At 50.9% G+C, this 70889-nt stretch overlaps 3 protein-coding genes across 3 annotated transcripts; all 3 read right to left on the bottom strand.

Moving 5' to 3' along the window:
- Nucleotides 1–11793: 11793 nt before the first annotated feature.
- Nucleotides 11794–14391, bottom strand: LOC148161996 (testis-specific Y-encoded protein 3-like). Its single transcript, XM_088020441.1, has 6 exons — nucleotides 14161–14391; nucleotides 13226–13381; nucleotides 12433–12510; nucleotides 12182–12293; nucleotides 11938–12083; nucleotides 11794–11844 (listed from the first exon to the last, which is right to left on the bottom strand). The coding sequence occupies exons 1-6, from the start codon at nucleotides 14389–14391 to the stop codon at nucleotides 11794–11796; spliced, it is 774 nt and encodes a 257-aa protein (XP_087876567.1).
- Nucleotides 14392–30372: 15981 nt separating this feature from the next.
- LOC148161995 (testis-specific Y-encoded protein 3-like) lies at nucleotides 30373–32970 on the bottom strand. Its single transcript, XM_088020440.1, has 6 exons — nucleotides 32740–32970; nucleotides 31805–31960; nucleotides 31012–31089; nucleotides 30761–30872; nucleotides 30517–30662; nucleotides 30373–30423 (listed from the first exon to the last, which is right to left on the bottom strand). Exons 1-6 carry the CDS (start codon nucleotides 32968–32970, stop codon nucleotides 30373–30375), a joined length of 774 nt encoding a protein of 257 aa, XP_087876566.1.
- Nucleotides 32971–46882: 13912 nt separating this feature from the next.
- On the bottom strand, nucleotides 46883–57613 carry LOC148161994 (RNA-binding motif protein, X chromosome-like). The gene is made up of 8 exons (XM_088020464.1): nucleotides 57505–57613; nucleotides 56904–57010; nucleotides 54264–54438; nucleotides 52193–52345; nucleotides 49039–49153; nucleotides 48032–48157; nucleotides 47866–47954; nucleotides 46883–47178 (listed from the first exon to the last, which is right to left on the bottom strand). The coding sequence occupies exons 1-8, from the start codon at nucleotides 57611–57613 to the stop codon at nucleotides 46883–46885; spliced, it is 1170 nt and encodes a 389-aa protein (XP_087876590.1).
- Nucleotides 57614–70889: the final 13276 nt, after the last annotated feature.

The raw sequence follows: 70889 nt of genomic DNA, 5'->3' as shown, positions 1-70889 counted from the left end.
GCCAGCACACACACACACACACACACTTGCACGTGAGCACACACACACCCGAACGCAGATCTCCCTCACACACAGCCCACTCACAAACCCACAGTGCCCACCAGTCACACCTGCCTTCCCTCGCACGTCCTTGGAACTGCCCCCTGTGGGCGGGTGGTGAAGCGCAGGAGGGCATGTGTCCACAGGGATCGCCAGGGACGGCCTCCTCCTTAGTCTTCCCGGGACACATGGGTTTTGCAGTGCTCCTGACCGGACGCATGCTTGGGAGCGCATCACAGCAGTGCGGGGCCCACTTCCAGGAGCAAGGGTACTGGGCCAAGTTCCCCAAGCGGTGTCAACGCGGCGGTACCGGGAGCCACCAGGCCACGAGGGCCCTGCACTCCAGGACCCTTCCCCGCCTGTGTGACCTGCCCTGAAGTATCAGACACTAGTGAACAGAGGTCTGCCTTTTCTGCCCTCCTCTTGAGCCTGCCTCGGATGTCCTCATGCCATGCCCTGGCCTGCCCTGTGCCCATGCTGAACATCACCGCCACATAGGCAATTCCACACGTCGGGGGTTAGAGGGTCTCACGAGGCAGATAGCCTCCTCGCCCTGTCCTGGCTCCAAGGACAAACCCACACACAGACGCAAAGCCCTTCTTAACTTATGTCTGTCGCCATCTGTTCAGATACGTGCTGGATACTCTCCAGAGCTGCCACACGTGATCCTTTCCCCCCTTTCTGTCCTGTGCAGGCAAAGCATCACCTAACTCATCCACCCATCGTTCACAGTGGTGAATATCTCCTTGACATCTTCTGGTTGGTCAGACTATGATCTCTGTGTGGTCCACGTCCACACGGCTTCCGTGACCTGGGCGCACGCGCGCGCGCGCACACACACACACACGTTAAAGATTCGTGAAATTGCATAATGCCAAGGATAGCCAAGGCGGGATGAGGGTGTCCTCTGTCCTCGTGAGATCCTGTTCCTCCTCACCTAGAGACTCAGGAGCCTCCAGCCCATGGCCCAGTGCCATTCCCAAGAATGGCCATGAGGCCGTGGGAAGCCACGGGGGGGTCCGGAACATGGAGGGAAGTGGGGGAATTTCGGCAAGGAGCGGGCCGGGAAAAGGAGCTCCAATCGAAAAGACTGGCAGAACATCCCCAACTGAACGAGAGGCCGGGGTCCTGAGAAAGGGGCTGATGCGCACAGGTGTCAGTTCAGAATAACGGGGTGGAGAAACCTTGCTTCTCCCGAGTGACCTGGGACGTTCCGGCTGCCAGCCTAGGGGCCTGAAATTGCCCGAAAGGACGCACCCACGTGGATTTGTGCTGAGTTCCCCTAGGTTCACTTCTCACCCTGCTACCCGCTCCCTGGGTGAGCTGGGGCCCAGTCTCCTCTGAGCCTCAGTTTCCCCACCACTAATCTGCCTGTCCCACGGCAACTTCCACACACACAAGTCAGGACCCAGCAGCCCTGGCTTCTCACCGACAGGCACTCCTCGCAGTTCATTCCCTTCGGACGCCTTCCTAACTCGGGTAGTACAGCAGAGGATTGGGCCACAGGTCTTCGATTATGACCTGGTAGTCGAAACAGGCCAGCTGAGCACAGGCCCTGGACCCCGTTCCAAGCAGCTGGGGCTGGGGCATCACCCCGGCTGACGAAGGCCGCCAGGGGCCCCACCTCGGCGATCCTGTTAGACCCTGGGCCGCTGGGGTCACACAACCAGTTGAAGAAGTTAAGGCTGGCGGTGTCGTGCCTGCAGCAGGCAGATCCACGTTCATAGTCCCAAAAACACTGGACAGGTGTGGAACGACACGCCCTATATCCTGCAGGAAGGGAAAATTTAGGAGAGGCTCTCCACGGCCTAGGACCCACGCCCTCTCGCCTTCTCTCCGTCTCAAACTCCCAGCCCGTCTCCCTCCTGGGCCTGGTCCGCCCCACGCACCTCCCCTCCGGTTCCCAAGTGCTCCCCCCTGCCCGCCCCCAGCATCCTCGAAGCTCAAGCCCACTCCCACCGTCATTGCTAAGGCTATACACCTTAACGTTCACTTTGTTCTGGTAGTAGGGGTTGCTCCCAAAGGAAAACATCAACCTGAAGCGGTATTTGGGATGGCCCAGTACCTTCACCTGCCCCGCCGAAGAAAGAGGACGGGAAGGGGGAACGTGTCTTCTAGGTGCCCCGAGCTGTTCGCCTGGCTACGGCACTGAACCACTTTGCCCGGCCCCCTCCTGCTCAAACCTCACGGCCACCGGGCCTCCCCCAGCCTCCGTCTCCCAGGACTGATCTCCAAATTGGTCATGGAGCTGAGCATGTCTCTGTCCTGGTCACCCGTCACGGCTGATATCTTGGGGTGTTTCAGGATCAGCCTTGGGTCAAGGATCCTCGCCGGCACGTGCTACGGAAAGAGAGGCAGGAGCCACCCGGACCTTCCCGGCTGAGAGCAAGCGACCGAAGTTGCAAAAGTGCGGAAACGCCAAGGACTGCCGCCCTCCCAAGCTCGTCAGCTCCTGCCCTTTCTACCCACCTGCTCCACCCTGGGGAGTCCCTTGGGTTCCAACACCTCTGAGGCTGCCTGCCCCCGACAGGGCAAGGCCGAGGGCCTGACTGCGCTGTTTTCCCAAGTCCCCCTGGCCTGTGCGTGTGGCCTGCGGGCAGTCACTGCTTTGGACGGCTGGATGTGCTCCGTCCCACTGTCACGGCCGGGATTGCTTGTGTGTTTGCCTGAAGCCCCGTGACTTTGAGGGGCCTCCTGTGCCCAGGAGGGGGCCGCTCGGGTCACCTGGAGCACGGCTGCGCACCCACGGCCCAAAGGGTGGTCCTGGCAGAGTCAGCGAGTGAGGGAGGGAAAGCGGTAGGTGGGGGCAGGGGGAAAGCAAAAGAGAGAGAGGGACAGAGAGCCCACACCGGGAGGAAGGGACACAGAGGGAGGGCAGAGAGGACAGGGGGAGAGGGCGGGCGAGGACACAGAGGGGGAGAGACAGGCAGGGAGGAAAGTTGCGGGTAGGCGCCTGGGCCTGGGGCCTCGGCCGGGCTGTGTGGGGCCTGTGGAGATAGAGTTTGCGGCACCCCGGCAGCGCCGTGTCTGGGTTCCCGCGGTCGGCCGAAGCGAGGCGGCCAGCTGACTGCCTGGCAACCCGAGAGCGGACGACATTGTGGGTCTTCCCTGAACTCTTTGGAAAACCACGCAGGCTCTGAAGGACAGGGAAGGTGCGAGGGCAGCCTCTCCGTCTGCCCCATGTACCCAGCAAACGTTTCCTTCCAATATCTGCTCTGAGCCAAGCGGGCTTTGTGCTACACTACTTGTCGAAGCGTGTTGACCCGTGTTCCCTGAACCCCGCAAGGCTGTTGGGAGTGTGCTGCAGCCCCAAAGCTTCCGCCCGCAGCTTCTGCACAGACAGGGTCTGGACAGGGCGCAGCCCCAGCGTTCTCACCCCCGCCGCGCCCCGCCTTCCTCTGCTGTGCATTGTAGGGATCCTGGGCCCACTCCCACCCGGGAAGGGGGCGAAGAGCCCTTCCCCCCAGCGCTCATGGCCCTGGCCGTGGCTCTGCTGCTGCCCTCCTCGCGGTGATCCTCCACAGCAGCCAAGCCCCACCAGCCGGAGGAAGGATACGGCCTGGGATGCCCTGGATATGATGGCCCTCCGGCGAGCCAGGTGAGTACTTCACGTCTGATTCATCCTGCGCTTGGGCCGCAAGTAGGCCCCGGGAGCTTGGGCATCCACAGAGCTCAGCGCTAACTGAACATCCTCCAGCGCGGCCAGTGGGGCCCCCGGCTCGATCGGCACCCAGCACTGGCCCTTCCTGCCGCAGCTCCTGCAGCTTCTCGTCCTGCTCTGCTTGTGCCACCTCCTCGTCTTCCACGGCCACGACCCCCACCGCCGCCAAGATATCCTCCCCCACGACCACCAAATCCTCCCCGGGCCGGCCTCGCCTCTGCGCTGCCGGTTCTCAGCCTCCCGCACAGCCTCTGCCGCCATGCCCCCCGCACCCAGGGCCTCTGGCACCCCTGCCTCACTCCAGGCACCTGCCTCCCCACGGGCCCCCTCCTCCCCCCGACCCCCTCAGCGGCAGCGGACTAAGCTGGTCCAGGGATGCCGGGGCAGCCCCGGCAGCCCCGGCAGCCCCGGACCCCGCCTCGCTCTCCCTGGGGCCCTAGACCGAACCACCGCAGCCACGGAGGGAAGGAGCTGGAGGGGCGAGCACGCGGCTCCCACAAGCGGCCGGCAGGTGGAGATCTGGCGCCCACGGCTGGAGGCCCGTACCTAGCAGAGGCCTCGGGCCTGGGGAACGCATGCGCACAAAGCCTTGGGGACCGGTGGCGTCTGGGTGGCGGGGCGGGGGCGGGGGGCGAATATGGCCTTGGCGGGAAGGAACCCCGGCCTCACGCCCAGGACGCTCACTGGCCCCGGGAACCCACCAGATGCGCGGCGGTGGGCGTGGCAGCACCTGGCCCCGCCCCTCGCCCCCGTGGGAGCCGGTGCGCAAGAGCATCTGCTCAGCTTTGGCGTCCGTGACGGGTCCCTGCCCCTTTTCTTCACTCACACCTCCCAGGCCATTCCCGGGAAGTCCCTGCTATCACAAACCTTGTGTTCACCTTCTCATCAGTTCCCCTGGGAACACGCTACTGGCACCGGGGAATTCAAACCCAGCGGCTCAATAGGGTGACTGCCCGCCGCCCGGAAACCTCACCCGGCCCCTTCTTAGTCACGCCGGGGCGAAGCCCTGAAGTCATCAGACGGTGCTCCAACCACCGCCACATGGCTGTCCACACGGCACTCCCCCGTTTCCCCGACCGGTGCGCGAGGGAGTCAGGAGGACGCCCAGCAGGCTCCCGAACGCAGGGACCTCCCCGCCCCAACGGCCTGCCTCTCCTACAAAGAGAGGAACCACACACAGATATTTGGCCTGAAATTAACAAGGAGCCAATGTCCGAGGTCACCTCTGTGCTTACACAACCACCGGCACAGCCCCGGTGAGGTCCGCGATTGGGACTCGGTGGCATGCTAATGGGCCGCCCACGTAGCCTAAAGAGTAACTCTGGGTGTGTTCTTTCGTTAAAGCCACTGGTAGTTCTCGCTCCTATCACTTTCCTCTGCCGGGCCCTTCATCTTTGCTTTCTCCCTCCTTGTCTGACTTCTGCGCTCCCTTTCCCTGTGTCTGCCTTCCCGCCTCACCATAACTGCCAGGGATGTCCGAGCTCCAGCATAATGGTCCACAGAGCCTGCTTTAAATCGCCCTGCTGAGGAGCTGTGGCTGTCTTGGCTGCCCCAGCTCTGCTGCAAGGTCTTCCTTGGTCTGTCTCTCACTCAGTGGAGTGCCACCCAGGGAGGAGATGGCAAAGTGAGTACTTGCAGCACAACCTGCCCTTTCTCCGGTACTCAGCATGTCCTTGGTGACAGTCCCACACCTCATGCCGGTCCGCTGCAGGGAGGCATTCTGGAATGTGTACGATGCACGATGCATGAGGGTGGAGGAAGGCCCAGTGGGTGATGGCAAGGCTAAGGGTGTTGGTGTTGCACCGTGGGAGGGCCTCCCGAACATAAGAGAAATGGGTCGGCCCGCCCGTGGCAGGAGGGGGTATTTGACCGGAAAGAGGCCGGAGGAGCCCCCTTGGGGTGAAGTGCCCGGTTCTGGGCGGTAGCGCGTCACCGTTTCAAACTCTACTTGTCGACGCAAACGGGCAACCCTGCACGGATAACAACGCAGAGCAGCGTGGAGAAGGAGAGGAGGAGAGAGGGTGGGCCCAGGGAGAGGAACAGGGAGTGAGAGGAGGGGGTGCGAGGGAGAGAGGAGGGCAGAGGAGGAGGGAGGCATGGGGACAGGGAGGGAGGGGGGGGAGAGAGGGAGGAAGCGAGGACGGCCGGAGGCAGGGAGGGAGGCTGAATTCTGTACACTGCAAAGCCTACAGCCTGAAAGGAAACATTCCTCCCTGGACGTCAAGAGGAGATCTGAAGGCACCTGTGGACCTGCAGACAGATCCCACGAGGTCATGCGGGGTGAGATGGAGAGGCAAAGCCCCAAAGAAATGAAGTGAAGGCTTCTCAGAGGTCTGCGGGAAACCCTCATGCCCACCACCGGCAGGCACGAGTCGGGAACGCCAGAGACAGGTGGGAGGGAGTTAGTCACGCAGCAGTTGCACGAAGACCTAAGGTGACAGGGCTTTGCACATTGGCCCACAATACTCACTCTGCACATCCAAGGAGCCCGGTGCGCTCCTAGCGGAAGGCACGCTCCCAAAAGATGCCCAGGCCAGTGGACCAGCGAGGCAGAGACATGGCTCTTGGCAGCCTACAGAGTTGGGACTGACCGATCACACACCAGGGAGCCTCAGGGAGAGGAAGAGCCAGCTTCCCCTACGGATGCACGGAGGCCAGAAGGCGGTGCGTGATACGTTCGACAGGTTCAGAGATAAACTACTGTAACGTGCAGGCGATGTTTGGCACGAATGACCCAGAAAATGTTCACAAGACAAAAGGAGAAGGAGTGGAAGGATGAGCCCGAGGGTCTGGAGGGGTGGGGATGGGATGGAGGTGGGAGGCGGGCTCTATGCTAAGGAGAGTCCGGCCTGCCGAAAAGAAGCGCGTCCGTATGTCCATTAAGTCAAGCTGCTGGCCTGAAATAAGGCACCCCGTAGAGTACATGCATAACAAACACCAGAGCAGGATTTGAGTATGGAAGTACTCTGGGCTGCCTATCTGGCCCCAAAGACAGATCCGTCCAAGCAGGCATCCGTCTGCATTCCTCAGCTGAGCACGCACAGAGCTGTATCTTGTATGCTGTTTGATGCCCTTCCGTGGAGTCATGACAGACAGCCGGGAGCAGGCCCCTCGCGCCTTACGCCAACCAAGTCCGTGTTACTGGCCGACCTGGGTCCCCCCCGGCTAAGGTGTTTGCTGCAGTGTGAGAGGGGAGAGCACCGAAAAGGTGCGTTCAACGTAGATGCGGTAAAGCACTGTGCTAAAGTGAAAGAAGCCAGCCCCAGAAGGGGGCCTACTGGATGGAACCACCCATGAATGCGGAAGCTGAAAGTTAAGTCCGAGGTGTGCAAGCAACCAGAGGGGAAAGTTGAGGTTACGTGGTGAACAGGGTGGGGGAGGGCTGTGGGGAGGGCACAAGGGGGAGGTGTCGGCCCGAGGGTATGAAGACTCAGGTCGGCCAGGCGCAGGAGTTCTGCAGACCCAAGGTGCCCGAGGCCTGCAGGAAACCGTACTTGGCTGTGTCCCTAGCGTGTGGATAAGCCAAGCGTTTGCAGAGAGATTTCAGAACGAAGGGGGCAGGAAGGACCCCGTGGACGTGACGGACACCCACACGTCCCTGACGCGACCCTGCGTACCTCCCTCACTCACACTGCAACTCAAACTTCTCCTAGGCCGAGCAGAGCTCCATCCTGCGGTGTCAAAGATGTCAGTGTTCACATGTACCTAAAACATGAATGAGACACCAGAGGAGGAAGTAACGGAGGCATTGAGGATGGGAAATGTCGCGGGGTACGCAGAAACCAAGTAGTGCATCAGCGGACGCCAATCTGCCCTGGTCAGTAAAGAGGTAGGCAGCGACCCGCTCAATGTGCACAACAGCAGAACGTTCTGCCTTTGAAAAGCTGCCCAAGTCTATGCTCCGTGCAAGAGACTGACCTTTTAGGCCCGAGGCCAGAGAGCAGTTGGAAGAGGGAGGACGGAGTAAGAAGAGTGACCTTACGCCCTAAGCGAGGCCACTCTGATCCCTGCCGCTCGCTGACTGGTGGTTCGGTGCGTGGCTGCTCATCTGTACTGAAGGAGGTGTCACAGCGCCCAATACGGTACGGGCAGCAAAGGACTACACAGGGCTCACCAGTGATTAGTAAAGCACCACCCCCACCCCCACCCCTCCTGCCCGTTTTGAGGAGGCCAGGATTCCGATCCCGAAATGGAAGGAACGGGGTCCAATCCACAGGCAGACAGACTCAGAGACAGGAACTCTCACAACAGACCCAAGTCAGGTCAACAGCCCGGCAGCTGGAGCAAAGCAGCGAGACTCGCAAAGCCCAAGGCACTTATGGGGGCGCAGGTGTGCCCGTCCGGGGCTCAGGCGCGGATGCGAGAACCGAGACATGACGGCACAGGCAGAGCCAGGCCAAGACACACCAAGGCAAGGCACGCTCAGGAAGACACAGAAACACGGGCAAAGTGGGACGCCTGCGATCCACCCTTTACGCAGAGAAGAACTCGAAGACCCAGAGAGGCCAGGGACTGAAGCACGTGGTTCAGAACCATGGAGCCAGAACGCTCATGAATTCCTGAGGTGGTCCTCTCCGATCAGACTTCACTCTGGGTTACAGGAGTTTTGTTCCCTTAGTGCCTGGGGTCTTGGCCGCGCTGCTTCGAGGAAGGAAGAGGTAGACCAGACGAAGAGCACCGGGCAGCAGGGAAAGTTTATTGAGCCAGAGTACAAAAGTCCCTGAGAAGGCTGCTGGGTTCCCGTTCAGACTTAGGGTTTCTTATAAGCTCTTTCCAGGACCTTGAGTGTGGACCGCCTGTGGATTTGTTGCCAAAGTGTTGCCAATCAGGGCTTGCCCGTCTACCGTGATGATGGGTCTTGTGGGCCGACATCTCGAGACTAAGTGCCTCAGCTCGTGACAGCGACGGATGTGTCATGGTTAGTGGCTTGGTTTTGGGTCGTGCTGGAAAGGTCACCCCTGCAGAGCCTGCTAGACAGGATGCTCTCATGGTCTTATCCAAGCGGTCAAACGGGACGCCAGCACAGTTTTGTCTGAGCTGTCCCGGCTCCCCGCTTTCCTGTTGGGGACCCTGGCCCTGACGCCCTCAGCATCCAATTGACTCCTGACATCTGGGGCTCCCTGATCTCCCAAAGCCTCCGCCCCCCACCCCCGCCTCACCCTTCTCTCCGGGCCGGGCCTCAACGTCACGCCGTTGCCCGAGCGCTGGCCAGAGATGCTAAGAGGTGGGGGCCCCTATGCCCAACTCTCCCCCCAATCTTTACGTCCTCGGCAACACCCGAGCAAACCGCACAAGTGTAGAGGAACACCCTGCGGTCCACCAAAACGGCCCAGCCTAGGACAACCCTCAGACCGTGCGCCAACATGGGAGCTATCCTGGTCCCGCTGTGGATTTTGAGGTCACACTTTCATCTGACCTGCACAAGCGGAGCCCATGGCCAGCTGGCGGGTACCCCGGCATTTACAGACCAAGAAGCTGAGAAGGCCAGTCTCCCCGTAGTCTGAGAGAGCCAAGCCTTCCGTCCTAGAGCCTCAGGCGCCTCTTCCCACCCTGGAAGGGGCAAGGCAAGGTCCTACAGATCATCAAATCCACAACCTGACGCTGGATAGGCGATCTGTCCTGCATACTGAAAGGGACAAGCAGCATCCGTGCTGTTTGACTGCCAAACCCTCCTCTGGGAAAGAGCCGCCGTACTTCCCGGAATTTGTGGAGAGGGGAGCTTCACGGTGCGGCGCGGTGCGGGGCAGGAATGTTAGTATCGTCTGTCACCCTCAGGGCTGCTGTCCTTGCAGCCACTTTAGCTGGGGATGGAGAAGAGCCTCGTGGGGCAAACGCTCACATCTCCCCACTCTACTGGCAGCGGACTCGGTCGTCTGCCAGCTTCCCCAGGCAGAGGCATCTCAGGAAAGCAGACGTCCGCTTGGGGGAAGACCACCCCAGTGGCTCACCTCACCGCCTCCTGGGTGTGGCGTTAGACAGCTGCTCTGTGTGCTCCAGGTCTTTCCATGGACCTACGCACAGAAGGCTAAGGGATATCAGCCCCAGAGTCATCATGGGACAGAGAGCACACGGGTGAGTGGCCCGTCCCTTGCACTTACCAATCGTGCTACCCCCGCCCCTCCCCTCGGACTGTCTGCACTCTGGCGGACCCCAAACGAGGGCCCTAGGGAAACAGGGGCCTAGGGCTTCTGGGGGAGCATGGGTGCGTCAGTGTGTGAGTGTCAGGACATGTGAGTGAAGGAGCCTGTGGGGGAGGGGCCTGAGTGAGTGTGTGCCTGAGTGAGGGACCGAGTGGGCGTATGTCAGGGGATGTGGGTCAGTGAAGGAGTGTGGGTGGGGCGGTGAGTGAGAGTGAGTGTGGGTGTCAGTGTGTGGGAGTGCCTGAAAGAGTGTGTCCGTATGGGGGGTGAGTGATTGTGCCCCTGAGTGTGCATCTGTGCGTGTGTGTGTGTGTGTATGCGTGTCTTTCCCCACAGATTAGACGCTCGCCCTGGCTCCTGTGCCCGACTGAATGTGCCATCCTTCCTACCTTCCCACCTCACTCTGTCCCCTCTCCCAGCGTCCCGCCATCAGGCCTGACCCACACTCACTATCATCGTTGCTGCTTCTGAGAGGCTGACCGTGTCAGCAAGAGCCTGTGCGCATTCCTAGGCCCAGGAAGAGCTCCAGCGCCCGCTCAACTGAGTAATGAACCTTGGGTTCTCCCCCCGCCTCCCCCGTGGCGTTTGCAGTGGATGTGTCTGAGGTCACCCACCAGGGAGCATCCCTGGACGACTGACATCTCCATCCACTGAACCTGGGTCCTACACACATTGGCCCTGGCTCGTCGCTCCCTTTCCTTGAACGTCCTCATTTCTCCAGGGAAGAGATGAGCCCCAGGGAGCGGGCCTTGGTCAATTTCCGCTCCCTGCCCGGCACCCCCGCACCTCCAGGGGAAGGACCTCTGCCCCCTGGGATGCAGTCCCCACGCATGTGTGACCTAGCCCTCTGGGCAAGCATACAGGCCGAGCCATTCCACGGGCCGGCAATGCCCAGGCAGAGAAGTCAAACACCCACATGAGGCCGATTTGCTCAGGCCCTCCCCCGACCCCCATCCCCAAAGGGGAGCGCGCACACCCGAGCGCCAGCGCACACGCGCGTGCACACACACAAAGCACACTTGAACTTGTTTATCAAATTTCAATGTTTTTCCAGGGCTCCTGGGGCCTCAATCTGCCCTATGTTTCGCCCCCGCACCAGTCTTCGGTTACTTCCTGCGCAGAGGAACTGGCCTGAGCATGTGAAGCTTCTGGACTGGCTTCGGTCAAGTGCGATGCTCCCTCATATTCATCTCAAATTCTTGATGCTCCCTGGGAGGGTCAGACACACCGAGACGCAGACAGACACACACGCACACAGGACGAGACCCGTGTGTACCTTCTCTGGGCCATAGGTAAGGTTGCTTCAGGGTTTGAAGGCCCTCCCTGGGAACGGCGGTCCCTCTCCCATGCCACTCCCTGCTGCTGACTGTGATCTCCTTACCTTTCCTCCACCCATGTATTCAACTAATCTGTGCACCCTGGCCAGTGCTTTCGGCGTGCCTGGGGGCGGGAGGAAAGGAGCTGCCTATGGAAATGAAGGGTTCAACGGTGGTGTCCAGACCAACACAGAAAGGTGACGGGGCGGCGGGGTGAGCCTTTGCGCCAGGATACCCACACGTCTCTGCCAAGCATGACGGGAGGCAACGTTGGTGGGCCTAAGTGTAAGGCGGTGCTAGGAGACCTGAGGTTGGGGCTCATGGCCCCGGAATGACAATTCCCCCAAGTGCAGCTGCCGAGCCGCCTTTGCCTCCCCAGCTCTGCTCATGGATGCTGCCTGGCCCCGCCGGCCTCAAGATTCCCCAGGCAGAAGCCGTTTGGCACTGCACTTGTCCAATCTCCCTCTCTGACGGTGATGCCCTTTTGACCCGGGGCCCCTGCGTTGGAGAGTTCCTCTGAGCCTCAGGGTCTCCATTGGTGGAGCCGAGGTTCCACACAGCCCCATGGCGCACATTTCGGCATCCACACCCTGGGTCCCTCACCTGTCCTCCTCTCGGTTCCCTCTCCTGGGGCCTTCTATCTCATGTAGTACTGCAGGGGGTTGGGCCACAGGTCGTCCATGATGATCTGGCAGGGGAAACGGGGCAGGGCTCAGAGGCCCATCCCAAGCAGCCGGGGAGCCCAGCAGGGTCCTTCCCGCTGTTTGTCACAGGGCCCCACCTCGGCTATCCTGCTAGAGCTGGCAAAGCTGGGGTCAGAGAACCAGTTGAAGAAGTTAAGACTGGTGTTGTGGTCCCTGCGACTGTAGGCCTCCTGTTCATAATCCTGGTGCCACTGGATGGGAGTGGAATGAGAAGGCCCGTACCCTGCCGGAAGACAAGGATGTGAGAAGGCACCGGGTAAGGAATCGGGTTCGACCCCCCTCCTGTCCCTGTGGCCGCCCATCCAGGCGGCGGCCTCTTACCAGCAGCGCTGAGGACATACTCCTTCACAACGACTTCATTCCGGAAGTAGGGGTTCTTGCGAAAGAAGAGCAGGATCTGGCGGCAATCACGGGGAAACCTGAGATCCTCCACCTGCCGGGTGGCAGAGTGGGGGAGACGGGGGTGAAATCTCTGTCCAGCAGAACCTCCCCGTCCTGACTTCAGAGATGGATCACTACGGCACGCTCCCCACTCCCGTCCCCCGCCCCGGTCTCAGTCTGCCACGCCAGACCTTCAAATCCGTCATGTAGCCAAGGAGGCCTTCATCTTCCTTACTGATCACGGCTGACATCTGGGGGTGGTTCACAAACTGCTGTGAGTCAAGGACCCTCCGAGGGCTGGAGATGAAAGAGCTACAACAACAGAGCAAGTCTGGACAGCGGCCGGGCACTGCCTCCCCTCTGCTTCCCCGGGTTGCATTCCCTCCCCACGGGCTGCGTCAAGGCCCGCTGGGTCCCCACACGGGATGCTGCAGATCTCGGCACTCACACAGGAAGCTGTGCATGCTCAGAGACCACCCCTCCCGCCCCACACTCCCCTCCCCAGCTCATCCTCCTGTGCTGACGGCCAGACACAACTAGCTCATCTCCGGACAAGCACACGTTCCTGCCTCAGGCTGAGCAGGTGGGCACTCACAGCCACTGGCCTGCTGCGTTACCCCGAGGGGAACCTGAGCTTTGCCTGCAGCTGTTTTGTGAGAAGAAGCCCTGCAGCGGCTCCTAATTCCTAATTCTGAGCTGGACCTCTGCTCCTACTCCCCCACTGGTCTTCCAGTGCCTCTTGCCACATCAAGAGCACTCTGAGGCCCACAGGCCCCACCCCACCCCCAGAACGAGGATGTTGAGGCTGTCGGGATCACCAGGGCATGAGCGTGGCCCCCACACCGCGGCGCGGCCGGGGGTGTGGCTGGGGTTGAGGGGGGTTCTCCAACCGATGTATTTGGATACTCAACGGCCCCCTCCCTTCAGTTCCTCTTGCTCTAGCCCGGCCACATCCGGGTTCCTCCATGACAGCGTCAAGGATACAGCCTTGGCCCAGAAGCCAGGGATGCCCCGGATAAGGGCGCTTCGGTGTTCCAGGTGACGCTGCCGCCTCCGACAATAGCTCAGTCTGAGCCGAGAGGAGGACCTGCTGGCTTGTTTATTCTCGGGCTCCAGCTCTGACTGCAAGGCCTCTAGAGCCTCGAGCGGGGACGGGATCGGACCCCGCCGCCCCTCTGGCTGTTCTTCCCCTTTCTGCTTCTCCTGCAGCTCCTGCGCCCCTTCTTCCTCCTTCTGGCCCTCCTCCCTCTGGTCCTCGTGCTCAGCCTCCTCCTCAGCCTCTTGAGCCTCCTCTCCCTCCTCAGGCTCCTCGCACTCCCCAGCCTCCTCTGCCTCAGCCACCTCCTCTCCAACATGCTCCTCCTTAGCCTCCTCCACCTCAGCCTCTTCCACAACAGCCTGCACCTCAGCCTGTTCCTCCCCCTCCTCTTGCTCAGCCTCCTCAGGCCCCTCCACCTCCTCCTCTTCCTCGGGCTTCTCCTCCTCCCTTGGCTCCTGCTCAGCCTCCTCAGCCTCCTCGTTCTCCGCATGCTCAGGCTCCCCCTCCTCCTCCCTGTCCACATCCTCCTCCTCCTCCCCCTGCTCCTGCTCAGCGACTACAGCCTCCTCCCCCTCCTCCTCGGACTCCTCAACCTCCCCAGCCTCGTCTTCCTCCTCCGTGTCAGCCTCGTCTACCTCCTCCGCGGCCTCCTCCGTGTCCTCCTCGTCCTCTCCGTCCTGCCCCTCCAACAAGGCCAGTTGCAGCACCAACCTTAGGTCACCCACCACTAGGACCAGCTCCACCACCAGGATGGCATCCTCTCTCTCCCATCGTTCCTCCCCTTCCCGCACAGCCTCGTCTGCCATCCCCACACCTAGGGCCTTCAGCGCCCCCGGCGCGCCCCGGGGGCCTCTAGCCCCGGGCACAGACACCTCGTGACCGGCCCCTTCCCCGACTGAGGCAGGTCCAGGATTCTGGGGACCGCCCCGCCTCCCCCGAAGCCCGCCTCGCCACCCCCGGACCCTGCCTCGCTGGGGCAGCTGCGAGGGAAAGGCTGGAGGTGTGAGCGCAGGCCTCCGCAAGCGGCTCGGCAGGTGGGGCTCCGTCCGGCGCCCAGGGGCGGCGACCGATAACGGTCTCTTGCCGGATGCTTCCGGACTCTGGGACGCATGCGCACAAGGGCCTGGGGCCAGGTGTCCAAGGAGACGACGTCGACGGGGCACCCGTGCGGCCCTGGAGATATCGAGTCCCTGAGGCACGCCCAGGACGCGGGCCGGCCCCCGGGTCCCACCAGTCGCACGGTGGTGGGCGTGGCCGCCACCGGCCCCGCCCCTCGCCCCCTCGGGAGACAGCCTTCCAGCAAGGGAGACAGCCATCCAGCAAGGGAGCCCGCCAGTGCTCCTCCTCGGGGGGGGGCTCGGGCTCCCACCTGCACCGACCCCACCCCTCCCACCCCCACGCCGCCCCCCAACACCATCCGCACCCCACCACCCCGCCCACGCCCCTGCCGCGGCCTCGTCGGGCGCGCCTTCTGCCTGGATTTTCTACCAACAATGCGAAGCTGTCCCTCGCCCTTCCCGAAGAGACTCCTCTGAGACTCGGGACACTGTGTGCACCACCGGGAAGCCTGGTCCAGTGTGCGTGGAAATGGTCAGCCCAGGCCCTGGAGGAGTCATCGTGCGATTCCAGGAGACAGAGGCCCCGAAACCGCCTGCCTGCTCGGCGGAAATGTGCGGCTACAGTTTGTCCCAGCGCATGCCCTTTGCTGGTCAGAAGACGAGCGACGAAGAGCGCTCTGTCCACCGGTCTGCCTGTCCTTTCCTCACGCTCTCCTCTCCGTCCTCCTCTCTGACTTTGGCTTCCGGCGCTCTTTCTCTGACCCCTCTGGCCACACGGCCTCTGGAACCTAAAGGCTTCAGGAAGGAAGACGCAGATGAGTCTCGGAGCAGCTCCTTTCCCAGGAAATCAAAGCCATCTCCCCCTCTGGGACCGGCAGCCAGGCCGGTGACCCTCGAAAAGGTGCCAGGTTGAGGGCCCACACAAACACACGCTCACACGGTCACACAGGCACACAGTGTGTTTGGCATGGAGGACAGAGGGACGCATGCCTTTTCCTGGAGCCAAGAGCATACAGCAAAGGGGACCCAGTTGCCCGTCTATGAAGAGGAAGTCTGTACCAACCCTGTGGAGAGGACGGCAGAGGGATGCTGTCCGCCAGGTGGATGCTGTCTGCCCTTTCGGTGACCTCAGTGCCCACTCTTTGAAGGCCAGGCAGCAAGGGGCTGAGCACGGCACCCAGGCGACAGGCAGGACGAACGCCTGCACCACCAGCGACGGACTGTCTTCCGTTGCATTCTGCCAACTGCACAAATGCCCAGGGAAGGGGTTCCCGGCTCGTCTGGCCTGCAGAGGAGCATGCATCCTCCCTAGCCTTCCCCTCTCTGGGTCCGCCGGGTCAGACCGTGAGTGGAACATCAAGCCGGGCCATCACAACCCCAGAGCTGGCCCACAAATGTGGTGAGAGATGCCCAAGTGTGGTTTCGAGCCTGCAAAGTAGGCTTGGGGCCGTGGGTCCGGTGCCAATGGAAGCCTGTCTCCAGGCATCACCGACAAAAACGGGCTTCTCACACAGCCCCCCTCCCCCCTGTCTCACGCGGGAGAAGCGTGCACATATCTACAGGTACAGTGCCCGACTGGGTCTCCATGCATTTCCACCAGAGTGGATTTCATATGCACACCCACGGTCTTTGGACCCTGGTTTTTATCTGTTCGCCCTTCATGTGGATGCTGTCCATGTCCACTCCCAGTCCCGGGTGACATTTGTGCAATGACAGACTTCTGGCATTGCCCTTGCCGGGGCGGGAAGGTGACAGGGACCACACGACAAGAGGTGTGCGGCCCGGGAAGGAGACTGAAACCACTAGCTATTGCCCAAACCTGAAACCATCTGTGCAATCAGCACAGATGGGTGGTGTGCCTCACACCCGCCTGACAACTCCAACCCCTCCCTCCTTGCCTTGGCCCCTGTGTGTCTATGCATCGAGAGGTGAGACAGATTCCTGAAGAACCACAGAATGCACACGAGGCCTGTGTGTCCGGAGGGACATGGCTACCCTCGGCCTCTTGCCCCTTTCTCCATAATCCGCAGAGCTGGAAATCCTGCAATCCCTCTCCTTTTCTGACTGGGCCCTACACACGCACATATACACACGTGTGCACATGCAAACGCTTGGACACAAAACACAGACGGATACCGTCTCGACACACAGGTGTGTGCCAGTGGCCGCTCACACTCACAATCACATGTGCCTGGAAACACACAGAGACAGGCACCACAGACACGAGCCCATGGAAACACACACACAGGACACACACCCACACACCCGGGCTTGACACAGCAGATAGAAGATGGCCGCACACACGCACACAAACACAAACCCATGCAGACAGGCACCACTCTCTCTCTCTCTCCCACAGACATACGTGCGCACACACACATGCACATAATCTGCGGCCCATAGGCATGCATGTGGCAGTACACGTCCACTCCCAGGCACAACTGTGCATGCACACACACTCAGATCACATAACACACAAACACACGTGTCCTGCACAGAGCCATGCACACTTGCTCGTGCAAACACACCCGCCTGCGCTCGCGAGCATATACACAACACTCAAAAAGGTCTCCAGCACAGCCATACATGCTTCGCCCGGCACTAGCACACAAACCCCCCTCCGCCCAAAAAGTCACACACACACACACGCACAACAAATGCACACGGTCTTAGGCACACATGCATTCACAACTGGCCCTCACGCAGACACATGTACACACACCTGCCCTCAGGATACCCACAGGTAACTGAAACACACGGTACGTGTCGCATAGGAATGTACACTGAGCCGCTCCAACACACACATATGCGCGTGCTCACGCACACGCACACACTCACGTGACACACATTCTCTGGTTCACAGCCATGTGCGGTGAGCTTCCCAATACACCCACACACTTTTGCACATGTAAGCCCACACCCACAACGTACACGAACGGTCTCCAGTACAGAATACACAATTGGCCCCGGAACAACACACACACACACACACACACACACACACAAAAAAAAAAAAAACACGGCCTGTACAGCACACAGACCCTCAAGGAACACACACAATCTTCAGTACACAGGCATACACCTCTGGTCCCTCACCCTCAAACACGCACACCCACACACGAGCTCGTGCCAAGACACATACATGCAACCCACAACACCCATACGTTTTTTCAGGACACAGGTGTGCTCACAGGACCTCCCAAATACACACACACCTCCTAATGCAACACACACACACCAACCACGCACACAATCTCCAACACAGAGGCATGGACAGGTGGCTACAGATGTGCACACACACACACACACACAATCACCAAAGGCCTGCAAACACAGAGACACACAACAGACACCCTCGCGCATGCAAGCACACATACACTCAACACTCACATGAAAGGTCTCTGGCACATGTCCATACATACGAAGCCCCGCAGAAAGTCACACACCGAGGTGCGCCTGAAAACACACATACACGCAATACACCCATGGCCTAGCCCAGACAGCCAGGCAGGTTTCTGCTCGCATGCTCACACACATTCACATGCACTGGGAAACAAACACAACACACACATGGTCCCCGCACACAGGCATGCACACTTGGCCACACAAACAGACCACCGCACGTGGGCAAAGACACAGTCAGGAAACACACACCCACCACATTTGATCTCTAGTACACAGGCATGCACACTTGCCAGGAACACACACGGCCCTGCACATGACACACACACACACACCCAACACTGGGAAGCACACACTTTAACCGGCACACAGGCACTCACCCATCGCCACACACATACACACATACACACGCATGCAAACACGCACACAAATGAAATAGGACCACACATGGTGTCTGCACACAGCTATGTGCACATGGTCACCGCCCACACACACCCGTCCATGTGCAAACACACACTCAGGCAACACCCACCAACTCACAAGGTCTGTGGCACTCAAGCATGCACACTTGGACACACACATCAACACATACGTCGGCATGCAAACACACACACACAACACATAAATACTCAGGGTCCCTACACACTCTTACGCACACAGGGCCTCGCAAACACACATACCCGTGCACCTGCAAACACACCCCCGATACACACACCAGGACGCATGGTCTCCGGTCCACAGGCATGCACGCTTGCCACACACACATGTGTGCATGCAAACACATACACACTGCACAAACATACACAATCCCCGGCAAAGAGGCCTGCTCAGCTGACTGCACATGCCAGCACACACACACACACACACTTGCACGTGAGCACACACACACCCGAACGCAGATCTCCCTCACACACAGCCCACTCACAAACCCACAGTGCCCACCAGTCACACCTGCCTTCCCTCGCACGTCCTTGGAACTGCCCCCTGTGGGCGGGTGGTGAAGCGCAGGAGGGCATGTGTCCACAGGGATCGCCAGGGACGGCCTCCTCCTTAGTCTTCCCGGGACACATGGGTTTTGCAGTGCTCCTGACCGGACGCATGCTTGGGAGCGCATCACAGCAGTGCGGGGCCCACTTCCAGGAGCAAGGGTACTGGGCCAAGTTCCCCAAGCGGTGTCAACGCGGCGGTACCGGGAGCCACCAGGCCACGAGGGCCCTGCACTCCAGGACCCTTCCCCGCCTGTGTGACCTGCCCTGAAGTATCAGACACTAGTGAACAGAGGTCTGCCTTTTCTGCCCTCCTCTTGAGCCTGCCTCGGATGTCCTCATGCCATGCCCTGGCCTGCCCTGTGCCCATGCTGAACATCACCGCCACATAGGCAATTCCACACGTCGGGGGTTAGAGGGTCTCACGAGGCAGATAGCCTCCTCGCCCTGTCCTGGCTCCAAGGACAAACCCACACACAGACGCAAAGCCCTTCTTAACTTATGTCTGTCGCCATCTGTTCAGATACGTGCTGGATACTCTCCAGAGCTGCCACACGTGATCCTTTCCCCCCTTTCTGTCCTGTGCAGGCAAAGCATCACCTAACTCATCCACCCATCGTTCACAGTGGTGAATATCTCCTTGACATCTTCTGGTTGGTCAGACTATGATCTCTGTGTGGTCCACGTCCACACGGCTTCCGTGACCTGGGCGCACGCGCGCGCGCGCACACACACACACACGTTAAAGATTCGTGAAATTGCATAATGCCAAGGATAGCCAAGGCGGGATGAGGGTGTCCTCTGTCCTCGTGAGATCCTGTTCCTCCTCACCTAGAGACTCAGGAGCCTCCAGCCCATGGCCCAGTGCCATTCCCAAGAATGGCCATGAGGCCGTGGGAAGCCACGGGGGGGTCCGGAACATGGAGGGAAGTGGGGGAATTTCGGCAAGGAGCGGGCCGGGAAAAGGAGCTCCAATCGAAAAGACTGGCAGAACATCCCCAACTGAACGAGAGGCCGGGGTCCTGAGAAAGGGGCTGATGCGCACAGGTGTCAGTTCAGAATAACGGGGTGGAGAAACCTTGCTTCTCCCGAGTGACCTGGGACGTTCCGGCTGCCAGCCTAGGGGCCTGAAATTGCCCGAAAGGACGCACCCACGTGGATTTGTGCTGAGTTCCCCTAGGTTCACTTCTCACCCTGCTACCCGCTCCCTGGGTGAGCTGGGGCCCAGTCTCCTCTGAGCCTCAGTTTCCCCACCACTAATCTGCCTGTCCCACGGCAACTTCCACACACACAAGTCAGGACCCAGCAGCCCTGGCTTCTCACCGACAGGCACTCCTCGCAGTTCATTCCCTTCGGACGCCTTCCTAACTCGGGTAGTACAGCAGAGGATTGGGCCACAGGTCTTCGATTATGACCTGGTAGTCGAAACAGGCCAGCTGAGCACAGGCCCTGGACCCCGTTCCAAGCAGCTGGGGCTGGGGCATCACCCCGGCTGACGAAGGCCGCCAGGGGCCCCACCTCGGCGATCCTGTTAGACCCTGGGCCGCTGGGGTCACACAACCAGTTGAAGAAGTTAAGGCTGGCGGTGTCGTGCCTGCGGCAGGCAGATCCACGTTCATAGTCCCAAAAACACTGGACAGGTGTGGAACGACACGCCCTATATCCTGCAGGAAGGGAAAATTTAGGAGAGGCTCTCCACGGCCTAGGACCCACGCCCTCTCGCCTTCTCTCCGTCTCAAACTCCCAGCCCGTCTCCCTCCTGGGCCTGGTCCGCCCCACGCACCTCCCCTCCGGTTCCCAAGTGCTCCCCCCTGCCCGCCCCCAGCATCCTCGAAGCTCAAGCCCACTCCCACCGTCATTGCTAAGGCTATACACCTTAACGTTCACTTTGTTCTGGTAGTAGGGGTTGCTCCCAAAGGAAAACATCAACCTGAAGCGGTATTTGGGATGGCCCAGTACCTTCACCTGCCCCGCCGAAGAAAGAGGACGGGAAGGGGGAACGTGTCTTCTAGGTGCCCCGAGCTGTTCGCCTGGCTACGGCACTGAACCACTTTGCCCGGCCCCCTCCTGCTCAAACCTCACGGCCACCGGGCCTCCCCCAGCCTCCGTCTCCCAGGACTGATCTCCAAATTGGTCATGGAGCTGAGCATGTCTCTGTCCTGGTCACCCGTCACGGCTGATATCTTGGGGTGTTTCAGGATCAGCCTTGGGTCAAGGATCCTCGCCGGCACGTGCTACGGAAAGAGAGGCAGGAGCCACCCGGACCTTCCCGGCTGAGAGCAAGCGACCGAAGTTGCAAAAGTGCGGAAACGCCAAGGACTGCCGCCCTCCCAAGCTCGTCAGCTCCTGCCCTTTCTACCCACCTGCTCCACCCTGGGGAGTCCCTTGGGTTCCAACACCTCTGAGGCTGCCTGCCCCCGACAGGGCAAGGCCGAGGGCCTGACTGCGCTGTTTTCCCAAGTCCCCCTGGCCTGTGCGTGTGGCCTGCGGGCAGTCACTGCTTTGGACGGCTGGATGTGCTCCGTCCCACTGTCACGGCCGGGATTGCTTGTGTGTTTGCCTGAAGCCCCGTGACTTTGAGGGGCCTCCTGTGCCCAGGAGGGGGCCGCTCGGGTCACCTGGAGCACGGCTGCGCACCCACGGCCCAAAGCGTGGTCCTGGCAGAGTCAGCGAGTGAGGGAGGGAAAGCGGTAGGTGGGGGCAGGGGGAAAGCAAAAGAGAGAGAGGGACAGAGAGCCCACACCGGGAGGAAGGGACACAGAGGGAGGGCAGAGAGGACAGGGGGAGAGGGCGGGCGAGGACACAGAGGGGGAGAGACAGGCAGGGAGGAAAGTTGCGGGTAGGCGCCTGGGCCTGGGGCCTCGGCCGGGCTGTGTGGGGCCTGTGGAGATAGAGTTTGCGGCACCCCGGCAGCGCCGTGTCTGGGTTCCCGCGGTCGGCCGAAGCGAGGCGGCCAGCTGACTGCCTGGCAACCCGAGAGCGGACGACATTGTGGGTCTTCCCTGAACTCTTTGGAAAACCACGCAGGCTCTGAAGGACAGGGAAGGTGCGAGGGCAGCCTCTCCGTCTGCCCCATGTACCCAGCAAACGTTTCCTTCCAATATCTGCTCTGAGCCAAGCGGGCTTTGTGCTACACTACTTGTCGAAGCGTGTTGACCCGTGTTCCCTGAACCCCGCAAGGCTGTTGGGAGTGTGCTGCAGCCCCAAAGCTTCCGCCCGCAGCTTCTGCACAGACAGGGTCTGGACAGGGCGCAGCCCCAGCGTTCTCACCCCCGCCGCGCCCCGCCTTCCTCTGCTGTGCATTGTAGGGATCCTGGGCCCACTCCCACCCGGGAAGGGGGCGAAGAGCCCTTCCCCCCAGCGCTCATGGCCCTGGCCGTGGCTCTGCTGCTGCCCTCCTCGCGGTGATCCTCCACAGCAGCCAAGCCCCACCAGCCGGAGGAAGGATACGGCCTGGGATGCCCTGGATATGATGGCCCTCCGGCGAGCCAGGTGAGTACTTCACGTCTGATTCATCCTGCGCTTGGGCCGCAAGTAGGCCCCGGGAGCTTGGGCATCCACAGAGCTCAGCGCTAACTGAACATCCTCCAGCGCGGCCAGTGGGGCCCCCGGCTCGATCGGCACCCAGCACTGGCCCTTCCTGCCGCAGCTCCTGCAGCTTCTCGTCCTGCTCTGCTTGTGCCACCTCCTCGTCTTCCACGGCCACGACCCCCACCGCCGCCAAGATATCCTCCCCCACGACCACCAAATCCTCCCCGGGCCGGCCTCGCCTCTGCGCTGCCGGTTCTCAGCCTCCCGCACAGCCTCTGCCGCCATGCCCCCCGCACCCAGGGCCTCTGGCACCCCTGCCTCACTCCAGGCACCTGCCTCCCCACGGGCCCCCTCCTCCCCCCGACCCCCTCAGCGGCAGCGGACTAAGCTGGTCCAGGGATGCCGGGGCAGCCCCGGCAGCCCCGGCAGCCCCGGACCCCGCCTCGCTCTCCCTGGGGCCCTAGACCGAACCACCGCAGCCACGGAGGGAAGGAGCTGGAGGGGCGAGCACGCGGCTCCCACAAGCGGCCGGCAGGTGGAGATCTGGCGCCCACGGCTGGAGGCCCGTACCTAGCAGAGGCCTCGGGCCTGGGGAACGCATGCGCACAAAGCCTTGGGGACCGGTGGCGTCTGGGTGGCGGGGCGGGGGGGGGGGGCGAATATGGCCTTGGCGGGAAGGAACCCCGGCCTCACGCCCAGGACGCTCACTGGCCCCGGGAACCCACCAGATGCACGGCGGTGGGCGTGGCAGCACCTGGCCCCGCCCCTCGCCCCCGTGGGAGCCGGTGCGCAAGAGCATCTGCTCAGCTTTGGCGTCCGTGACGGGTCCCTGCCCCTTTTCTTCACTCACACCTCCCAGGCCATTCCCGGGAAGTCCCTGCTATCACAAACCTTGTGTTCACCTTCTCATCAGTTCCCCTGGGAACACGCTACTGGCACCGGGGAATTCAAACCCAGCGGCTCAATAGGGTGACTGCCCGCCGCCCGGAAACCTCACCCGGCCCCTTCTTAGTCACGCCGGGGCGAAGCCCTGAAGTCATCAGACGGTGCTCCAACCACCGCCACATGGCTGTCCACACGGCACTCCCCCGTTTCCCCGACCGGTGCGCGAGGGAGTCAGGAGGACGCCCAGCAGGCTCCCGAACGCAGGGACCTCCCCGCCCCAACGGCCTGCCTCTCCTACAAAGAGAGGAACCACACACAGATATTTGGCCTGAAATTAACAAGGAGCCAATGTCCGAGGTCACCTCTGTGCTTACACAACCACCGGCACAGCCCCGGTGAGGTCCGCGATTGGGACTCGGTGGCATGCTAATGGGCCGCCCACGTAGCCTAAAGAGTAACTCTGGGTGTGTTCTTTCGTTAAAGCCACTGGTAGTTCTCGCTCCTATCACTTTCCTCTGCCGGGCCCTTCATCTTTGCTTTCTCCCTCCTTGTCTGACTTCTGCGCTCCCTTTCCCTGTGTCTGCCTTCCCGCCTCACCATAACTGCCAGGGATGTCCGAGATCCAGCATAATGGTCCACAGAGCCTGCTTTAAATCGCCCTGCTGAGGAGCTGTGGCTGTCTTGGCTGCCCCAGCTCTGCTGCAAGGTCTTCCTTGGTCTGTCTCTCACTCAGTGGAGTGCCACCCAGGGAGGAGATGGCAAAGTGAGTACTTGCAGCACAACCTGCCCTTTCTCCGGTACTCAGCATGTCCTTGGTGACAGTCCCACACCTCATGCCGGTCCGCTGCAGGGAGGCATTCTGGAATGTGTACGATGCACGATGCATGAGGGTGGAGGAAGGCCCAGTGGGTGATGGCAAGGCTAAGGATGTTGGTGTTGCACCGTGGGAGGGCCTCCCGAACATAAGAGAAATGGGTCGGCCCGCCCGTGGCAGGAGGGGGTATTTGACCGGAAAGAGGCCGGAGGAGCCCCCTTGGGGTGAAGTGCCCGGTTCTGGGCGGTAGCGCGTCACCGTTTCAAACTCTACTTGTCGACGCAAACGGGCAACCCTGCACGGATAACAACGCAGAGCAGCGTGGAGAAGGAGAGGAGGAGAGAGGGTGGGCCCAGGGAGAGGAACAGGGAGTGAGAGGAGGGGGTGCGAGGGAGAGAGGAGGGCAGAGGAGGAGGGAGGCATGGGGACAGGGAGGGAGGGGGGGGAGAGAGGGAGGAAGCGAGGACGGCCGGAGGCAGGGAGGGAGGCTGAATTCTGTACACTGCAAAGCCTACAGCCTGAAAGGAAACATTCCTCCCTGGACGTCAAGAGGAGATCTGAAGGCACCTGTGGACCTGCAGACAGATCCCACGAGGTCATGCGGGGTGAGATGGAGAGGCAAAGCCCCAAAGAATTGAAGTGAAGGCTTCTCAGAGGTCTGCGGGAAACCCTCATGCCCACCACCGGCAGGCACGAGTCGGGAACGCCAGAGACAGGTGGGAGGGAGTTAGTCACGCAGCAGTTGCACGAAGACCTAAGGTGACAGGGCTTTGCACATTGGCCCACAATACTCACTCTGCACATCCAAGGAGCCCGGTGCGCTCCTAGCGGAAGGCACGCTCCCAAAAGATGCCCAGGCCAGTGGACCAGCGAGGCAGAGACATGGCTCTTGGCAGCCTACAGAGTTGGGACTGACCGATCACACACCAGGGAGCCTCAGGGAGAGGAAGAGCCAGCTTCCCCTACGGATGCACGGAGGCCAGAAGGCGGTGCGTGATACGTTCGACAGGTTCAGAGATAAACTACTGTAACGTGCAGGCGATGTTTGGCACGAATGACCCAGAAAATGTTCACAAGACAAAAGGAGAAGGAGTGGAAGGATGAGCCCGAGGGTCTGGAGGGGTGGGGATGGGATGGAGGTGGGAGGCGGGCTCTATGCTAAGGAGAGTCCGGCCTGCCGAAGAGAAGCGCGTCCGTATGTCCATTAAGTCAAGCTGCTGGCCTGAAATAAGGCACCCCGTAGAGTACATGCAAAACAAACACCAGAGCAGGATTTGAGTATGGAAGTACTCTGGGCTGCCTATCTGGCCCCAAAGACAAATCCGTCCAAGCAGGCATCCGTCTGCATTCCTCAGCTGAGCACGCACAGAGCTGTATCTTGTATGCTGTTTGATGCCCTTCCGTGGAGTCATGACAGACAGCCGGGAGCAGGCCCCTCGCGCCTTACGCCAACCAAGTCCGTGTTACTGGCCGACCTGGGTCCCCCCCGGCTAAGGTGTTTGCTGCAGTGTGAGAGGGGAGAGCACCGAAAAGGTGCGTTCAACGTAGATGCGGTAAAGCACTGTGCTAAAGTGAAAGAAGCCAGCCCCAGAAGGGGGCCTACTGGATGGAACCACCCATGAATGCGGAAGCTGAAAGTTAAGTCCGAGGTGTGCAAGCAACCAGAGGGGAAAGTTGAGGTTACGTGGTGAACAGGGTGGGGGAGGGCTGTGGGGAGGGCACAAGGGGGAGGTGTCGGCCCGAGGGTATGAAGACTCAGGTCGGCCAGGCGCAGGAGTTCTGCAGACCCAAGGTGCCCGAGGCCTGCAGGAAACCGTACTTGGCTGTGTCCCTAGCGTGTGGATAAGCCAAGCGTTTGCAGAGAGATTTCAGAACGAAGGGGGCAGGAAGGACCCCGTGGACGTGACGGACACCCACACGTCCCTGACGCGACCCTGCGTACCTCCCTCACTCACACTGCAACTCAAACTTCTCCTAGGCCGAGCAGAGCTCCATCCTGCGGTGTCAAAGATGTCAGTGTTCACATGTACCTAAAACATGAATGAGACACCAGAGGAGGAAGTAACGGAGGCATTGAGGATGGGAAATGTCGCGGGGTACGCAGAAACCAAGTAGTGCATCAGCGGACGCCAATCTGCCCTGGTCAGTAAAGAGGGTAGGCAGCAACCCGCTCAATGTGCACAACAGCAGAACGTTCTGCCTTTGAAAAGCTGCCCAAGTCTATGCTCCGTGCAAGAGACTGACCTTTTAGGCCCGAGGCCAGAGAGCAGTTGGAAGAGGGAGGACGGAGTAAGAAGAGTGACCTTACGCCCTAAGCGAGGCCACTCTGATCCCTGCCGCTCGCTGACTGGTGGTTCGGTGCGTGGCTGCTCATCTGTACTGAAGGTGTCACAGCGCCCAATACGGTACGGGCAGCAAAGGACTACACAGGGCTCACCAGTGATTAGTAAAGCACCACCCCCACCCCCACCCCTCCTGCCCGTTTTGAGGAGGCCAGGATTCCGATCCCGAAATGGAAGGAACGGGGTCCAATCCACAGGCAGACAGACTCAGAGACAGGAACTCTCACAACAGACCCAAGTCAGGTCAACAGCCCGGCAGCTGGAGCAAAGCAGCGAGACTCGCAAAGCCCAAGGCACTTATGGGGGCGCAGGTGTGCCCGTCCGGGGCTCAGGCGCGGATGCGAGAACCGAGACATGACGGCACAGGCAGAGCCAGGCCAAGACACACCAAGGCAAGGCACGCTCAGGAAGACACAGAAACACGGGCAAAGTGGGACGCCCGCGATCCACCCTTTACGCAGAGAAGAACTCGAAGACCCAGAGAGGCCAGGGACTGAAGCACGTGCTTCAGAACCATGGAGCCAGAACGCTCATGAATTCCTGAGGCGGTCCTCTCCGATCAGACTGCACTCTGGGTTACAGGAGTTTTGTTCCCTTAGTGCCTGGGGTCTTGGCCGCGCTGCTTCGAGGAAGGAAGAGGTAGACCAGACGAAGAGCACCGGGCAGCAGGGAAAGTTTATTGAGCCAGAGTACAAAAGTCCCTGAGAAGGCTGCTGGGTTCCCGTTCAGACTTAGGGTTTCTTATAAGCTCTTTCCAGGACCTTGAGTGTGGACCGCCTGTGGATTTGTTGCCAAAGTGTTGCCAAGCAGGGCTTGCCCGTCTACCGTGATGATGGGTCTTGTGGGCCGACATCTCGAGACTAAGTGCCTCAGCTCGTGACAGCGACGGATGTGTCATGGTTAGTGGCTTGGTTTTGGGTCGTGCTGGAAAGGTCACCCCTGCAGAGCCTGCTAGACAGGATTCTCTCATGGTCTTATCCCAGCGGTCAAACGGGGCGCCAGCACAGTTTTGTCTGAGCTGTCCCGGCTCCCCGCTTTCCTGTTGGGGACCCTGGCCCTGACGCCCTCAGCATCCAATGGACTCCTGACATCTGGGGCTCCCTGATCTCCCAAAGCCTCCGCCCCCCACCCCCGCCTCACCCTTCTCTCCGGGCCGGGCCTCAACGTCACGCCGTTGCCCGAGCGCTGGCCAGAGATGCTAAGAGGTGGGGGCCCCTATGCCCAACTCTCCCCCCAATCTTTACGTCCTCGGCAACACCCGAGCAAACCGCACGAGTGTAGAGGAACACCCTGCGGTCCACCAAAACGGCCCAGCCTAGGACAACCCTCAGACCGTGCGCCAACATGGGAGCTATCCTGGTCCCGCTGCGGATTTTGAGGTCACACTTTCATCTGACCTGCACAAGCGGAGCCAATGGCCAGCTGGCGGGTACCCCGGCATTTACAGACCAAGAAGCTGAGAAGGCCAGTCTCCGGTAGTCTGAGAGAGCCAAGCCTTCCGTCCTAGAGCCTCAGGCGCCTCTTCCCACCCTGGAAGGGGCAAGGCTAGGTCCTACAGATCATCAAATCCACAACCTGACGCTGGATAGGCGATCTGTCCTGCATACTGAAAGGGACAAGCAGCATCCGTGCTGTTTGACTGCCAAACCCTCCTCTGGGAAAGAGCCGCCGTACTTCCCGGAAGTTGTGGAGAGGGGAGCTTCACGGTGCGGCGCGGTGCGGGGCAGGAATGTTAGTATCGTCTGTCACCCTCAGGGCTGCTGTCCTTGCAGCCACTTTAGCTGGGGATGGAGAAGAGCCTCGTGGGGCAAACGCTCACATCTCCCCACTCTACTGGCAGCGGACTCGGTCGTCTGCCAGCTTCCCCAGGCAGAGGCATCTCAGGAAAGCAGACGTCCGCTTGGGGGAAGACCACCCCAGTGGCTCACCTCACCGCCTCCTGGGTGTGGCGTTAGACAGCTGCTCTGTGTGCTCCAGGTCTTTCCATGGACCTACGCACAGAAGGCTAAGGGATATCAGCCCCAGAGTCATCATGGGACAGAGAGCACACGGGTGAGTGGCCCGTCCCTTGCACTTACCAATCGTGCTACCCCCGCCCCTCCCCTCGGACTGTCTGCACTCTGGCGGACCCCAAACGAGGGCCCTAGGGAAACAGGGGCCTAGGGCTTCTGGGGGAGCATGGGTGCGTCAGTGTGTGAGTGTCAGGACATGTGAGTGAAGGAGCCTGTGGGGGAGGGGCCTGAGTGAGTGTGTGCCTGAGTGAGGGACCGAGTGGGCGTATGTCAGGGGATGTGGGTCAGTGAAGGAGTGTGGGTGGGGCGGTGAGTGAGAGTGAGTGTGGGTGTCAGTGTGTGGGAGTGCCTGAAAGAGTGTGTCCGTATGGGGGGTGAGTGATTGTGCCCCTGAGTGTGCATCTGTGCGTGTGTGTGTGTGTGTATGCGTGTCTTTCCCCACAGATTAGACGCTCGCCCTGGCTCCTGTGCCCGACTGAATGTGCCATCCTTCCTACCTTCCCACCTCACTCTGTCCCCTCTCCCAGCGTCCCGCCATCAGGCCTGACCCACACTCACTATCATCGTTGCTGCTTCTGAGAGGCTGACCGTGTCAGCAAGAGCCTGTGCGCATTCCTAGGCCCAGGAAGAGCTCCAGCGCCCGCTCAACTGAGTAATGAACCTTGGGTTCTCCCCCCGCCTCCCCCGTGGCGTTTGCAGTGGATGTGTCTGAGGTCACCCACCAGGGAGCATCCCTGGACGACTGACATCTCCATCCACTGAACCTGGGTCCTACACACATTGGCCCTGGCTCGTCGCTCCCTTTCCTTGAACGTCCTCATTTCTCCAGGGAAGAGATGAGCCCCAGGGAGCGGGCCTTGGTCTCATTTCCGCTCCCTGCCCAGCACCCCCGCACCTCCAGGGGAAGGACCTCTGCCCCCTGGGATGCAGTCCCCACGCATGTGTGACCTAGCCCTCTGGGCAAGCATACAGGCCGAGCCATTCCACGGGCCGGCAATGCCCAGGCAGAGAAGTCAAACACCCACATGAGGCCGATGTGCTCAGGCCCTCCCCCGACCCCCATCCCCAAAGGGGAGCGCGCACACCCGAGCGCCAGCGCACACGCGCGTGCACACACACAAAGCACACTTGAACTTGTTTATCAACTTTCAATGTTTTTCCAGGGCTCCTGGGGCCTCAATCTGCCCTATGTTTCGCCCCCGCACCAGTCTTCGGTTACTTCCTGCGCAGAGGAACTGGCCTGAGCATGTGAAGCTTCTGGACTGGCTTCGGTCAAGTGCGATGCTCCCTCATATTCATCTCAAATTCTTGATGCTCCCTGGGAGGGTCAGACACACCGAGACGCAGACAGACACACACGCACACAGGAGGAGACCCGTGTGTACCTTCTCTGGGCCATAGGTAAGGTTGCTTCAGGGTTTGAAGGCCCTCCCTGGGAACGGCGGTCCCTCTCCCATGCCACTCCCTGCTGCTGACTGTGATCTCCTTACCTTTCCTCCACCCATGTATTCAACTAATCTGTGCACCCTGGCCAGTGCTTTCGGCGTGCCTGGGGGCGGGAGGAAAGGAGCTGCCTATGGAAATGAAGGGTTCAACGGTGGTGTCCAGACCAACACAGAAAGGTGACAGGGCGGCGGGGTGAGCCTTTGCGCCAGGATACCCACACGTCTCTGCCAAGCATGACGGGAGGCAACGTTGGTGGGCCTAAGTGTAAGGCGGTGCTAGGAGACCTGAGGTTGGGGCTCATGGCCCCGGAATGACAATTCCCCCAAGTGCAGCTGCCGAGCCGCCTTTGCCTCCCCAGCTCTGCTCATGGATGCTGCCTGGCCCCGCCGGCCTCAAGATTCCCCAGGCAGAAGCCGTTTGGCACTGCACTTGTCCAATCTCCCTCTCTGACGGTGATGCCCTTTTGACCCGGGGCCCCTGCATTGGAGAGTTCCTCTGAGCCTCAGGGTCTCCATTGGTGGAGCCGAGGTTCCACACAGCCCCATGGCGCACATTTCGGCATCCACACCCTGGGTCCCTCACCTGTCCTCCTCTCGGTTCCCTCTCCTGGGGCCTTCTATCTCATGTAGTACTGCAGGGGGTTGGGCCACAGGTCGTCCATGATGATCTGGCAGGGGAAACGGGGCAGGGCTCAGAGGCCCATCCCAAGCAGCCGGGGAGCCCAGCAGGGTCCTTCCCGCTGTTTGTCACAGGGCCCCACCTCGGCTATCCTGCTAGAGCTGGCAAAGCTGGGGTCAGAGAACCAGTTGAAGAAGTTAAGACTGGTGTTGTGGTCCCTGCGACTGTAGGCCTCCTGTTCATAATCCTGGTGCCACTGGATGGGAGTGGAATGAGAAGGCCCGTACCCTGCCGGAAGACAAGGATGTGAGAAGGCACCGGGTAAAGAATCGGGTTCGACCCCCCTCCTGTCCCTGTGGCCGCCCATCCAGGCGGCGGCCTCTTACCAGCAGCGCTGAGGACATACTCCTTCACAACGACTTCATTCCGGAAGTAGGGGTTCTTGCGAAAGAAGAGCAGGATCTGGCGGCAATCACGGGGAAACCTGAGATCCTCCACCTGCCGGGTGGCAGAGTGGGGGAGACGGGGGTGAAATCTCTGTCCAGCAGAACCTCCCCGTCCTGACTTCAGAGATGGATCACTACGGCACGCTCCCCACTCCCGTCCCCCGCCCCGGTCTCAGTCTGCCACGCCAGACCTTCAAATCCGTCATGTAGCCAAGGAGGCCTTCATCTTCCTTACTGATCACGGCTGACATCTGGGGGTGGTTCACAAACTGCTGTGAGTCAAGGACCCTCCGAGGGCTGGAGATGAAAGAGCTACAACAACAGAGCAAGTCTGGACAGCGGCCGGGCACTGCCTCCCCTCTGCTTCCCCGGGTTGCATTCCCTCCCCACGGGCTGCGTCAAGGCCCGCTGGGTCCCCACACAGGATGCTGCAGATCTCGGCACTCACACAGGAAGCTGTGCATGCTCAGAGACCACCCCTCCCGCCCCACACTCCCCTCCCCAGCTCATCCTCCTGTGCTGACGGCCAGACACAACTAGCTCATCTCCGGACAAGCACACGTTCCTGCCTCAGGCTGAGCAGGTGGGCACTCACAGCCACTGGCCTGCTGCGTTACCCCGAGGGGAACCTGAGCTTTGCCTCCAGCTGTTTTGTGAGAAGAAGCCCTGCAGCGGCTCCTAATTCCTAATTCTGAGCTGGACCTCTGCTCCTACTCCCCCACTGGTCTTCCAGTGCCTCTTGCCACATCAAGAGCACTCTGAGGCCCACAGGCCCCACCCCACCCCCAGAACGAGGATGTTGAGGCTGTCGGGATCACCAGGGCATGAGCGTGGCCCCCACACCGCGGCGCGGCCGGGGGTGTGGCTGGGGTTGAGGGGGGTTCTCCAACCGATGTATTTGGATACTCAACGGCCCCCTCCCTTCAGTTCCTCTTGCTCTAGCCCGGCCACATCCGGGTTCCTCCATGACAGCGTCAAGGATACAGCCTTGGCCCAGAAGCCAGGGATGCCCCGGATAAGGGCGCTTCGGTGTTCCAGGTGACGCTGCCGCCTCCGACAATAGCTCAGTCTGAGCCGAGAGGAGGACCTGCTGGCTTGTTTATTCTCGGGCTCCAGCTCTGACTGCAAGGCCTCTAGAGCCTCGAGCGGGGACGGGATCGGACCCCGCCGCCCCTCTGGCTGTTCTTCCCCTTTCTGCTTCTCCTGCAGCTCCTGCGCCCCTTCTTCCTCCTTCTGGCCCTCCTCCCTCTGGTCCTCGTGCTCAGCCTCCTCCTCAGCCTCTTGAGCCTCCTCTCCCTCCTCAGGCTCCTCGCACTCCCCAGCCTCCTCTGCCTCAGCCACCTCCTCTCCAACATGCTCCTCCTTAGCCTCCTCCACCTCAGCCTCTTCCACAACAGCCTGCACCTCAGCCTGTTCCTCCCCCTCCTCTTGCTCAGCCTCCTCAGGCCCCTCCACCTCCTCCTCTTCCTCGGGCTTCTCCTCCTCCCTTGGCTCCTGCTCAGCCTCCTCAGCCTCCTCGTTCTCCGCATGCTCAGGCTCCCCCTCCTCCTCCCTGTCCACATCCTCCTCCTCCTCCCCCTGCTCCTGCTCAGCGACTACAGCCTCCTCCCCCTCCTCCTCGGACTCCTCAACCTCCCCAGCCTCGTCTTCCTCCTCCGTGTCAGCCTCGTCTACCTCCTCCGCGGCCTCCTCCGTGTCCTCCTCGTCCTCTCCGTCCTGCCCCTCCAACAAGGCCAGTTGCAGCACCAACCTTAGGTCACCCACCACTAGGACCAGCTCCACCACCAGGATGGCATCCTCTCTCTCCCATCGTTCCTCCCCTTCCCGCACAGCCTCGTCTGCCATCCCCACACCTAGGGCCTTCAGCGCCCCCGGCGCGCCCCGGGGGCCTCTATCCCCGGGCACAGACACCTCGTGACCGGCCCCTTCCCCGACTGAGGCACGTCCAGGATTCTGGGGACCGCCCCGCCTCCCCCGAAGCCCGCCTCGCCACCCCCGGACCCTGCCTCGCTGGGGCAGCTGCGAGGGAAAGGCTGGAGGTGTGAGCGCAGGCCTCCGCAAGCGGCTCGGCAGGTGGGGCTCCGTCCGGCGTCCAGGGGCGGCGGCCGATAACGGTCTCTTGCCGGATGCTTCCGGACTCTGGGACGCATGCGCACAAGGGCCTGGGGCCAGGTGTCCAAGGAGACGACGTCGACGGGGCACCCATGCGGCCCTGGAGATATCGAGTCCCTGAGGCACGCCCAGGACGCGGGCCGGCCCCCGGGTCCCACCAGTCGCACGGTGGTGGGCGTGGCCGCCACCGGCCCCGCCCCTCGCCCCCTCGGGAGACAGCCTTCCAGCAAGGGAGACAGCCATCCAGCAAGGGAGCCCGCCAGTGCTCCTCCTCGGGGGGGGCCTCGGGCTCCCACCTGCACCGACCCCACCCCTCCCACCCCCACGCCGCCCCCCAACACCATCCGCACCCCACCACCCCGCCCACGCCCCTGCCGCGGCCTCGTCGGGCGCGCCTTCTGCCTGGATTTTCTACCAACAATGCGAAGCTGTCCCTCGCCCTTCCCGAAGAGACTCCTCTGAGACTCGGGACACTGTGTGCACCACCGGGAAGCCTGGTCCAGTGTGCGTGGAAATGGTCAGCCCAGGCCCTGGAGGAGTCATCGTGCGATTCCAGGAGACAGAGGCCCCGAAACCGCCTGCCTGCTCGGCGGAAATGTGCGGCTACAGTTTGTCCCAGCGCATGCCCTTTGCTGGTCAGAAGACGAGCGACGAAGAGCGCTCTGTCCACCGGTCTGCCTGTCCTTTCCTCACGCTCTCCTCTCCGTCCTCCTCTCTGACCTTGGCTTCCGGCGCTCTTTCTCTGACCCCTCTGGCCACACGGCCTCTGGAACCTAAAGGCTTCAGGAAGGAAGACGCAGATGAGTCTCGGAGCAGCTCCTTTCCCAGGAAATCAAAGCCATCTCCCCCTCTGGGACCGGCAGCCAGGCCGGTGACCCTCGAAAAGGTGCCAGGTTGAGGGCCCACACAAACACACGCTCACACGGTCACACAGGCACACAGTGTGTTTGGCATGGAGGACAGAGGGACGCATGCCTTTTCCTGGAGCCAAGAGCATACAGCAAAGGGGACCCAGTTGCCCGTCTATGAAGAGGAAGTCTGTACCAACCCTGTGGAGAGGACGGCAGAGGGATGCTGTCCGCCAGGTGGATGCTGTCTGCCCTTTCGGTGACCTCAGTGCCCACTCTTTGAAGGCCAGGCAGCAAGGGGCTGAGCACGGCACCCAGGCGACAGGCAGGACGAACGCCTGCACCACCAGCGACGGACTGTCTTCCGTTGCATTCTGCCAACTGCACAAATGCCCAGGGAAGGGGTTCCCGGCTCGTCTGGCCTGCAGAGGAGCATGCATCCTCCCTAGCCTTCCCCTCTCTGGGTCCGCCGGGTCAGACCGTGAGTGGAACATCAAGCCGGGCCATCACAACCCCAGAGCTGGCCCACAAATGTGGTGAGAGATGCCCAAGTGTGGTTTGGAGCCTGCAAAGTAGGCTTGGGGCCGTGGTTCCGGTGCCAATGGAAGCCTGTCTCCAGGCATCACCGACAAAAACGGGCTTCTCACACAGCCCCCCTCCCCCTGTCTCACGCGGGAGAAGCGTGCACATATCTACAGGTACAGTGCCCGACTGGGTCTCCATGCATTTCCACCAGAGTGGATTTCATATGCACACCCACGGTCTTTGGACCCTGGTTTTTATCTGTTCGCCCTTCATGTGGATGCTGTCCATGTCCACTCCCAGTCCCGGGTGACATTTGTGCAATGACAGACTTCTGGCATTGCCCTTGCCGGGGCGGGAAGGTGAGAGGGACCACACGACAAGAGGTGTGCGGCCCGGGAAGGAGACTGAAACCACTAGCTATTGCCCAAACCTGAAACCATCTGTGCAATCAGCACAGATGGGTGGTGTGCCTCACACCCGCCTGACAACTCCAACCCCTCCCTCCTTGCCTTGGCCCCTGTGTGTCTATGCATCGAGAGGTGAGACAGATTCCTGAAGAACCACAGAATGCACACGAGGCCTGTGTGTCCGGAGGGACATGGCTACCCTCGGCCTCTTGCCCCTTTCTCCATAATCCGCAGAGCTGGAAATCCTGCAATCCCTCTCCTTTTCTGACTGGGCCCTACACACGCACATATACACACGTGTGCCCATGCAAACGCTTGGACACAAAACACAGACGGATACCGTCTCGACACACAGGTGTGTGCCAGTGGCCGCTCACACTCACAATCACATGTGCCTGGAAACACACAGAGACAGGCACCACAGACACGAGCCCATGGAAACACACACACAGGACACACACCCACACACCCGGGCTTGACAAGCAGATAGAAGATGGCCGCACACACGCACACAAACACAAACCCATGCAGACAGGCACCACTCTCTCTCTCTCTCCCACAGACATACGTGCGCACACACACATGCACATAATCTGCGGCCCATAGGCATGCATGTGGCAGTACACGTCTACTCCCATGCACAACTGTGCATGCACACACACTCAGATCACATAACACACAAACACACGTGTCCTGCACACAGGCATGCGCACTTGCCCGTGGTAACACACACAGCTGCGCTCGCAAAAACACGCACAACACTCACAGAAGGTCTCTGGCACAGCCATAAATGTGTGGCCTGGCACTATCACACATGCCACCTCCGCCCTACAACTCACACACACAGACGTGCAAAAAATACACACGGGTTTAGACACATATGCATACACAACTGTTCTTCACAGGGATACACGCAAACACACCTGCCCTCAGGAGAACCACAGGGAAGAGTAACACACAGTCTGCGTCACACAGGAACACACACTGGTCCACACCAACACACACACACGCACGTGCTCACGCAAACATGTACTCATGCACTCCACACAAAGTCACTGGCTCACTGGCATATGCGCTGAACTTCCCAACCCACACACACACTTTTGTACATGCAATCCCACACCCACAACTTACACAACCTTTCTCCAGTACAGAAGAATACACAATTGGCCCCAGAAACACACGCACACAAACACACGGCCCCTAACGCACACAGACACTCAAGGAACACACACGGTCGTTAGTACACAGGCATACAATGCGGGACCCGCAGCTACAGACATGCACACACACATGAGCTCATTCCAAAACACATACATGAAACACACACACAGCCACACATGTTTTCGGTACACAAGTTTGCACACATGACCACCCAAATAGACCCGCATGTGGTAAGACAACTCACACCCACCAAGCAGGCACACAGTCTCCAAAATTGAGGCGTGAGCAGGTGGTTACAGATGTGCGCACATATCCCCACCACTACACACACACACACACACACACACACACACACAATCACCCAAAGGCCTACAAACACAGACACACAACAGACATCCTTGTGCATGCAAGCACACACACACTCAACACTCACATGAAAGTTCTCTGGCACACATCCATACATACGTAGCCCCACCGAAAGTCACACACCCAGCTGCGCCTGAAAAAATCCACATGGCATGCATCCATGGACTAGCACACACAGCCATGCAGATTTTTGCTCATACCCACACACACGTTCATGTGCACTGGGAAACACCACACCATGCAACACATACACGGTCCCCACACACAGGTATGTACACTTGGCTGCACAAACACAGACCACCGTGCATGGGCAAAGACACACTCAGGAAATACAGACCGACACATATGATATCCAGTGCACAGGCATGCACATTTGACAGGAACACACACTGACGTGCACAAGGAACACACACAAACAAACACTCACAGAACCCTGGGAAGCACACACTGTCACTGGCACACAGGCACGCACACATGGCCACACACATACACACATATGCATGCATGTAAAGATGCACACACATGAAATAGAAACACACATGGTGCCCGCACACAGATATGTGCGCTTGGCCCTGCACATGCGCGCACACACACCCATGTGTGTGCAAACACACACTCACACAACACCCAACAACTCACAAGGTCTGTGGCAAAGAAGGATGTGCACTTGGGCACACACACCAAATCATATGTGGGCATGCAAAGACGCAACACAAGAACACCCAGGTCCCTACACAGTGGCACACGAACGTGGCCTCACAAACAGCACTCCTGTGCACCTGCAAACACACCCTCCCGATACACACACCAAGACACATGCTCTCCGGTCCACAGGCATGCACACTTGCCACACACACATGGCACATGCAAACTCACACACACCACACCAGCACACACGATCCCAGGCACAGAGGCATGCTCAGGTGCCCACACGTGCAAGTACACACACACGCACACACGCACACACACACACACACACACACACAACTGAACACAGAATTCCCTCACACAGCCCACTCACAAACCCGCAGTGAATTCCACCACTCACACGTGCCTTTCTTCACACGTCCTTGGATCTCCCCTGTGCAAAGGTTTTGCAACATGGGATGGCGAGGGTCTGCAGGAACCACGAGGGATGGGCTCCTCCTTCATCCTCCCGGAACACGTGGGTTTTGCGGTGCTCCTGAACAGATGCATGCATGAGACCGCTTTGCAGCAGGGCGGGTCATGCTTCCAGGAGCTAGGGTACTCGGCCAAGCTCCCTAAGCGGTGTCAATCCAGTGGGACCAGGAGCCACCACGCCACGAGAGTGCCGCTTGCCAGGACCCTTCCCCACCTGTGTGCCCTGCCCTGAAAAATAAGGCACCCATGAACAGAGCTCTACCTTTTCCCATCCTCCTCCTAGTCCCTGCCTAGGATGTCCTCATGCCATGCTCTGCCCTGCCCTGTGCCCACGCTGAACATCGCCGCCTGTCATAAAATCCCACACGTTGGGAGATGGAGGGCCCCACCAGGCAGACTGCCTCCTCGCCATGTCCTGGCTCCAAGGACAAACCCACACACAGATGCAAAGCGCTTCTTAACTTGTTTATGTCTCTCTCACTGTCTATAAGATATGTGCTGGATACTCTCCAGAGCTGGACTGTTGATCCTTTCCCCCATTTCTGTCCTGTGCAGGCAAAGCACCATGTACACTCGTCCACCCATCTCTCACAATGGTGCACGCCTCCTCAACTTCTAGTGGTTGGTCAGACTCTGAGGCTCTGCGCTGTCCATGTCCACACAGGTGCCATGCCCTGGGTGCACACAACACAAACATTCTCACACATACACACACAGACGCGTTAGGGATTTGTGAAATTGCATAATACCAAGGATAGCCACAGCAGGTATAGGGTGTCCTCTGTCCTCGTGGGATCTCTGTTCCTCCTCCCCTAGAGACTCAGGATCCTTCAGGCATAGCCCAGCGACATTCCCAAGAAAGGCTTTGTGGCTGGGGGAGGCCACGGGTGGTTGGGAATACGGAGGGTATTGGGGGATTCTCGGCACAGCAGCGGGATGGGACAATGCAGCACCACTCCCAAAGACTGGCATGCCATCCCCAACTGAACAAGCAGCTGGAGTCCTGACAGAGGGGCCAACAGGCACCGGTGAAATGGGGTGGAGAAGCTTCACCTCTCCCGTTTGACCTGGGATGTTCCGGCTGCCAGCCTGGCGGGCCTGAACTTGCCCGCGTGGACGCAACCCCCTGGATGTGTGCCTACATTCCCTTAGGTTCCCTTCTCACCCCACCACTTGCTCCCTGGGCCAGCTGGGGTCCAGGCTCCTCTGAGCCTCAGTTTCCCCACCACTAATCTGCCTGTCCCCAGCTACCTTCCACACACACACACACATCAGGACCTAGACACCCTGACTCCTCCCGAGAAGCCCTCCTCTCAGTTCATTCCCTACAGCTGCTTTCCTGCCTTGGGTAGTACTGCAGGGATTGGGCCACAGGTCCTCAATGATGACCTGGTAGGGGAAACAGGCCAGCTGAGCACCGGGCCCGGGGCCCGTTACCAAGCAGCTGGTGCTCGGGCATCACTCCAGCTGATGAAGCCCTCAGAGGCCCCACCTCGCAGATCTCTTACACCCTGGGCAGGTGGGATCACACAAGCAGTTGAGGAAGTTACGGCTCGTGGTGTCGTGCCTGCAGCAGGCAACTCCACCTTCATAGTCCCAGAACCACTGGACTGGAGTGGAACGAGATGCCCTCTATCCTGCAGGAAGGGAAAAATTAGGAGATTCCCTCCATGGCCGAGGACACACGTCCACTGGCCTTCTCTCCCTCCCCCTTCCCAGGCTCTCTAGCTCCTGGGCCTGCTCCCGCCCCCACGCTGGGGACCCCACGCACCACCCCTCCTGCTTCCAAGTGCCCCCCTGCCCACCCTCATCATCCTTGAATCTCAAGCCCACTCCTACTTGCAACGCTAAGCCAATACACCTTAACCATCACATTGTTCTGGAAGTAGCGGTTGCTCCTAAAGGAAAACATCAACCTGCAGTGGTACTTGGGATGGCACAGTTCCTCCACCTGCCCTGCCGACGAAATAGGAGGGAAAGGGGGAGCATGTCTTCTAGGTGCCCTGAGCTGTTTGCCTGGCTGCAGCACTGAAACACTTTCCCCGGGCCCCCTCCTGCTCAAACCCCACGCCTACCGGGCCTCCCCCAGCCACCTTCGCCCAGGACTGACCTCCAAATTTGTCATGTAGCTGAGCAAGTCTCTGCCCTGGTCACCCATCACGCCTGACATCTTCGGGTGTTTCAGGATCTGCCTTGGGTCAAGGAGCCTTGCCAGCACGGGCTACAGAAGGAAACCAGGAGCCACCTGGAACTTCCCAGCTCACAGCAACGATCTGAAGGTGAAAAAGTGCAGAAAAATCAGGCACTGCCACCCTCACAACCTAATCAGCTCCTGCCCTTTCTTCCCACCTGCTCCAACCTGGGGAGTCCCTTGGCTTCCAGCACCTCTGAGGCTGCCAGCAGCTGACACTGCAAGGCCAAGGGCCTGATTGCTCTCCATTCCCACGTTTCCCTGGCCTGTGTGTGCTGCTGGAAGGCAGTCACTGCTTTGGATGGCTGGATGTGCTCCCTCCCACGCTGATGGCTGTGTTTGCTTGTGTGTTTGCCTGAAACCCCGTGACTTTGAGGGGCCTCCTGTGCACAGGAGGGGGCCGCTTGGCTCACCTGGAGTATGGCTGCGCACCCACGGCGCAAAGGGTGGTCCTGGCAGAGTCAGCAAGTGAGGGAGTGAAAGGGGTAGGTGGGGGCAGGGGGAAAGCAAAAGAGAGAGAGGGACAGAGAGAACCCCACACCGGGAGGAAGGGACACAGAGGGAGGGCAGAGAGGACAGGGGGAGAGGGCGGGCGAGGACACAGAGGGGGAGAGACAGGCAGGGAGGAAAGGTGCGTGTAGGCGCCTGGGCCTGGGGCCCCGGCCTGGCTGTGTGGGGCTAGTAGAGACAGAGTTTGCAGCACCGCCGCAGCGCCGTGTCTGGGTTCCCGTGGTCTGCCGAAGCGAGGCGGCCCGCTGACTGACTTGGCAACCCGAGAGCGGACGACATTGTGGGTCTGCCCTGAACTCTTTGGAAAACCACGCAGGCTCTGAAGGACAGGGAAAGGGGGAGGGCAGCCTCTCCATCTGCCCCATGTACCCAGCAAACGTTCCCTTCCAATATCTGCTCTGAGCCAAGGGTGCTTTGGGCTACACTACTTATCTAAGCGTGTTGACTCATGTTCCCTGAACCCCGCAAGGCTGTTGGGTGTGCTGCAGCCCCAAAGTTTGGCCCACACCTTTTGCTCAGACATTGTCTGGACAGGTCTCAGGCCCTGCTTATCACCCCCGCCCCACCCTGCACCTCCCCACCCTCCTAAGCTGTGTATTATAGGGATCGTGGGCCCACAACACTGGGGGCCTGGGTGCCAGTGGGAGATCACTTCGCCCCAGGGCTTATGGCCCTGGGTGTGGCTTTGCTCCTGCCCTCCTCCCGGTGCTCCTGCACAGCAGCCAAGCCCCCCCCAGCCGGAGGAAGGATACGGCCTCCGCCCAGAAGCACGGGATGCACTGGATGTTGGCCCTCTGGTGAGCAAGGTGAGAACTTCACTTCATATAGATCCTGGCTTGAGCAGCAAGTAGGCCCTGGTAGCTTGTGTATCCCCTAAGCTGAGCACTAAGACAACAACCTCCAGTGCGGTAAGTGTGGCCCCGGCTGTCTCGGGACCCGGCCTTCTCCCTTCCTGTGGCAGCTCCTGCATCTTCTCGTGTTGCTCAGCTCAGGCCACCTCCTCGTCTTCCGTCAACACGACCTGCACCACTGCCATGATATCCTCCACCACGACCACCAAATCCTCCCCCGGGCCGGCCTCACCTCTGTGCTGCCAGGCCTGAGGCTCCTACACAGCCTGTGCCACCATTCCCCCTCAACTACGGCCTGCAGCACCCCTGCTTCTCCCAAGGCGTCTGCCTCCCCATGGACCCCAGACTCCTCACAGCTCACTTCGCGGACTAAGGTGGTCCAGGATTCTGGGGCAGGCCCGGGGTCCCTGGACCATGCCTCGCTCTCCATTTGGACTTGGAGCTGATCCTCGGCACCGAGCCACGGCAGCGGCAGAGGGAATGGCCTGGAGGTGTGAGCACGTGACCCCTGCAAGCAGCCAGCAGGTATAATGCTGGCGCCCAGGCCTAGGGTGGGCACCTATCAGAGGCCACAAGCTCCATAGGAAGAATGCACTCAATGGTTTGCAGCCAGGTGGCTTCTGGGTCGTGGGGGCGTGGGCTCCCGGCACGCATCCTTGGCCTAATGTAGCCCCCATGCCAAGCCCCGGATGCTACCTGGACACCGGGAACACCCAATGGCAAGGCAGTGGTCGGGGCCTTAGCCAGAACCACCCCTCGCTCCAGCAGGAGCCAGCCAGGGAGCCCGCCCATGTCCCCCCTCCAGAGTGGCCTCGGGGTCCCAGCTGCACCGAACACTCCTCACACACCCACTCCGTCGCCGCAACCCCACCCCCACCCACACTGCCCGCACTAATCACTCCCGCGGCCACATAGGGCACACTGTCTGCCTGGTATTTGTACCGACAATGCGAAGCTGTCCTCACCCTTCTGAAAGATACTCCTGTAAGACTCAGGACACTGTTTGCACCCCCAGGAAGCCTGGTCGAGTGTGCATGGAAATATTCAGCCCAGGCCCTAGAGTATGAATAGTGTGATTCCAGGAGACAGAGGCCCTGAATCTTTCTGCATGCTAGGGAAAATGTGTGGCTACAGTTTGTCTCCGTGCATGCCCTTTGCTGGTCAGGATACGAGCGATGAAGTGTTCTCTGTCCATCGGTCTGCCTGTCCTTTCCTCACGCTCTCCTCTCCATCCTCCTCTCTGACTTTCTCTTCTGGTGCTCTTTCTCTGACCCCTCTGGCCACAGGGCCTCTGGAACATAAAGGCTTCTGGAAGGAAGATGCAAATGCGTCTCTGAGCAGCTCCTTTACCAGGAATTCAAAGCCCTCCCCCGCTTTGGGACCAGCAGCCAGGCCGGTGAACCTTCAAATGTTGCCAAGCTGGGTGCCCACACAAACCTACGTTCACACGCTAATGCAGACATACAGTGTTTGGCATGGAGGACAGGTGGATGCAGGCATTTCCCGGAGCCAAGAGAATACAGGCATGGGAACCATGATGCCCCTGGTGAAGAGGGAGCCTGGGCGAATCCTTGGAGAGGGCGGCAGGTGGATGCTGATCACCAGGTCGGTGACCCCAGTGCCCACTCTTTGGAAGGCCAGGTGGCAAGGAGCTGAGGATGGCACCCAGGAAACAGGTAGCACGAACACCTTCACCACCAGAGACGGAGCGTCTTCTGTTGCATGCTGCCAACAGCACGAATGCCCCAGGAATGGCTTCCCGGCTCGTCTGGCCTGCAGAGGAGAAAGCATCCACTCTCAACTTCCCTGCTCCAGGCCAGCTGGGTGAGACCGTGAGCGGCACATCAAGCCGGGCAGTCACGTCCCCAGAGCTGGCCCACAAATGTGGTGAGAGAATGCCCAAGTGTGGTTTCGAACCAGCATGATAGCCTTGGGGCTGTTGGTCTGGTGACAAAACAAGCCAGGCTCTCCAGGCATCATCGACAAGCAGGGTCTTCTTGCTCGCACCCCAACACCCCGTCTCAGATGGGAGAAGCGTGCACATATGTACAGGCATAGTCCCTGACCAGATCTCCATGTGTTTCCCCCAGTGTGGATTTCATATGTGCCCCCATGGTCTTGGACCTTGGTCTCCATCTGTTCTGACTTCATGTGGATGCTGTCCATGTCCACTCCCACTCCCGGGTGACATTCGTGCAATGACAGACCTCTGGAATTGTCCTTCCCGGGGATGGAAGATGAGAGGGGCCACACGACAAGAGGTGTGCGGCCCAGGAAGAAGACTGAAACCCCTAGCTATTTCCCACACCAGTGACATCCATGCAAGCAGCAAAATGGGTGGTGTGCCTCACACACGCCTGACAACTCCACCCCTCCCTCCTTGCCTTGGCCCTTGTGCATCTGTGCATTGACAGGGGAGACAGACATCTGAAGAACCATGGAATGCACATGAGATTTTGTGTCCAGAGAGACGTGGATGCACTCGGACTCTTGCCTCTTTCCTCATCATCAGTAGAGCTGGAAATCCCACAGTCCTTCCCCTTTGCTGTCCAGGGCCTAAACACACAATAATACACACGTGTACACATGCAAATGTGGTGTCGAGACTCTTTCGCTGCCGTTAACTTTAAGCCAACAGATGATCCTTTCCACTTGGGGAGATCCACACGTCTCCCTTGGATTCAGCGACCTCTGCCTTTTGTAACTCCTGTACCTATGTAAGCCCCCAACTGACCAATGTTGACCCATAGGTAGGGACATCTCTATGCCCCTATTCAGTAAGGGGAAGTTACAGAAGATGAGACCTTCCACCCTCAGAAACCTTAAAGATTTAAGAGTCAAAACTGTTCAGGGGAGAAATAATGTGGGGAAAAAAGGAAGAAAAATTATTAAATTTCCTTACTACTTACAGTCCATTGACAAGTCCTTCAAACAGGGAGAGTGACATTCTCCTAGGGACTCAGCTGCCTCCATATTAATAAATTTGCTAAGGGCAAAAGGCCATCATAGTGTGCTCCCCGCCCCCAAGATCCTATAAGTCTACTTTAACATGTAAAAATTCCTTTAGAAATTTCCTTTACCTCTAAACCCCACAAGATCCATGTTGGCAATCATCCCCCAAGCATGTGACCCACCAATATACATCTGAAGGGTATATGACTCAGGTTTTATTAGACGGTAATAAATGACCTGGTCCCAACAATAGCTAACCCCTCAAGGTCCTGGAAAACTCGCTTCCAAAATTCCTTAGAGACTTATGCTATCCCCAACCCCCTCCTAACTTGAAAGTACATAATGGGCCTCTCCTCATGACCCCGGTGCAGTTCTTTCTGCCCAGGGGTCCTGTTCCTGTGCTTCAGTAAAATCACCTTTTGCACCAAAGATGTCTCAAGAATTCTTTGACCAACGGCTTTGAACCCAAAGGTCTTTCCTACATCATTTGGAATTTCCTGTTTGTGTGGACTCCCATACATATGAAGTTAGTTTTTTTTTTTTTCTGTTAATCTGCATCATATAAATGTCTTTCGTACTTCAGCTAGAAGGTCTTGAAAAGCAGGAATTTCTTCCTTCTCATCAACTTCTAGCTCCATTTAAAAACGAAAGAACAAAAACAAAAAAAATGAAAAAAACTTTACCAGGAGGTAAGAGAATCTACTATTATACACTGCTGTCAGTTTAGCACCTATATGCAACAGAGCATGCATATTGACTCTTGAATCAATAAACACAGGAAACTAGCTGGTGTGGCCTTGTTTCAATGTAGTTTCTAAAGGCAGCTTAGTATGCTTTAAGAGAAACCGGTTTTAGTGACTAGTCAATAACAGGACGTAATTATTTAACTTTGGCTCAAGGTTTTTAATTAGGAATTTTATGTTTGCTGTTTTTCAAAGCCAACTAATATAAACCATATGTAAGACTGACTCAACATTACAGCTCCCTGTATTATGTATGTACAGAGAAAATTTAAAAAACAGGTCCAATTTAAATAAATTTCTACTCAGGATTTTTCATTCTTTGGATTACAAATAAATTTAACTACTCCCTGAGAATTATGTTCCTATGAAAACTTTAAGGGGATAGTCTTTCAGCTCTGGTTATGAATTTTCATTCAGTGTTTACTCAGACTTGTTCCGCATTGGAGAAATTTTATTTATTATTCTCATTCCCACATAACTTCTATTACCATAATGACAGCATCTTGTCAAGAAATCTTCCTGGAGTTCAAAGCCCCCAGATCAGAGTATCACAGATGCTATTTTCTGTGCCCCCACTGTTAAAATAGGCAAGAATGCTGGGAAATTTGTATTCTTCTTGTTCAACCTTCATGATCCTACCTCATTGGTGAAGGAAAACACCTTCATAACAGTAAAAACTTCACCCATACAAGGATGGCAATAGTTCCTTTGAAAAATATTTTTATCCTATTTGTGGTTAAGGTTTTCAAATTAACTCATCCTTCAAGTATTCTTATTGCTGATCTTCATCATTTACTCATGGAAAATAATCCTTCCTCCTGTTAAGATTAGTTTGTATTTTTTTAACAACTATTTGAGAGTGAGAGCTCAAGCACAAACAGGGGGAAGGGGCAGAGAGAGAGGGAGAAGCAGACTCCTGGCTGAGCAGGGAGCCTGAGCCAGGGATGGATCCCAGGACCCTGAGATCATGACCTGAGCCAAAGGCAGATGCTTAACCAACTGAGCAACCCAGGTGCCCTTAGTCTGTATTTTTAAGAATCATTAGATGTTAAACATTTGGAGCTACTTGTGAAGTGATCTGTTCAGTTTTCATTTCAGTCCAAAATTTGGGTTTGCTTTTTCCTTTTGTCCCTTTTTACCATTTCAGTATCATAAGGTAGATTTTTAATTTAGTAAACCTTTATGCTCCAGCAGTATGTAAATTTTCCCTTATGCTTTTCCTAAAAAAAAAAAAAAAAAAAAGTAATTTCCCAGTTTTCCAAACTCAATTTGGCAGGCTTATCAAAGCTTTTAGACGCTCAGCTTCCACAACTAAATGAATATTTTTATTCCTATTCATGATTTTCACCTAATTTTATTGATAACTGCATGTTTATAGGAGTATATACGAAGCCTTTGAGTTACATTTTCAAATAGTCCAAGATAGAGTTAATGAATAATTCCAAAGATAAAAATCTGTTTATCAATATTTTGGTTTACCAATATTTTTAAATCTAGGAGCACTTATTTCATTATATCTTAATACTCTGTAAAGTTAACTGGTTCAAGTTTCGATCTAGGTGGAAAACTGGTTTCATTACCAATATTCCCACTCTGGTCATTTGCTGCTTTAATCTGGTTAAGAAAATAGATGCTTAATTTATTTCTTAAACTTTTGTATCCTCCTATATCTAATTTTTCTTTTAACTAACACCACTCCTTTAGGAGGACTTTAGAGTAATGAGGCAAATGCAATCTTTTGTAGCCCTTTTGGAGATTTAGTAAACCTTTTATACATTTATGCTTACAAACAACAACACATTAATTGGCTTAGTATGCCCAAGTGGAAAATAGGCACAGCTTCCTGTGCAGAAGTAACATACTGCTTTATATTGTATGCATTTATATTCAGACACAAAAGGAAATTTTAGGGAAACAGTGCAATTCACCTTCCACAGAAATTTGGTTTCCTGTTTTTTCTTTTGCTTTCACTTTTTTAACCCAATAATAAAATTAGACAAGAAATCCCATTTCATGGAAATTTTTACTCCGAAAATTTTAACAATGCAGACATTACATTCAAGCAACTTATCTAGTTTTCATCAATTACATTAGCAATCATGAAATTACTTTGAATACTTTTTTATCTTATCCATCTTATCCAAAAATTCATGGAGGGCAAGTTAACATATGCCTTTCCCCATTAAAGTAACATTTTTCATTAGTTCTATAGTAACAGAAAAAAAGTAGTTAAATTTCCTCTTTGACAAAAAATTGGTACAGAACTTGTTTTTAATATCTGCTACGGTCTCCTCTTTCAGATCGGTTTCCCCCACAACCTCCTCCGGAAGCCCCACAACTTGAGCTACCATATGATTCATGAGAAGGGTACACCCTATCCCCAGAGGGTGGGAACCCTCGTTCTTGTCTTCCACCACGCTCACGACTTATGTAGAGATCACTCCGGCTGCTTGAGTAACTTTCCCGACCTCCACCATATCCATCACGAGTGCTGCTATAATCATAGCGACTGCTTCCACCATAACTCAGAGGGGGCCCACGTGCAGGCTGTGTACCACGGGAGCTACCTGTAAGGTCAATGTAAAAAAACTAACGTTACAATTTTTGTGGCATCGTTACTCCATGAACCTAATTTAAGTACTGTATTTGGAAGAAATATGTTATTAATTTAAAAGGAAATGTAAATGTAACATGCATGTTTTATGTTAAATAATTTGAAGTAATGTGCTGTCAGTTTCTGAAAATGGGCTGAAATTCTGACCTTCATATTTTTCTGTTTCATGTTGTTAAACACTCTCCCTTGTTAGTTAAAAATGTTAAAATGTTTTTGATGAGATGCCAATTTGATGAGACTGCCAATTTACCATTAAAAGTAACCTGTTAGTTTAAATGGACTATTAAAAAAGTAATTCAAAGATCTTCAAACTAATAAAAGGCCATACTGTGGTTTTGCCTTTAGAATTAGAAGTAACATTATATACTCAACAATCTGGCTTGTAAAATCTAATTGCATGAGTTTTAAGTAACAACTGAACTTTTTTATTATTTTTTTATTAAAGATCTTATTTATTTGAGAGAGAGAGAATGAGAGACAGAGAGCATGAGAGGGAAGAGGGTCAGAGGGAGCAGTAGAACCCCGCAGAGCAGGGAGCCCGATGTGGGACTTGATCCTGGGACTCCAGGATCATGACCTGAGCCGAAGGCAGTCATTTAACCAACTGAGCCACCCAGGCGCCCCACAACTGAACTCTTACCATAACTCTCATATGATTCTCTGTAAGAGCCTCCACTTGAAGGTTCAGAATAATCTCTATCACGACCACCACCATAGCCATCACGATCACTAAATTTTAAAAAAAGGCATTAATGTAACAAGAAGTGTAAGCAGCTATTTGATAGAAATTTAAATTTTCATAGTACCTATATCCTCTAGAGTAATGTTCATCCCGAGAACTCGAATGGCCATAGTAACGGTATGCAGAGTCTCTAGATGTTGGAGCATAATTCTTGGTGTCTCGGGAACTTGGATAATCTCTGCTCGAATAACTTAAATAAAGCAGCAAATTTTAAAAATGCAGTTTCTTATATCCAGAATATATATAAAAAACTCTGACAATAAAGTCTTTTTTCAACAGGCAGACATGAATACACTTTTCTATAAAGAAGATACACAAATGGTCAACAAGTACGTGAACAGATGCTCAATCAGTCATTAGGTAAAATTCAAATCAAAACACAAACTAGTCACTGCTTCACCCACCTATTATATTGGCTATAATTAAAAAAAAAAAAATATTAAATGTTAGTAATGTAAAGAAATCAGAATCTGTACATTGATAATAAAAATGTATAATAGTGCAGTTCTTGTGGGAAAGGCTGGTGGTTCCTTAAAAAATTACAGAATTACAATAGGACCCAAAAATGCCACACCTGAGTATACGCCCCAAAGAACTGAAAACAGGTATTCAAATATTTGCAGATCAATGTTCACAACATAATATGGCGGAAATATCCCAGACTGTTTATTGCATATACAAAGGAATATAAAAACCCGTAAAAAAAATCCATAGTAAGAATTCACGCTACAATGCATGTTTCTTGCAAACATTTGTGCTAAAGAAGCCAGACACAAAATGTTACAATGGTTTGACTCCATTAGTATAATCCATGCAGAATAGGTAAATCCAGAGACAGAACACAGATTGGTGTTTGTGAGGCCCTGAAAGCAGGTAGGGGTAACATTAAGGGTTATCTGTGGATGATAACAGTGTTTTGGTACTACATAAAGATAGTAGTTGTTTAACACTGTAAAGGTACTGTTACTGAATTATTAACTTTAAAATATTTAATTTTGTTAGTGAATTTCACTTCAACAAAAACAAAAATCCACTATAACTTAACAGTTTATATACTTTGTTTTCCTTTACCTATCTTTGGTTTTGTAACCATCATCTCTTGGTGAAATATAGTCATCTCTCCGGGAAGACACTGGCGCTCTGCGTGAAGGACCTCTATAATTTTCTCTCCCACGTGAGGGAGGCCCTTTAATTTAAAAATTCTTAAGTAAGTACCTCAATAACTTTTATAAAAAAGAAAAATTCAAAACACAGATTTCTTTCCACAATTCTTAAAAGATTTCTCCCTTAAGATACTATTTATGATTATTTTTCTCTGCTTTTTACATATTCCTGAATGTCTTATCTTCTGGTATCTTCCCTATGTAAATTTTGCATAATCTTAAATTACCATCAGTATGTAAAAAAAACTTCTACTAAATATAAACAATTTCAGTAGCTACTTCCAGTACCAATTCAATGATTCAATCTGCCTCTTTACTTTCACTTGTCAGCTTTTCTTCTCTATTTGTCATTGTCTTACTAAGTCCATCCCTTGTCCAGGTTACTTCCGAGTCCATTAGACATGCTTGAGCTGTTCAATATACTCTCCATTATAATGGTCCCACTGCAGCCAATCTATTTTTTCCATATTCAATAGGATGGCAGTGAGGTACCATGCTAGTTAAAATGTTTCAATTGCTCCTCAAAGATCACAGTACTTATTAAGCTATCACAATTTAGTGTCAAACTTTTTTCCCATTTACCTTATGTCTTTTCATAACTTTTGTTAAGTTTCAAGATTCCCCGTATATTTTGTCTTTTACCCTTGTATACATGCTAACACCGTCAAGAATCAATATCAAGAATACTTCCTTATTGTTACAAGTATTAACACAGCAAAGGGATTTAAAAGTCACTTTAACGTAATAATTACCCCATTATTCATCACTTTCCTTTGTCTTCTATACAGCCACCTCATTCTAATTAATTTAAACATGTTTATTTTATACATCCTTGTTTTCTTTTTTTTTTAAGATTTTATTTATTCATGAGAGACAGGGAGAGAGAGAGAGAGAGAAGCAGAGGAGAGGCAGGCTCCCAAGGAGCAGGGAGCCCGATGCGGGACTTGATCCCAGGACCCTGGGATCATGACCTGAGCCGAAGGCAGACGCTTAACCATCTGAGCCACCCAGGCGCCGTTTTCTTTTTTCTTAAAACAATCTCTCCACTGCATGAAACGAACTGTGCCTCTTCCTGCTTTCATTATCTTCATGTTCTATTTACTGCCCCCAACTGCAAAACTTCTAGTACCTTGTATACATGATGTACCTACCCTGCTTTCTCTACCACTCTGCTCATTTACAATGCTGTTTTCCTTTAATTCCTAAATGTTCCTGGTATCACCTATATATTTCCCATGGCTTTCTATATTCCACTGTTCCTTCATGGCCAGTGTTTCTCAAAAAGCTTAAACAAGAAATTCACATACAGTGAATCATTCAGTCATTAAAACTGCTCCAGCTGAAAGATATTATTCTTTCCTTTATTTCTTTTTATCTTCATACTAACTGTTCATGAGTATTAACATGCAAAACCTTCAAACTGTTTACTAACGGAAATACATAGGTATCTTTTTTCTGCTAAAAAAAAGTATTGATTTCAATTCACCCCACTCACACCAACAATGTTATCTTTCCTTTGGGCATTAGATGCCAAATTCTTTACATATATTTTCTAATTTATCATAACCAAGTGGCTTAGTTTTGTAATGATGGCAGTGATGATGTCTAGTGCTTTATTAGCAATACTGTTTAAGAGGTAATTTGGGAAAGTAATGTACCCCTTTCTACATATGCAACTTTCTCCCATAAGTAATCTTATCTTCACATGCTAAGTATTATTCCTAGTTCCTAGAATTAAGCCCTCACCCTCCAATTTTTTTTCTCCTAATTCTTTCATTGGAAATGTGTAGGCTTCTTCTGTATTTAAGACAACAGCAAATTACACTTAGCTTCGTGAAAGGTAAATTTGATAATGTCAACTTCTACCATAAGAGTTAAAGGGCAATGTCAAATTAAAAGAACTGAAGTTACCATTCTCTAAATTTGAAGATATAGTGTTTATTTCTTCACTAAGACGTTCTTTACCCTCTTGATTCCTACTCTGTTCAATCCAAGATCTTACATCTTCTCGAAGTTATCTGTTCATATATTTGATGCTATTTACCTCTTGCATTCTTTAAATTCTCTCAAGTAATTTCAATTCCCTAAGGACTGTTATCTTACCGTTTAAAACATCTCTCCATCAACCTTGGTGATGAACTTTTATCTTCCATATATGTCATAACTAAATTATAATACCTTCATAACTATATGCACTCCTATGATTTCCAATTTAGATTATTTAAAGTTTATAAGTCTATTATTTAAATTTTATTAAGTCTATTAAGCCTTATTTGTTTAAATAACCAAAACCCACAGTGATCTCTGTTCACCTAGATAACAAAATATTTTCTATTTCTTTATCATGAATACTTAATACTAGATATTTCCTTCCTAATGAGAGGATTCTTGGAAGTAAAGAATGTATCTCACATGTATTTATACATTTCTTAGTATTCTCACAAAATTAAAACAATGCCTTGCACGTAATTATGATTTTAAAACTGAACTTTCTAGTAAGTTTTAGATTAGGACATCACTAGCGCACATACTTTCAAAGAACTCATGCTGAGATTAAGTGTGTATCCATCATCATCTGCATTTAAAACAGATCTTTTTAGTAAAGCACCATCATGGTCCAAACACAGAAAGAAAAAACAATATCGCAAGTTGCATTTATTGTTTATAAACTAATTAATAACAAACCAGTTGATAAAAATACACAGCTATGCTACACATCAAAATATTCTCATAGGACATTGTGATTTTCAAGAATATCTTGATCTTGAAATCACACAAAAAAAAAAAAAACAAAAAAAAACCTGATGACCAAAGCATGTTATATCAGGAACTTTAAAAAATGAAGAGGGGTTCTATAACAAATGTAGACTTAATAGGAATGCTTTTCCCCACTGTTTGTTAATCACCTACTACATCTATAATTAGGAGCTGAAGAATTAGATCCTAACCAAAAATAAGTAGTGATCCATAAATACACCCATATACTTTATTTTCCGTTGCGCTTCTTAAAATCAACTTCTTAAAATAAATGATTTTCATTCAGAAGAATTCACAGCATTTACCTCTTCCTCCAACCCCTCTGTTGCTACGCCCAGGAGCAGAAGGAGCAGATCTTTTAGGAGGAGGACCTCCACTTCTTGAAGATGGGCCTCTTTTAACTGGAAAAGGTCCCCTGGAAGAACTCACGTTGAAGTTAAGAGTACATTCTCCATCATCTGTGTTTAAATGAAATCTTTTTAGTAAAGTACAATCAACATTTTTTAAATGATGAAGTTTCACTGTTTAAAAATCTTTACTAAACAATGTTCTGGTCTTAAGTATGCAGATTTGTATAAACTAACCTTGTTTTCTTACATGATATACATAAATACAATCAAAGACTTATTGTGAAAGTTAGTTTGGAAAACCTAGAAAAACTCAAGAAGCATTTTATATTCACATTAAAGAGACACATTTGGGAAAAACTGAAGGGGTGGAGAAAAATGGTAAATAATTGCTCAAGTAATCCTCATGTCAAGAAAGCTACTTTGAAAAGCATATAATACATAGGCACAAATCAAAGTATTTTTAAAAATCTAAAGGAGAAGATACATCAAAAATTCATTACCTGAAAGAGTTAACATATACAATTCTTACAATGCACTTAATAGTCAACAAAAATTTATATTATGGTCAATTTTACTGGCATTTTAAGAAATGCATATTAAATCATTAAAAATCATTTTACTTTTCTAAACTAGAAAAACGTTTAGATATATCCCATTCCTTGGTATTGTCATAGGTAAAAAAAAAAAATGAGTATTCTTATACACGGCAGAAATAGGTAAAATTTTTTCAGTATCAGTTTCGTGGATAAAAACAAAATTGCTTCTAAATGGGACAAATCTGGGGCGCCTGGGTGGCTCACTCCTTAAGTGTCTGCCTTTGGCTCAGGTCATGGTCCCAGGGTCCTGGGATCGAACCCCGCATAGGACTCCCTGCTCAGCAGGCAGCCTGCTTCTCCCTCCCCTACTACCCCTGCTTGTGTTCCCTCTCTCACTGTCTGTCAAATAAATAAAACAAAATCTTAAAAAAATAAAAATAAATGGGACAAATCTTACAATTCTACTTTAGGAGATAATTTCCTAAATATCACACTGATTTTCAAGAACAGAATCTAAACATTTGATTTTTAATGACCAGTTAAAAGAAGGAACAAAGTTTATTCAACACACAGGAAGTGACCCCATTTCATACCGAGTAAAAAAGTCTTCTCTGGAAAGTTCATAAATACCATTTTCAATGACTCATTCTCCCTCCAACACACACAACAAAGATAAATTCGTATTTGTGAAGCAGTGGCTTTTAACCTGAGTAAAGACATCTTCCAAAATCTAAAGAAAGCTCTAGATATTTCCCCAAACGCAAGTTTCACTAACAAGAGACCAAGGCAGAAAACCTTCACATTGATGTTTGCACAAACATATATGGAAAACAAATACTGCAGTCTGAATTTAGTTTGAAATTTATGCCATTTCACTGCAAGGTTGTATTTTTGCATACTATTTCAAGCATTTTAGAACTATAATTCCTTAGCCTTTAGAACATAACATAATACAAAGAAAAAAGGAAAGAAAAAAGAAAAAATGTGATAAAGTAACACTGTAAAGGAAGTATCTATGGAAACATAAATAATCTGAAAATATCATCTAATAACCAAATTTTCAAAGTAAGCATTATATTCAGTTAAATGAATAATTGATTTTAAATGATTAGGTATACATTTCTAAGGCAGGAATTTCTCTAAATTATCCTTTTGTAAAAATCACAAATTATTGGTCTGGATAATTATTGTAAATTGTCAACTCATCAGTTACGTCTTGGCAAATGGCAATAATTACAATGATAACAAAAATGAGAAACCAAATTTGTGAAGCCAAGTTTTGTCTGAAGGGCTGAAGACAAATATGGCAATAAAGTGTCGTGTTTTCATCATTAAAAAAGAGTAGTATTTCAATTATGAATGTTAATTCCTCATCTAATGAATCTTAGTTTATTATGCTCATAAAAGATGTAAATAAAAACTGATTTTCATACATTCAAACTTACTGTTTTCCAGTCCTATGGTTCCATCCTTATATTTTAAAACATTACCCAAGTGTCCTCCACGTGAGGAACGCCTTCTTGCTCCCCCACTTCCTCCTCTTCCACATCTCCCACTTCTTGGATGTCCTCTGTTTCTTGGATGAGGTGGTGGCTTCCGTCTTCCACCACTTTCAAAAGATGGTTTGTTGGCTTGCTCCACTTTAATTGCTTTTCCATCCAAACACTAAAGGCATTAAGTAGAATATCGGTAACATTACACCAATTTAACAAATTTTACAAATCTACTCATTACTGAACTAAAATCAAGTTCAAATAAAGAAAATAATGACCAGGTCCTTCACCTGCCAAATATGAGACATTTAACTAGTAACTGCCTTCCATTAAGTCATCCAATACAAATGTATTATTAAAACTTCTTGAAATACCATCCAGCATCAAAAAGAATAGCTCTCACATTTCATGAAAATATACATTTTCTAATGTATAACTCACTTTATTTTTGGCTTTCTAGCATTTAAATTTTCCAGTGTCCCGAAGGTATATAAAACAATGTGTACTGTCATTTAGAAAAAAAGTTACTATTACTTATTCAAAATGATTGTTTATATTCTGTACAACTTTTTGGTATCTGTTCTAAAAATTAAAAGGAAATATCCTGATATGATTGCAGCTGTATTTACCGTAGTTATAATAACTTTCTTTGCTTTTCTTTTTTTTAATAGAACATTTATTTGGTCTTTAATGTTTTGCCATACTCTGTTCTTACCCAGCTTTGCTTTAAATATGTTCCTAGAAAACAACTTTTTAGTATAGTACTTATTCTCATTTTTCAAATTAAATTTCTTAATCTCTCAATAATTTCAGAATTGTTTATCTTTCACAGGGGCCAACACAATTTTTAATAACATAACTTTTAATAATTATCCCACATAAAACATTCTGGTCATTTTGTATTACATATGGAAAAGAGTCTTAAATCCTAAATTCCTACCAAGACTTCTGGTAGGTATGGGCCCTAGGCCAATAGAAATAGCCACAAATAGCAGTTCCCACACCAGGGACTCATTTGCTGTTTCTGGGTCCAAAATATTTTCTGCAAAGTTATGCATGGCTGCTTCCTTTATAAAATGCAGGATTCAGCTAACACCCCTTGATCTTCATGGATAAAAACACTGTCCACTACCCCTACAAGTTCTAACTAGATTACTAACTTTATTTCTTATCAAAGTTCTTGTACTAACCATATTAATTCTCATTTAAACAGTTCTTATCTTTCATCCTCAAATACAAGAAAACAGGTACTCTGATTTACAACCAACACTCAGTTGCTTTATCAAAGGCTAATACATAAGTACTCAATAAAACGTCTGCTGAAAAAAATTAGAAATAAAGTCTATACAAACTCACGGCCTTGTCCTTAAAAACCAGAACACAAAAGAATCATCAATTGTTCTAAGTAATTTACCTCTGTACACAACATAAAATCCTCAGCCAAATCCAACTTCTACATGCGTAACAATCATAAAATATAAAAGCAAAGTAAAAAAAGGTCAGTATGTAGTGACAGCCTGCTTTGTACCAGAAACCAATCTACAGGAGAAAAAAGAAAACTAACATATGTATTCCACACTGTGAACTTAAGAAGTCCTGCAAATAATTTTAAAATGAACTTAATTAACACAATAAAAATAAAATTAAAAAATAAACTAACTAAAAAGTTTAAAAAATGAACTTAATTTATAGCATTATGAGTATAAAAAGATACTACCTACAAGATAAGAGATAAAATTTTGGAGTAAATATGCAATTTGAGCTTTTGAAGCTGAAAATGCTAGGGCTGACCCAGGTCTTGACCAGTCCAAAAAATATTAGGAATAGCTTAAAGAGTAATAAAGGCATAAAACAGATTAGGATAATCTAAGAAATGAAGAAACCAAAAATTCTAGAATGGAGTGACCTGGAATGCGATAAAGTATTCAGTATTTTAACAGAATCACTGAAAAACTTAAAAGTATATAGAAGACACATAATTACTGGATTTTAAGATCCAGAAAGAAAAAGACTGCTTTATTCATTAGTACATTAAAGGCTGGATCAAAATAAACCCTCAACCACTATCATAAAATAATCACGTACCAATTTTACAAAAATTACTGGTAACTGAATAAAAACTTATTAAGGAGAGAAGAGCAAGATTAGGTGTAGGTGACCAGATAATTATTTTGATCACCACTTCAACAGTTTATTACTTTTTTTCCTCAAGAATTGAATGCCTGTATGAATGTAAAGGTTCTGCTCAAGTATTAACTTTTTCAAGAATTGTTTTCCCCAAAAAACAGGAATTAATCTTTCCTATTTGTCTTCCTAAGCTTTTATGCTACAGAAACACTTCCATGAATTTCAAGAGCTTTTTCTGCTGTATTATTTTTGTGCAGGTGTTTTTTTTTTTTCTATTTTAAATACTGGAATACTAACGTAGAAATACATTAACATATACTGCTAAAGCTAGTGTTCATTTCACTCCTTCCAACTATGCTCTCCAGTATTTATGTAACAAAAAGAAGAGTGACAAGTAAAGAATTTTGGCATACGCATTATGCTATCTTAAAAAACTAGAAAAATAAAAACAATCTAAAAATACTATTCAATGAACAATAGAGCTAGAAAATTTTTAAGAGACTCTTTTACCTTCCCATTCATATCTTTGGCAGCATGTTTAGCATCAGCAGGGCTCTCAAATGTAATAAAAGCAAAGCCTCTGGACTTGTTTGTTTCCCGATCCTTCATCAAAAGAACTGTAGTGCATATGAAAATTTAATTTGATGTTACATAAAAGTGAACCTTCTTAATATTTTGAAAATTATCAATCCACCCTTTGACGATTTTTTCTAAGTTCTTTTTAACTTAACTGATGTTCTGGATAGGAGAGTAAAAAAAATTTGCAAGTTATTTTAAAAACCTTACATTTTACATTATGAGTTGCTAAAAATTAACAGTGAAGAACTCTACAGTTAGCCTATCCTATCACTTTTCAAAACCCTACCTCCACAATACACATATTTTATTTATTTGCTCTTTTTTTCCCCCTCCCAATAGTAAGAGACTTGTAGGTGTACCCTTTCATTCATTGTTATTATGCTTTCCCAATATGTAACACAAATACTAATATATTAAAAAAAGGTGCTCAAGTTTCAAAAACAGAAAAATAATTTTAGCTTAGCTGTTCAATTATATATATTTAATATAATTTACTTTTAACATTTACATAGATGTTGGTTTCAAAATTTACCTTCCACTATGTGACCATATTTCCCAAATACTGCTTCAAGAGTCTTTTCATTAGTCTCGATACTGAGGCCTCCTATAAACAGCTTCCCAGGTCTATCTGCTTCCACCATTTTGCTGTTAACTGCTTGAAAACATATACACATTGCAAAAAATAAATTATAAGCCAAAACGATGTATTTTATCAGCGTATGTAAAATTTAGGTGAAGTACCGTACATAAGCTTTGTTTTGTTTCTTAAAGTGAAACTTGGGTGTCTGCGTCTCAGTCAATAGAGCATGTTACTTTTTTTTAAGATTTTATTTATTTATTTGACAGACACAGAGCAAGAAAGGGAACACAGGGGGAGTGGGAGAGGGAGAAGCAGGCTTCTCGCCCAGCGGGGAGCCGGATGCGGGGGTCGATCCAGGACCCTGGGATCATGAGTTGAGATGAAGGCAGATGCTTAACAACTGAGCCACCTAGGCGCCCCTCTAGAACAGGTACTCTTGATGTCAGAGTCATGAGTTCCAGCCCCACACTGGGTGTAGAGATTACTCAAAAATAAATAAAAACTTAAAAATGAGGAATGCCTGGGCAGTTCAGTCGCTTAAGCAGCCGACTCTGTATTTTCCCTCAGGTTCTGGCATGGGCTCATCCCTCCTCTTCCTCCCGCAACTATCTCCCCCCAACATGCTTAAGATTCTCTCCTCCTTTCCCTCTGTCCCTCCCCCCTTAGAAAGAAAAGGAATTTGTAACCTAAAGAGCAAAATGAGGACTGGCTTAACAAGAAAAATGTTCCACTATCCACAGACATCTGATAAAAACCTTGGGTGCAGTATGCAAGCTTTGCTTTTAAAAAATAGTGTGGATTTTTTTACAAGACTTTACTATTTATTTCATTTGAGAGAGAGAGGGCAGGGAAGAAAAGGAGCACAAGCAGGGGAAGCAAGAGAGGGAGAAGCAGGCTCCCTGCTGAGTTAGGAGCTCCACGGGGGACTCCATCACAGGACCTGAGCCGAAGGGAGGCGCTTAACCAACTGAGCCACCACCCAGGCGCCCATAGTGTGGATTTTTTTTAAAGCTACAAAAAATGCATTTCCGTATCTAACAGATAACATTTTAAGTTTTCTTAAGTGCACATAAATACGTTAATTTTATTTAGTTTTCCCTCGCCGCTATTTCCCTTTATCTCGGTCACATATCAAATAGTCTTTCCTTATTTGCAGTAATGTCTCTCTCCAAAGATTTTTAAAATGCTGTCATAAAATTAAGGTACGAATTAAAACCTTCGTTAATGGAATTTGAGCCGTGATTATATAGAGAGAAAACACTTTAGCAAATACTGGCGAAAGCAATTGTGTGATTTTTACCGGATGCTAAAAACTTGAGAATCCTGTGAGGTGAATCAATATTTTGATATCTGATCAGTAAAGCAGAAGTTTGTAATCACAGCGGTTAAATATTTTGAATATATTTTTCAGGTGCCCCCGCATTGAGAGAGAAAACTCGATAAAAAAAAAAAATTCCACATGAATCAAAATGGCGCCCTGGCTATATATCCGACAAACAATCCGCGAGGACGCGCCATAATACAACCGAGAAAAGCCAAGTTAAAACAACAAAACATGTACATCAGGTCATTAAAAAAGCTTCTCAGCCCGACTATAGGGTTCTCTATAGTCGTACATTCCGTCTCAAACTAACATCCATGCATTTTTAACCCATCTCCCCACCATTCACGGACAAAACCCGAGAACTTCACGGACTTTCCACAGCGGCAGCAGTAACATATTGCCGAGCGGATGAAAACCGAAAATGTACTTTCCGATAAAAAGACACCTAACTCCTCTAGATATTCTATGCACATATATTTTTAACTTACATAAGTGTTCTGAAGATACACTGGAAATGCCTGAGAGAAAAATCAAAGTCTGAATTACCACAATCTATCAATTTATAAGACATGATATAGCTACTGGCTACTTTTCCTGAGGTATAAATTTGTCTTTCGTCCCTAAAACCCCGAATTCCTTACCTTTTTTATCTCCAGCTCACCTAACGGCTCGCCTCAACCCTCCGCTAAGCGACCACCAGCTCGTCTGATGGCGGAGAAAAACTGCGCAACCAATTTAACCACGCTAAGGAACCCGGATGTGACTGGATGACGAGCCGCAGAGGAAGTAGGGAATAAGGAGGGTGGGTAACGTGGAAGAGGAGGGAGCCGAGAAACTCCTGAAGGAAAAGCCTGAGAAAAGACCGAAAGACAAAATGTATTTTCTACTTCCCTTTTATTTACTTGCTCCCGTTAAAGTAATCCAGGTAAAGGAGAAACTAAATTTTTACTATCAAATAACCATCCTTATCATTGTCTCAAATATTGGCAGTACACTATCACATGGCGTCTAGTAAAATTTTTAACACTGAGAATAAAATATAACAGTGATGAAAACTACAATAAGAGAAAGGAATAAAAATGGTAACAGTATTTAAGAATCCAAAGCTTCAGTATCTTTGAAATTCACGGATTTGAAAAATGTAATCTTCAATTATCCTCAATAAGTATATACATGTAATGTTTGACCAGACTTCTAAAATTAAGAAAAACAACAAAACCCTGAGCTCAGTTTTTCTGACCTGAGTCTCTGTGTAATAAACACAATTCTTAATAAATAATTATATGTGGTAAAATAAACTTCTATTCCTGAAAAAAATACTATTAGCTGAGATTATTTCTTCAATTATTCCTTTTAGGAATTCACTTGCAAAATGCAACCTGAGGGAATACACTTAAATAACTACAGAATAAAAATAAAACTTATTTTTGTGAAATACTCTAGAATTTGTCAACACATATTTTTTTACTTTTTTTTTTACTTCAATACTTTCACTAATAGTGTGCCTTAAAAAGCAATGGAAAGGAATGACAGAACACCAATACAAATGATTGGAGTGGAGAGTAAATTAACAATAGAAAAAAATTAAAAAGAATTATAAGAAATCTTTGGCACCCTCTTGTAATAATGGATCTCATTTCAAAATGAGATGACAGATGATTTAAAAAACATAATTTGTCAAGAATTATCCAAGAAGAAATAGAAATCCTGAGATAATTAATTCATCATGAATTCTAAGAGCTAGTCTGAAAAATTTATACTGTTGATAAATGGAAATAAACACACACACATACATATAATTTTTATAGTATTTTGATTTTCATAGAACTCAACAAAAGTTAAGTATGTCAATTCATTTTACAAACATAACCTCTAAAAATAAGACAAAAGAACAATATGATAATACAAATTATAAGTTAGGAAGAGGACCATTTCCTAAATGGAAGTAAATACTGCATACCCAATGTTAGAATAAAAGTAAAAATATAATAATTATTTTCTGCTGGATGTCATAGGAAATGTCTTCCTTTACTTTTAACTTGGTTATCTCATTTGATTATTGCCACTATACTATGAACTATCCTTTTTTTTAAATGAATTCTTATTCTCATTATAAACATTTTTTCTGGTTTGAAGATAAAAACTGAAAAATCCTTGGAAATACATGAAGAATGTCTTGAGTATGTGGAGATGAGTACTATAAGGTGCCTTCACTATGCCCTTAAATAATGTGAAAATAATATTAAAAATGTGACTGGGTGTGCCTGGGTGTCTCAGTCAGTTTAGCTTGATTTCAGCTCAAGTCATGATCTCAGGGTCTTAATATCCAGCCCCACGTTGGGCTCCCTGCTCGGTGAGAGTCAGCTTGGCCCTTTCCCTCCACCCCTCCCCTCACTTGAGCTCATGCCCACTCCTATGTGCTCTCTCTAAAATAAAGAATGAGTTGGGGCGCCTGGGTGGCTTAGTCGTTAGGCGTCTGCCTTCAGCTCAGGTCAGCACCCCAGGGTCCTGGGATCGAGCCCCACATCAGGCTCCCTGCTCAGTGGGAAGCCTGCTTCTCCCTCTCCCACTCCCCTTGCTTGTGTTCCCTCTCTTGCTGTGTCTCTCTCTGTCAAAAAATAAATAAAATCTTTAAAAATAAATAAATAAATAAAATAAAGAAGGGGTGCCTGGGTGGCTCAGTCAGTTCAGCATCTGCCGTCACCTCAGGTCAAGATCCCAATGTCCTGGGATCGAGTCCCACATCAGACTCCCTGCTCATTGGGGAGTCTGCTTCTCCCTCTCCCTCTGCTTGTGCTCTGTCAAATAAATGAATGAAATCTTAATAAAAAAATAAAAAGAAATCTTTTAGAAAAAGGTGACTGAAAATATTAAAATTGTCAAATATATACACCTAATATGAATGTACATGTATTTACATATATACATTTCTTTGTGGGGGTATATATGTTATGTCTAAGTATATGTGTACATACAGTTTTTATGCATAATAGTTTTTTATGCATAATAAAAAATATATAGGGGCGCCTGGATGTCTCAGTCATTAAGCGTCTGCCTTTGGCTCGGGTCATGATCCCAGGGTCCTGGGATCGAGCCCCACATTGGGCTCCCTGCTCGGCAGGAAGCCTGCCTCTCCCTCTCCCACTCCCCCTGCTTGTGTTCCCTCTCTCACTATGTCTCTCTCTGTCAAATAAATAAAATCTTTAAAAAAAAATAAATAAAATAAAATAAAAATATATAATAACTCATATATATGTATGTTGCATTTCCAGTCAGATTTTGAGAGTTTGTTTAAAAAAAATCAGCATTCAAAAAAATCAACAATCAAGAATAGTTTATTTTTTTATATTTTTAAGATTTATTTATTTATTTTGAGAGAGTAAGAATGAGAGAGAGAGAGTACATGAGAGCGGGTAGGGATAGAGGGAGAAGCAGGCTGCTCGCCGAGCAGGGAGCCCGAAGCGGGACTCAATCCCGGGACTCCAGGATCATGACCTGAGCTGAAGGCAGTTGCTTAACCAACTGAGCCACCCAGGATCCCAAAATCAAGAATAGTTTGGAGAACATTGTGTATTAAGCAGAACTATAGAGTTATAGTAAATGAAATAACTTGTGTGTACATTATCAACAGTGATAATCAAAAACTGTGTACATAATAATAAAAGAACAACTGATATATAACATTATTAGAAGATAAAGCAGAATCAATATAGTTTGCCAGGGATTTTGAAGAAATACTGTGAGTAGAGGAAGGTGTTGAATTATATTACGTGAATAAATACAAGAAACAAAATTCAAACTATAAGGAACTATATAGGATAATCAACCTGGCTTAAAAACAAATAGAAAAAAAAAGAAGGGGAAAGCTATTTTAAAAGACTCTTTTTTAATAAAATATTTTATTTATTTATTTGACAGAGAGAGTGGACAAGCAGGGGGAACTGCAGGCAGGGGGAGAGGGCGAAGTAGACTCCCCACTGAGCAGGGAGCCTGATGTGGGACTTGATCCCAGGCCCCTGAGATCATGACCTGAGCCAAAGGCAGACACCCAGCCGACTGAGCCACCCATGTGCCCCTTAAAAGACTCTTAAAGGTAAAGAAGCCAATAACAATGTTCAATTCTTATTTGGATTCTATTTCAAAGAAACCATTAAAATGTTTGCCATTTATAAGAAAAAAAATAATTTGAGTACACATTATATTTAATGATATTTTAGAGATTATAGTTCATATGTTTTTAGGTCTTCTTCTGGTTATGCAATAACCAAATGCCTACAGTTTCCCATTACTTACCTATGTACTTGGCTTGGTGAACTGTATATAATCAAGCTTTTCTCCTGCTCAGAGTCCCTTAAACTTTGGCTTGCCTGTTTTGGTCAAGCACTAACATATCAAGGTCAAGACATATTTCCTAACAGCCCATTCTGAGTATCAGCTCAGAAACATTTCCTATTAAAACACCCCTATTTTCTTCCTGCTCATCAATCTGCTTATCCCCCAGGAAGTTCCTATGAGCTCTGTTTATCCCTACTTCTTTTTTATTTATTTATTTTTTATTATTATGTTATGTTAATCACCATACATTACATCATTAGTTTTTTTATACCCCACATCTTCTTTTTTTTCTTTAATTTTTTATTGTTATGTTAATCACCATACATTACATCATTAGTTTTTGATGTACTGTTCCATGATTCCTTGTTTGCATATAACACCCAGTGCTCCCTGCACAACATGCCCTCTTTAATACCCATCACCAGGCTAATTCATCCCCCCACTCCCTTCCCTCTAGAACCCTCAGTTTGTTTTTCAGAGTCCATCGTCTCTCATGGTTCACCTCCCCCTCTGATTTCTCCCCCTTCATTCTTATCCGTACCTCTTAAGAAAAGACTTTTTCTACTTGATTTTGAGATACTTGTGGATTCTAACATTGGAGCATTATTATATTAAGCAGTTTTGTGCTTTCTTAAAATGAAGTCTTTACTTACATAAATCCCAATTGGTTTTTTGTTTGTTTGTTTTTGCAGTTTTCTGCTGTTCTGTGTTAGAACAAAATGCTGATGGCCTTTTAGTCTTCATTCTCCTGACAGTGCTGCTAAACTTTCAGGACCCAACTTTGGATTCATGGTTCTTAACTGAAAAGGTATAACACTACTCTGAGTGGAAGTCCACTCCAGCTGGAAACCTTAAACTGAGTGCACATGAAGTAAACAGCTTTCCCAAGAAGTTGGAAATGAGTGGATGACGTCAAGAAGGGCTCAATTTCTACCCAGGTACCAGAACAAGCGCACACACCACAGGAGACTCTTCTCCTCCAGTACTCACATTTTATCTTTATTTACTCTTCTTTCATCTCTATTCACTCCAGCATCCCTTTGCTAGCCATGTAATTTTTCCCATTGCAAATGTAGCTTTCCATAATGACACTTACATTGTACTATCTCTGGCTCTTCCTGCTCCCAATAACTGCTTTCCCCTTAAAAATTCCTCTGTCCCTCCAAAGATGCCCAAATCTATGGAAAGCCTTTACACAACTCAGAGCAAAATCTCACCAGTCCTACTTCTGATTCCTGTTATTACTTTGTTTCAGGAACCTCCATTTCCCCCCAATCTCCTACACCCATATCAGATTTAAAGGCATCCATTGTGTTGACACTTGAAGGGGGCTTCACATTTTCTCTCTAGACTTTGAAAGTAACCTCCATAAACCTCAATACTTTTTAGAAAGGGCAGTGTATACTTCCACTGTAATATAACCAAGAGTCCTTTCAGACATACAGGCATTTTCAATTACACTACTTTGCCAATACAAATACTTACAAATGCAATACAGATACACTCTTATTATGGGGAGCAAAAGTACATATTCCTTGCATTTTTATATTGTCTAATATACCCAGATGGCCTTAAGTATAATTTCACCTTTCCTTGAGACTATGTGTTCTAAAAACAAAACCTCTAGAAATTTCTCTCCCTAATTAGATAGGATAACATCCATCCAGAGGAATCAGATAAACTCTAAAATACAAATACATTGACAATTATTCTTAGAAGCCCTAAGTAATGGCTAATAAGATGTATCTGCCTACTAATTGGACTGCCATCTATTATTGTACTAATCCTATTAGTTTCTATGAAATCTTTAACCAAACTGCCTTTTTTTCTTACTTTAACAACTTGTTTACTTGTGGTTTAAGTTTTCTAGGCACTAGGTTATAAAAAAAAAATCTGCAAAATGTGTGACAATTACAAGTTAGGTACAGAAACCCACCTAACTTGGATATGACCTCTGTTGCTTACCTTGTTTTCAAGAAGCCGTAGGGAAAGAGAACAAACGGGGACACCTGGGTGGCTGAGCCGGTTAAGCTTCTGCCTTTGGCACAGGTCATGATCCCAGAGTCCTGGGATTGAGCCCCGCATCAGGCTCCCTGCTCCGTGGGAAACCTGCTTCTCCCTCTTTTCTCTGTCCTGCTCTCTGTCAAATAAATAAATAATATCTTTAAAAAAAAGAAAAAAGAATGAGTGAGTGCATGTAAATCTAAAAGAGTTCACTGCACCAGCATATTATCTATGGGCCACCTTTGGAAAGAAGTCCTTTCATCTTCTGTGGTCTGATTCAGGAAATAACCATGACTGTGAGCAATTTTCCAAAATCACCAATATCATCATCATAAAATTCGAAAACCTCAGTGAAGTTCCTTCGTAATTGTCTGGCATTGGACATGATTCTGCCTTCATGAGTTGGAGATAACTGCTATATAAGTTTCCTGAAACCACTCTGATGTCTGCCATCAACCACACATTCACATGGCAAACTCGGAAGTTCATTATAATAACCATTACTGTCCTCGTTCTGCCATCTAACACTTTGGGCTTCATGTCTAGGATTTTCTTATTTGGCTCCCTTCAAACTCAATTATTGGTTTTACATGATTTTCCAGCCTTAAGTAATAGTCCTGTTTCATTATATTCCAAGGTAACCTTATCAACAATTGTCAGTCTAGCAATACACACCACAGAAGGTACAGCTAGTCTTTTGAGGACAACAAGAATATGAAGACAAATGTATGTTCCCCTAAAATGAGTCTGAGATCTCAGGTTGAATCTGGGTGAACTGAACTGGGTTGGGGACTTTTAAAGTGGGTTTAGGGCTGCTTGAGGTGAGAGGGGGATCTTCTTGAAGTTGGTCTCAAGTTCTGTGTTGGGTCTGGGGTCCCCTAATTCCCTATATATCTCTTTGAGTAGAGTTTAATTCCTTTGGAATGGGTTTATGCTCTTCTGGGGTGGGTCTGGCAAATTAAGAATTTGTTCTGGGTTCTCCTGACCTAAAGTCTGGGTCCCTTGATGTATCTGGGGTCTCTGGCATGTTTCCTGAGATGCCCAAATGAATCTAGTTTACTGATATGAGTCTGTGGTTCCCAATAATAGGTTTGAGGGCCCTTGAAATGGTTCTGGATCTCTTGAACTGGAACTTGGGTCTTCTAAGCTGAGGCTAGATCTTGTGCTTTTGTCTGAGCTTAGTTTGCACCCCTTTCTTAAGATTTTATTTAAATTCCAGTTAGCATAAAGGAAAATTAGTTTCAAGTATGCAATATAGTGATTCAACACTTCAACACAACACCTGGTACTCATCACAAGTGTACTCCTTAATCCTCATCCTTGATTTAACCCACTTCCCCTCTGGTACCCATCAGTTCTCTGTAGTTAAGGGTCTGTTGCTTGATTTGCCTCTCTCTCTCTCTTTTTTCCCTATACTCATTTTGTTATGTATCCACATATGCATGAAATCATATGGTATTTGTTTTTATCTGACTGACTTGTTTTGCTTAGCGTAATACTCTCTAGTTATATCTACATTGTTGCAAATAGCAAGATTTCATTCTTTTTTAATGGCTGATTAATATTTCATTGTCCATGTATACCATGGTTCCTTTATCCATTTATCAGCAGATGAGCACATGAGCTGTTTCCATAATTTGGCTAGTATTGATAAACATCATGGTGCTTACATTCCTTTGAATTAGTGTTTTTGTATTCTTTGGGTAAATTCCCAGTAGTGTGATTGTTGGATCATTGGGTAGTTCTATGTTTAATTTTTTTGGGGAACCTCCACACTGTTTTCCAGAGTGCACCACTTTGCATTCCCAACAACAGTGTAAGAGGGTCCCCCTTCCTCTACATCCTTGCCAGCGTCTGTTGTTTCCTGTGTGGTTACTTTTAGCCATTCTGACTAGTGTGAGGTGGTATCTCATTGTAGTTTTGATTTGTATTTCCCTGATGATGAGTGATGTTGAGCATCTTTTCATATACCTAGTGGCCATTTGGATGTCTTCTTTGGGAAATGGCTATTAATGTGTTCTACCCATTTCTTAACTGGGTTATTTGGTTTTTGGGTTTTGAGTTTGATAAGATTTTTATAGATTTTGAATAGCAACCCTTATCAGTTATGTCACTTGCAAGTATCTTCCCCTATTCCATAGGTTGACTTTTTAAATTTTTATTTATTTATTTTTCAGAGAGAGAGAGCACAAGCAGGGGGAGTGGTAGGCAGAGCAGAACAGCCTCCCCACTGAGCAGGAAACCTGTTATAGGCCTCAATCACAGGACCCCAGGATCTGAGCTGAAAGTCTATGCTTAACTGACTGTGACACCCAGGTGTTCCTAGGTTGACTTTTAGTTTGATTGTTTCCATCACTGTAGAGAAGTTTTCTATTTTGGGGCACCTGTGTGGCTCAGTCGTTAAGTTTCTGCCTTCGGCTCAGGTCATGATACCAGGGTCCTGAAATCGAGCCCCACATCGGGCTCCCTGCTCAGCGGGAAGCCTGCTTCTCCCTCTCCCACTCCCCCTGCTTCTGTTCTGCTCTCACTATCACTTTCTCTGTCAAATAAATAAATAAAATCTTTAAAAAAAAAAAGAAGTTTTCTATTTTGATGAAATCCCAATAGCTTATTTTTGCTTTTGTTTCCCTTGCCTCAGATACATACCTAGAAAGAAGTTGCTTCAGCCAATATCATGGAGGTTGCTTCCTGTGTTGTCCTCTAGGCTTTTCATGGTTTCCTGCCTCACATTTAGGTCTTTTGAATCGATTTTGAATTTATTTTTGTGTATGGTGTCAAAAAGTGGTCTAGTTTCATTCTTTTGCATGTTGCCGTCCAGTTTTCCCAACACCATTTGTTGAAGAGCCTGTCTTTTTTCCATTGGATATTTTTTCCTGCTTAGTCAAAGATTAATTGACCGTATAGTTGTGGATACATTTTTGGGATTTCTGTTTTGTTTTATTGATCTATGTGTCTTTTTGTGCCAGTACCACACTGTCTTAAGCACTTCAGCTTCGTAATATAATTGATGGTTGGAATTGTGATGCCTCCAGCTTTGCTTTTCTTTTGAAAGGTTGCTTTAGCTATTCAGGGTCTTTTGTGGTTCCATACAAATTTCAGGAGTGTTTCTTCTCGCTCTGTGAAAAAGGCTGGTGGTATTTTTATAGCAATTGCCTTATATGTGTAGATTGCTTTGGGTAGTATAGATGTTTTCACAATATTCTCCCAATCTTTGAGCATGGGATGTTTTCCCATTTCTTTGTGTCATTTTGTTTCTTTCATCAGTGCTTATAGTTTTCAGGACACAGATCTTTTACCTCTAGGGTTAGATTTATTCCTAGGTATCTTATGGGTTTTGATGCAATTGTAAATGGGATGGATTCCTTATCTTGGTGTTGGTCTGCTTTCTTTTTTAGATTTGTGTGTGTATATATATATGTATGTATGTATGTATGTATGCATGCATATATGTATGTATTTGAAAAGTGAGGAGGGGAAGACAGAGAGGGAGAGAGAATTCCAAGCTGACTTCCCACTGAGCCTGATGTGGGGCTCAGTCTCACAATCCATGAGACCATGACCTGAGCTGATATCAAGAGTTGGACACTTAACCAACTGAGCCACTCAAGTGTCCATGTACTGCTTTTATTGAATTTGCTGGAAATTTTCTGTGCCTCCTTAATACCAATGTCTGTTTCCCACATTAGGGAAATCTTCAGCTATGGTTTCCTCAAATAAATTTTCTGCTCCCTTTTCTCTCTTGCCTTTTTCTGGGTCTTCAATAATATAAATTTAATTATGTTTGATGGAGTCACTGAATTCCTTAAGTCTATTCTCCTGTTCCATTATTCTTCTTTCTCTCTTTTGTTCAGTTTCATTATTTCCATAACATTGTCTTTTATATAATTTATTTGTTCCTTTGCTTCTTCCATCTTTGTGTTCTTTCTGTCCAGTCTGTTTACAATGCTGTTTATTGTATTCTTCATCTATGATTCTTTTTTTTAAAGAAACTTTTATTTATTTATTTATTTGAGAGAGAGAATGAGAGAGAGAGAGAGCATGAGAGGGGGGAGGGTCAGAGGGAGAAGCAGACTCCCCGCTGAGCAGGGAGCTCAATGTGGGACTCGATCCCGGGACTCCAGGATCATGACCTGAGCCGAAGGCAGTTGCTTAACCAACTGAGCCACCCAGGCGCCCTCTATGATTCTTTTTTAACTGTTTTATCTCTGTGATCCTTACCTTCCTGAAGTCTTTCATTCTTTTTCATGCCCAGAGATTATACTTCTGATTGTTGCTTTAAATTTTCCATGAGGCATGTTACTCATATCTGTTTCACTAAGATCTCTGGTTGTGGCCTTACCCTGTTCTTTCATTTGGGACAGATTTTTCTGCCTTCTCATTTTGTCTGTGTCTCTCTCTTCTCTGTATTAGAAAAGCCTTTAATGTCTCTTGGTCCTGAGAATAATGGCTTTATTAAGACAAGGTAGTTCCAGGGCCTGTCATTTCAGGGGGCGTCCCTGCTGTGTGCTGCATGCACTCTGCTGTGTATCTTGCTGCTCTGCCCTTCAGACCAGTTGTCTGCAGAGGCTCTTCGTGGCTGCAGTGGGTAGTGTTTGGTCCCTGGCCAGAATGTGGTGAGTTTTAACCACAATTCAACCATAATTTTGTTCTGCTTTTGAAATAAGACCTGATAGTACTTCCACCAGAACTTAGGCCCTGCAGAACTCTCTTGTTGGAAGACATGGCAAAGGCAGGGGTTTGTGTTGATCTTCTTGGGAAGGGGGCCACCTTGCTGGGACTGAGGCAAGCTTGACTGAAAAAAAAAGAAAAGTTTGAGAGGGAGGACAGGACCACCAGAGTGCATGATGTGGGGCTTGATGTAAGCAAGTTAGGCAACCAGTTTGGGTGCTGTGTTGCTTCCTATAGGGGGCTCTGTGTTTATGCTGAGGGGCAGGGGAGGGAAATGGCACCTGCCAGCTCCTTTATTCCCAGAGATGCAATTATGATATTGGGTTATGTCTGAACAACCTGAGGTGGATCTTGGATTTATAAACTGAGTCCTAGACCCCATACTTTTTTCTAAAGCTTCCTAAGTTGGATTTGTGGTGTCTGAGTTGGATGTAGAACTCTTGGTATATTGTCTGGGGATTCATGAGCTGAATCTAGGTCTCCAGAACAGGATGTGGTGACTCACTGAGGTGGATGCTGGGTCTTTTTATATGAATTGTAATCACTTGAATTGGGTTTGGGGCAACCTGGGGTATTGTCTACAAAGGCGTAAGTTGTGTTTAGGTCCCTTGAATGGATATGGGATCACTGGCTTGTTCTGAGGAGATGTATGAGCTGAGCCTTTGTGCTTTAACATGTGTCTGGGGTCCCAAAAGTTGATTCATGGGCTCCTGAGTTGTATATGGAGCCCCTTGGTGTGTCTGGGGGTGACTTACATAAGTGTGAGGACACTGCAATTGTTAGAATTGAGTTAGATGTAAAGTCTTTCATCTAAATCTGGGTCGTCTGTGCTGAGGTCTTCTGACATAGGCCTAGGACCCCATAAAATGGATCCACAGTATCTTGATCAGTGTGTTGGTCCCCTTGGGTGGATTTGTTATCACCTTTGGTAGGTGTAGAGTTCTGGATGTGGGTATGGGTCCCTGAGGAGGGTATCTGGTTTCCAGTTTGGGGTCTTGGGCCCCAA

Source organism: Eumetopias jubatus, unplaced genomic scaffold, assembly GCF_037043125.1.
Source record: "Eumetopias jubatus isolate StellerSeaLion01/CBP00866 unplaced genomic scaffold, mEumJub1_p1.0 scaffold_27, whole genome shotgun sequence".
In the NCBI taxonomy this organism is placed as follows: domain Eukaryota; kingdom Metazoa; phylum Chordata; class Mammalia; order Carnivora; family Otariidae; genus Eumetopias; species Eumetopias jubatus.
The sequence above is the reverse complement of the archived record's forward strand: the minus strand, read 5'-3'. Positions and strand labels throughout refer to the sequence as shown.

Bases quoted from the DNA above. Each gene is read 5' to 3' on its own strand.
- LOC148161996 (XM_088020441.1), bottom strand. From the start codon at position 14,391: ATGCGTCCCAGAGTCCGGAAGCATCCGGCAAGAGACCGTTATCGGTCG. The intron at 12,511-13,225 runs GTATCCTTGACG...GACTCACAGCAG, and splicing joins CTGGCTTCTGGGCCAAGGCT to TTTGTGAACCACCCCCAGAT. The intron at 12,294-12,432 runs GTCTGGCGTGGC...GCCACCCGGCAG, and splicing joins GCTACATGACGGATTTGAAG to GTGGAGGATCTCAGGTTTCC.
- LOC148161995 (XM_088020440.1), bottom strand. From the start codon at position 32,970: ATGCGTCCCAGAGTCCGGAAGCATCCGGCAAGAGACCGTTATCGGCCG. The intron at 30,663-30,760 runs GTAAGAGGCCGC...GTCTTCCGGCAG, and splicing joins GTATGTCCTCAGCGCTGCTG to GGTACGGGCCTTCTCATTCC. The intron at 30,424-30,516 runs GTGGGGCCCTGT...TTCCCCTGCCAG, and splicing joins GCTCTAGCAGGATAGCCGAG to ATCATCATGGACGACCTGTG.
- LOC148161994 (XM_088020464.1), bottom strand. From the start codon at position 57,613: ATGGTGGAAGCAGATAGACCTGGGAAGCTGTTTATAGGAGGCCTCAGT. The intron at 57,011-57,504 runs GTAAATTTTGAA...TATGCACTACAG, and splicing joins ATATGGTCACATAGTGGAAG to TTCTTTTGATGAAGGATCGG. The intron at 52,346-54,263 runs GTAATGTTTTAA...ATTTAAACACAG, and splicing joins CTCACGTGGAGGACACTTGG to ATGATGGAGAATGTACTCTT.